Source organism: Pongo pygmaeus, chromosome 8 (genome assembly GCF_028885625.2).
Source record: "Pongo pygmaeus isolate AG05252 chromosome 8, NHGRI_mPonPyg2-v2.0_pri, whole genome shotgun sequence".
NCBI lineage: Eukaryota > Metazoa > Chordata > Mammalia > Primates > Hominidae > Pongo > Pongo pygmaeus.
Genome location: NC_072381.2, coordinates 40,058,564 through 40,130,652, shown reverse-complemented (window position 1 = coordinate 40,130,652; position 72,089 = coordinate 40,058,564).

The following is a 72,089-nucleotide window of genomic DNA, read 5'->3' as shown; positions in this document are numbered from 1 at the left end:
GAATGCTTCTATCTAGTTTTTATATGAAGATAATTTCCTTTTGTACCATTGGCCTCAAAGCGTTCCAAATATCCACATCCAGATTCTACAAAAAGAAGAGTGTTTCAAAACGGCTCTATTAGAAGAAAAGTTCCACTGTGAGGTGAACGCACACATCACAAAGAAGTTTGTGAGAATGCTTGTATGTATATTATATGTGAAGATATTCCCTTTTCCATCGAATTCCCCTAAGTGATACATATATCCACTTTCAGATTCTACAGAAAGACTGTTTCAAAAGTGCTCTAACAAAAGGAATGTTCAACTCTGTGAGTTGAATGTAAACATCAAAGAGTAGTTTCTGAGAATGCTTCTTTCTAGGTTTTATGTGAAGATATTTCATTTTCCACCACAGGCCTCAGACCTCTCCAAATGTGCAGTTGCAGAGTAAACAAAAAGAGTGATTCATGGCTGCTTTAACAAAAGGAACGTTCCACTCTGTGAGTTGAATGCAAACAACACAAAGTAGTTCCTGAGAATGCTTCTTTCTAGTTTATATGTGAAGATATTTCCTTTTCTACCACAGGCCTCAAAGCTCTCCAAATGACCCCTTGCATATACTGCAAAAAGAGTGTTTCAAAACTGCTCCATGAAAAAGGTTAAAGTCTGTGAGTTTAATGCACACATCACACAGAAGTTTGTGAGAATACTTTTGTCTGGTTTTTGTGTGAGTTTGTCCCGTTTCCAAAGAATTCCTATAAGCTGTCCAAATATCCACTTGCAGATTCTACAAAAATAGTGTTTCAAAACTTCTCTGTCAAAGGAATGTGCAACTCTGTGAGTTGAATGCACACACCACAAAGGGGTTTCATAGAATGCTTCTTACTTGTTTTTATGTGAAGATATTTCGTTTTCCACCACAGGTCTCAAAGCACTCCAAATGTCCACTTGCAGATTCTAGAAAAAGAGAGTTTGAAAACTTTTCTATCAAAAGAAAGATTCAACACTGTGAGTTGAATGCACAAATCACAAAGAACTTCGTGAGAATCCTTCTGTCTAGTTTTTATTTGAGGTTATCCCGTTTTCAACGAATTCCCATAAGCGGTCCAAATATCCACATGCAGATTCTACAAAAAGAGTGTTTCAAAACTGCTCTAACAAAAGGAATGTTCACCTCTGTGAGTTGAATGCATACATCACACAGAAGTTTCTGAGAATGCTTCTTTTTATGTTTTATTTGAAGATACTTCGTTTTCCACCACAGGCCTCAGAGCCCTCCAAATATCCAATTGCAGATTAAACAAAAAGAGTGTTTCATGGCTGCTTTAACAAAAGGAATGTTTCACTCTGTGAGTTGAATGCAAACAACATAAAGCAGTTTCTGAGAAAGCTTCTTTCTAGGTTATATGTGAAGATATTTCCTTTTTGAACACAGGCCTCAAAGCGATCCTAATGTTCTCTTGCAGATTCTACAAAAAGAGTGCTTGAAATCTGTTCTATCAAAAGAAAGGTTCAATTCTGTTAGTTTAGTGTGCACATCACAAAGAAGTTTCTGAGAATCCTTCTGTCTAGTTTTTCTTTGAGGTTTTCCCGTTTCCAGTGAGTTCCTAAAAGCTGTCCAAATATCCCCTTGCAGATTCTACAAAAAGAGTGTTTCAAAACTGCTCTGACAAAAGGAATGTTCACCTCTGTGAGTTGAATGCACACATCACAGAGTAGTTTCTGAGAATGCTTCTTTCCAGATTTTATGTGAAGATATTACGTTTTCCACCACGGGCCTCAGAGCTCTCCAAATGTCCAATTGCAGAATAAACAAAAAGAGTGTTTCATGGCTGCTCTAACAAAAGGAATCTTCCACTCTGTGAGTTGAATGCAAACAACACTAAGTAGTTTCTTAGAATGCTTCTTTCTAGGTTATATGTGAAGATATTTCCCTTTCTACCTCAGGCCTCAAAGCTCTCCAAATGACCACATGCATATACTGCAAAAAGAGTGTTTCAAAACTGCTCCACGAAAAAAAGGATAAATTCGGTGAATTTAATGCACACATCACACAGAAGTTTGTGAGAATACTTCTGTCTATTTTTTGTGTGAGGTTGTCCCGTTTCCAATGAATTCCTATAAGCGGTCCAAATATCCACTTGCAGATTCTACCAAGAGACTGTTACAAACATCTCTTTCAAAAGGAATGTTCAACTCTGTGAGTTGAATGCAGACACCACAAAGGAGTTTAATAGAATGCTTCTGTCTAGTTTTCATGTGAAGATACTTCCTTTTCCACCAAAGGCCTCAAAGCGCTACAAATGTCCACTTGCGGATTCTAGGAAAACAGTGTTTCAAAACTGTTCTATCAAAAGAAAGGTTCCACTCTGTGAGTTCAACGCACACTTCACAAAGAAGTTTCTGAGAATCCTTCTGTCTAGTTTTTGTGTGAGGATATCACGTTTCCAACGAATTCCTATAAGCTGTCCAAATATCCACTTGCAGACTCTCCAAAAAGAGTGTTTCAAAACTGCTCTAACAAAAGGAATGTTCACCTGTATGATTTGAATGCAAACAACAAAAAGTAGTTTCTCAGAATGCTTCTTTCTAGGTTTTATGTGATGATATTTCGTTTTCCACCACAGGCCACAGAGCTCTGCAAATGTCCAAATGCAGATTATACAAAAAGAGTGATTCATTGCTCCCCTAACAAAAGGAATGTTCCACTCCGTGAGTTGAATACAAACAACACAAATTAGTTTCTGAGAATGATTTTTCTGAGTTATATGTGAAGATACATCCTTTTCTCCCACAGGCCTCAAAGCTCTCCAAATGAACACTTGCATATACTGGAAAAAGAATGTTTCAAAACTGCTCCCTGAAAAGAAATGTTAAACTCTGTGAGTTGAATGCCCACATCACACAGAAGTTTGTGAGAATGCTTCTGTCTACTTTTTGTGTAAGGGTGTCCCGTTTCCAACGATTTCCTCTAAGCAGTCCAAATATTCACTTGCAGATTCTACAAAAACAGTGTTTCAAAACTTCTCTGAAAAAAGGAATTTTCAACTCTGTAAGTTGAATGCACACACCACAAAGAAGATTCAGAGAATGCTTCTGTCTAGTTTTTATGTGAAGATATTTCCTTTCCACCACAGGCCTCAAAGTGCTCAGAATGTCCAATTGCAGATTCTAGACAAAGAGAGTTTCAAATCTGCTCTAACAAAAGGAATGTTCAACTCTGTGAGCTGAATGCAAACATCACATAGTAGTTGTTGAGAATGCTTCTTTCCAGGTTTTATGAGAAGATATTTCCTTTTCCATCACAGGCCTCAAAGCCCTCAAAATGTTCAATTGCAGATTCAACAAAAAGAGTGTTTCAAAACTGGCCCATGAAAAGAAAGGCTTAACTCTGAGAGTTGAATGCAGTCATCACACAGAAGTTTGTGAGAATGCTTCTGCTTAGTTTGTATGTGAGGATATACCGTTTCCAACGAATTCCTATAAGCGGTCCAAATATCCACCTGCAGATTCTGCAAAAAGAGTATTTCAAACTTCTCTGTAAAAGGAATGTTCAACTTGTAAGTTCAATGCACACACCACAAAGAAGTATCAGAGAATGCTTCTGTCTAGTTTTTATTTAAAATCTTTCCTTTTAAACCATAGGCCTCTAAGCGATCCAAATGTTCTCTTGCAGATCCTACAAAAAGAGTGTTTGAAAACTGTTCTATCAAAAGAAAGGTTCAATTCTGTTAGTTTAATGCACACATCACAAAGAACTTTCTGAGAATCCTTCTGTCTAGTTTTAGTGTGAAGATATCCCATTTCCAACGAATTCCTATAAGCTGTCAAAATATCCAGCTGCAGATTCTACAAAAGGAGTGTTTCAAAACTGCTCTAACAAAAGGAATGTTCAACTCTGTGAGTTGAATGCACACATAACAAAGTAGTTTCTGAGAATGCTTCTTTCTAGGTTTTATGTGAAGATATTTCATGTTCCACCACAGGCCTCAGAACTCTCCAAATGGCCAATTGAAGATTATACAAAATGAGTGTTTCACAGTTGCTCTAACAAAAGGAATGTTCCACTCTGTGAGTTGAATGCAAACAACACAAATTAGTTTCTCAGAATGGTTCTTTCTAGGTTTTATGTGAAGATACTTCCTTTTCAACCACAGGACACAGCTCTGCAAATGTCCAATTGCAGATTATACAAAAAGAGTGTTTCATGGCTGCTGTAACAAAAGGAATTTTCCACTCTGTGAGCTGAATGGAAACAACACAAAGTAGTTTCTGAGAATGCTTTTTTCTAGGTTATATGTGAAGATATTTCCTTTTCTACCACAGGCCTCAAAGCTCTCCAAATGACCACGTGCATGTACTACAAAAAGAAAGTTTCAGAACTGCTCTATGAAAAGAAAGGTTAAACTCTGTGAGTTGAATGCACACATCACAGAGAAGTTTGTGAGAATGCTTCTGTCTACTTTTTGTTTAAGGGTGTCCCTTTTCCAACGAATTCCTAAAAGCGATCCAAATATCCACTTGCAGATTGTACAAAAACAGTGTTTCAAACTTCTCTGTAAAAAGGAATGTTCAACTCTGTGAGTTGAATGCACACACCACAAACAAGTTTCAGAGAATGCTTCTGTCTAATTTTTATGTGAAGATATTTCTTTCTCCACCACAGGCCTCAAAGCACTCCAAATGTTCACTTGCAGATTCTAAAAAAAGATAGTTTGAAAACTGTTCTATCAAAAGAAAGGTCCAGCTCTGTGAGTTGAATTCACAAATCACAAAGAAGTTTCAGAGAATCCTTCTGTCTAGTTTTTATTTGAGGTTTTAACGTTTCCAACGAATTCTTACAAGCAGTCCAAATATCCAATTGCAGATTCTACAAAAAGAGTGTTTCAGAACTGCTCTGACAAAAAGAATGTTCACCTCTGTGAGTTGAGTGCATACATCACACAGAAGTTTCTGAGAATGCTTCTTTTTAGGTTTTATGTGAAGATATTTCGTTTTCCACCACATGCCAAGGAGCTGTCTAAATGTCCAATTGCAGATTAAATATAAAGGGTTTTTCATGGCTACTATAACAAAAGCAATGTTCCACTCTGTGAGTTGAATGCAAACAACACAAAGTAGTGTCTGAGAATGCTTTTTTCTAGGTTATATGTGAATATATTTCCTTTTCTACCACAGGCCTCAAAGTTCTCCAAATGACCACTTGCATTAACTACAAAACGAGTGTTTCAATACTGCTCCATGAAATGGAGCAACTCTGTGAGTTGAATGCACACATCACAAAGGAGTTTGTGAGAATGCTTCTGCCTAATTTTTGGGTGAGGGAGTCCCGTTTCCAACGAATTCCTATAAACGGTCCAAATATCCCTTTGCAGATTCTACAAAAAGAGTGTTTCAAAACTTCTCTGTCAAAAGGAATGTTGAACTCTGTGACTTGAATCCACACACCAAAAAGAAGTTTCAGAGAATTCTGTCTATTTGTTAGGTGAAGACATTTCCTTTCCACAACAGGCCTCAAAGCGCTCCAAATGGACACATTCAGATTCTACAAAAAGTGTGTTTCAAACCTGCTCTATCAAAAGAAAGTTTCAACTCTGTGCATTGAACGCCCACATCACAAAGTAGTTTCTGAGAATGTTTCTGTCTAGTTTTCATATGAAGATATTTCTTTTGTACCATAGGCCTCAAAGAGCTCCAAATATCCACAAGCAGATTCTACAAAAAGAAGAGAGTTTCAGAACGGTTCTGTCAGGAGAAAGATTCCTCTCTGTGAGGTGAATGCACACATAAAAAGAAGTTTGTGAGAATGCTTATATGTACATTTTATGTAACGATATTGCCTTTTGCATCGAATTCCCCTAAGCGGTCCATATATCCACTTTCAGAATCTACAGAAAGATTGTTTCAAAACTACTCTGACAAAAGGAATGTTCAACTCTGTGAGTTGAATGCAAACATCACAGACTAGTTTCTGAGAATGCTTCTGTCTAGTTTTTATGTGAAGACGTTTCCTTTTCCATCACAGGCCTCAAAGTCGTCAAAATGTCTACTTGCAGATTCTACAAAAAGAGTGTATGAAAACTGTTCTATCAAAAGAAAAGTTCAACTCTGTGAGTTGAATGCACACATCAAAATGAAGTTTCTGATAATCCTACTGTCTAGTTTTTATTTGAGGTTATCCCGTTTCCAACGAATTCCTATAAGCTGTCCAAATATCCTCTTGCAGATTCTACAAAAAGGGTGTTTCAAAACTGCTCTAACAAAGGGAATGTTCGCCTCCGTGAGTTGAATGCACACATCACAAAATAGTTTCCGAGAATGCTTCTTTCTAGGTTTCCTGTGAAGATATTTCCTTTTCCACCATAGGCCTCAGAACTCTCCAAATGTCCATTAGCAGACTGTACAAAAAGAGTGTTTCATGGCTGCTTTAACAAAAGGAATGTTCCATTGTGTGTTGAATGCAAACAACACAATGTAGTTTCTGAGAATGCTTCTTTCTAGGTTATATGTGCACATATTTCCTTTTCAGCCACAGGCCTCACAGCTCTCCAAATGACCACTTGCATATACTGCAAAAAGAGTGTTTCAAAAGTGCTCCATGAAAAGAAACGTTAAACTCTGTGAGGTGAATGCATACATCACACAGAAGTTTGTGAAAATGCTTCTGTCTAGTTTTTGTGTGAGGGTGTCTCATTTCCACCGAATTCCTACAAGCCGCCCAAATATCCACTTGCAGTTTCTAGAAAAAGAGTGTTTCAAAACTTCTCTGTCAAAAGAAATGTTCAACTCCGTGAGATGAATGCACACACCACAAAGAAGTTCCAGAGAATGCTTCGGTCTAGTTTTTCTGTGAAGATATTTCCTTTTACACCACAGGCCTCAAAGCGCTCCCAATGTCCACTTGCAGATTCTAGAAAAAGCGTTTTTAAAAACTGCTCTATCAAAACAAAGATTCAATTATCTGCGTGGAATTCACACATCACACAGAAGTTTGTGAGAATCATTCTATGTAGTTTTTGTGTGAGGATGTCCTGTTTCCAACAAATTGCTATAAGCGGTCCAAATATCCACTTGCAGATTCTACAAAAAAAGTGTTTCAAAACTTCTCTGTCAAAAGCAATGTTCAAATCTGTGAGGTGCATGCACACACCACAAGTAAGTTTCATAGAATGCTTCTGTATAGTTTTTATGTGAAGATATTTCTTTTTCCACTACAAGCCTTAAAGCGCTCCAAATGTCCACTTGCAGATTCTAGAAAAAGAGTGTTTCAAATGTGCTCCATGAAAAGAAAGGTTAAACTCTATGAGTTGAATGCACACATCACACAGAAATTTGTGAGAATGCTTCTGTCTATTTTTGGGTAAGGGTGTCCCATTTAAAGCGAATTCCTACATGCAGTCCAAATATACACTTGCAGATTCTACAAAAAGAGAGTTTCAAAACTTCTCTGTCAAAACGAATGTTCACATCTGTGAGTTCAATGTACACACCACAAAGAAGTTTCAGAGAATGCTTCTGTCTAGTTTTTGTGTAAAGATATTTCCTTTTCCACCACAGGCCTCAAAGCGCTCCAAATGTCCACTTGCAGACTCTAGAAAAAGAGTGTTTCAAAACTGCTCTATCAAAAGAAAGACTCAACTCTTTGAGTTGAATGCACACATCACATAGAAGTTTGTGAGAATTTTTCTGTGTAGTTTTTGTGAGAGGATGTCCCGTTTCCAATGAATTCCTATAAGTGGTCCAAATATCCATTTGCAGAGTCTACAAAAAGACGGTTTCAAAACGTCTCTGTCAAAAGCAATGTTCAACTCTGTGACTTGAATGCACACACCACAAAGAAGTTTCAGAGAAAGCTTCTGTCTAATTTTTATGGAAGATATTTCCTTTTCCACCACTGGCCTCAAAGCCCTCCAAATGTGCACTTGAAGATTCTACGAAAAGAGTGTTTAAAACTGGCTCATTAAAAGAATGGTTTAACTCTGTGGGTTGAATACGCACATTACAATGACGTTTGAGAGAATGCTTCTATGTAGCTTTAGTGTGAGGATATCCCGTTTCCATCGAATTGCTATAAACCGTCCAAATATCCACTTGCAGATTCTACAAGAAAAGAGTTTCAAATCCTCTGTCATAAGGAATTTTCAACTCTGTGAGTTGAATGCACACACCACAAAGATGTTTCAGAGAATGCTTCTGTCTAGTTGTTATGTGAAGTTATTTCCTTTTCAACCACAGGCCTCAAAGCCCTCTAACTAGCCACATTCAGATTCGACAAAAAGAGTGTTTCAAAACTTCTCTCTCAAAAGAATGTTCCACTCTGTGAGTTGAATGCAAACATCACAGAGTAGTTTCTGAGAATGATTTCTTCCAGGTTTTACGTGAAGATATTTCGTTTTCAATCACGGACCACAAAGCCCTCAAAATGTCCACTTGCAGATTCTACAAAAAAAGTGTTTCAAAACTGGCCCATGAAAAGAAAAGTTCACCTCTGAGAGCTGAATGTACATAAAACAGAGAATTTGTGAGAATGCTTCAATCTTGTTTGTATATGAGGATATACCGTTTCCAACGAATTCCTATAGTTGGTCCAAATATGCAGTTGCAGGTTGTGCAAAAAGTTTGTTTCAAAACGTCTCTGTCAAAAGGAATGTTCAACTCTGTGAGTTGAATGCACACACCACAAAGTAGTTTCATAGAATGCTTCTAATTGTTATATTAACGTAATTCCTTTTCCATCACAGTCCTCAAAGCGCTCCAAATGTCCACTTGCAGATTCTAGAAAAAGAGTGTTTCAAAACTGTTCTATCAAAAGAAAGGTTCAACTCCGTGAGTTGAATGCACGCATGACAAAGAAGTTTCTGAGAATCCTTCCGTCTAGTTTTTATGTGAGGATATCCCGTTTCCAACGAATTCCTATAATCTGTCCAAATATCCGCTTGCAGATTCTACAAAAAGAGTGTTTCAAAACTGCTCTGACAAAAGGAATGTTCACCTCTGTGAGTTTTATGCACACATCACAATGTAGTTTCTGAGAATGCTTCTTTCTAGGTTTTATGTGAAGGTATTTCTTTTTCCACCACAGGCCACAGAGCTCTCTAAATGTCCAATTGCAGATCATACAAAAAGAGGGTTTCATGGCTGCTCTATCAAAAGGAACGTTCCACTCTGTGAGTTGAACGAAAACAACACAATGTAGTTTCTGAGAATGCTTCTCTCTAGGTTATATGCGAAGATATTTCCTTTTCTACCACAGGTCTCAAAGGTCTCCAAATGACCACTATCATATACTGCAAAAAGAGTGTTTCAAAACTGCTCCATAAAGAGGAAGATTAGACTCTGTGAGTTGAATGCACACAACACATAGAAGTTTGTGAGAATGCTTCTGTCTCGTTTTTGTGGGAGGATATCTCGCTTCCTATGAATTCCTATAAGCGGTCCAAATATCCACTTGCAGATGCTACAAAAAGAGTGTTTCAAAACTTCTCTGTCAAAAGGAATGTTCAACTCTATGAGTTGAATGCACACACCACAAATAGTATCAGAGAATGCTTCTGTCTAGTTTTTTTGTGAAGATATTTCCTTTTCCACCACAGGCCTCAAAGCAGTACAAATGCCCTCTTGCAGATTCTAGACAGAGAGTGTTTCAAAACTGCTCTATCAAAAGAAAAGTTCACCTCTATGAGATGTATGCACACATCGCAAAGAAGTTTCTGAGAATGCTTCTTTCTAGTTTTTGTGTGAGGATGTCCCGTTTCCAAAGAATTCCTATAAGCAATCCAAATATCCACTTGCAGATTCTACAAAAACAGTGTTTCAAAAGTTCTCTGTCAAAAGGAATGTTCAACTCTGTAAGTTGAATGGGAACATCACAGAGTAGTTGCTGAGAATGCTTTTTTCCATGTTTTATGTGAAGATACTTCGTTTTCCATCACAGGCCTCAAAGCCCCCAAATGTCCAATTGCAGATTCAACAAAAAGATTGTTTCAAAACTGGCCGATGAAAAGAAATGTTCAACTCTGAGAGTTGAATGCACACATCACACAGAAGTTTGTGAGAATGCTTCTGTCTATTTTGTATGTGAGGATGTACCTTTTCCAAAGAATTACTATAAGCAGTCCAAATATCCACATGCAGATTGTAAAAAATGAGTGTTTCAAAACTTCTCTCTCAAAAGGAATGTTCAACTCTGTGAGTTGAATGCACACAACACAGAGGAGTTTCATAGAATACTTCTGTCGACTTTTTATGTGAAGATAATGCCTTTTCCACCACAGGCCTCAAAGCGCTCCAAATGTTCACTTGCAGATTCTAGAAAAAGAGTATTTCAAAACTGTTCTATCAAAAGGAAGGTTCAACTCTGTGAGTTGAATGAACACATCACAGAGAAGTTTCTGAGAATCCTGCTATCTAGTTTTTCTGTGAGGATATCCCGTTTATAAGAAATTCCTATAAGCTGTCCAAATATCCACTTGCAGATTCTACGAAAAGTGTGTTTCAAAACTGCTCTAACCAAGTTAATGTTCAACTCTGTGAGTTGAATGCAAACATCACATAGAAGTTTTTGAGAATGCTTCTGTCTAGTTTTTATGTAAGGATGTCCTGTTTCCAATGAATTCCTATAATCGGTACAAATATTCACTTGAAGATTCTACAAAAAGAGTGTTTCAAAACTTCTCGGTCAGAAGGAATGTTCAACTCTGTCAGTTGAATGCACAGACCACAAAGAAGTTCCAGAGAATGCTTCTGTCCAGTTTTTATGTGAAGATGTTTCCTTTTCCACCACAGGCCACAAAGCACTCCATGTGTCCACTTGTAGATTCCAGAGAAAGAGTATTTCAAAATTGCTCTAACAACACAACTGTTCAACTCTGTGAGTTGAATGCACACATCACAAAAAAAGTTTGTGAAAATGCTTCTGAATAGTTTTTACGTGAGGATATACCATTTCCAACGAATTCCTATAAGTGGTAAAAATATGCACGTGCAGATATTACCAAAATAGTGTTTCAAAATTTCTCTCTCAAAAGGAATGTTCAACTCTGCGAGTTGAATGCACACAACAAAAAGAAGTTTCAGAGAATGCTTCTGTCTAGTTTTTATGTGAAGATATTTCCTTTCCACCACAGGCCTCAAAGCGCTCCTAATGTCCCTTTGTAGATTCTAGAAAAAGAGTGCTTCAAAACTTCTCTATCAAAAAAAAGTTTCAACTCTGGGAGTTGAATGTCCACGTCACAAAGAAGTTTTTGAGAATGCTTCTGTCTAGTGTTTTTTGTGAGGATATCCCGTTTCCAACGAATTCCTATAAGCTGTCAAAATATCCTCTTGTAGATTCCACGAAAACAGTGTTTCAAAATTGCTCTAACCAAATTAACGTTCAACTCTGTGAGTTGAATGCAAACACCACAAAGTAGTTTCTGAGAATACTTCTTTCTAGGTTTTATGTAAAGATATTTCCTTTTCCTTCTCAGGCCTCAGAGCTCTACAAATGTCCAATTGCTGATTCTACAAAATGTGTTTCAAAATTTCTCTTTCAAAAGGAATGTTCAACTCTGTGAGTTGAATGCACACACCACAACGAATATTCAGAGAATGCTTCTGTCTAGTTTTTATGTGAAGATGTTTCCTTTTCCACCCCAGGCCTCAAAGCACTCCAAATGTCCACTTGCAGATTCCAGAAAAAGAGTGTTTCAAAACTGCTCTATCAACAGAAATGTTCAACTCTGTGAGTTGAATTCACACATCACAAAGAAGTTTGTGAGAATGCTTCTTAATAGTTTTTATGTGAGGATATCCCATTTCCAAAGAATTCCTATAAGTGGTACAAATATGCACTTGCAGATTGTACCGAAAGAGTGTTTCAAAGCTTTTCTGTCAAAAGGAATGTTCAATTCTGTGAGTTGAATGCACACATCACAAAGTAGTTTCTGATAATGCTTCTGTCTAGTTTTTATGTGAAGATATTTCCTATTTCACCACAGGCCTCAAAGCACCCTAAATGTCCCCTTGCAGATTCAAGAAAAAGAGTGCTTCAAAACTTCTCTATCCAAAAAAAATTTCAACTCTGGGAGTTGAATGCTGACGTCACAAAAAAGTTTGTGAGAATGCTTCTGTCTAGTTTTTTTGTAAGGATATCCCGTTTCCAATGAATTCCTATAAGCTGTCCAAATATCCACTTGCAGATTCTACAAAAAGTGTGTTTCAAAAGTGCTCTAACCAAATTAATGTTCAACTCTGTGAGTTGAATGCAAACATCACACAGAAGTTTTTTAGAATGCTTCTGTCTAATTTTTGTGTGAGGATGTCCGGTTTCCAACGAATTCCTATAATCGGTCCAAATATTCACCTGCAGATTCTATAAAAAGAATGTTTCAAAACTTCTCTGTCAGAAGGAATGTTCAACTCTGTGATTTGAATGCACACACCACAAAGAAGCTCCAGAGAATGCTTCTGTCTAGTTTTTATGTGAAGATGTTTCCTTTTCCACCACAGGCCACAAAGCACTCCATATGTCCACTTGCAGATTCCAGAAAAAGAGTATTTCTAAACTGCTCTATCAACAGAACTGTTCAACTCTGTGAGTTGAATGCACACATGACAAAGAAGTTTGTGAGAATGCTTCTGAATAATTTTTTACGTGAGGATATACCATTTCCAACGAATTCCTATAAGTGGTAAAAATATGCACTTGCAGTTTGTACCAAAATAGTGTTTCCAAATTTCTCTCCCAAAAGAAATATTCAACTATGCGAGATGAATGTACACAACAAAAAGAAGTTTCAAAGAATGCTTCCATCTAGTTTTTATGTGAAGATATTTCCTTTTCCACCACAGGCTTCAAAGCACTCCAAATGTCCCCTTGTAGATTCTAGAAAAACAGTGCTTCAAAATTTCTCTATCAAAAAACAGTTTCAACTCTGGGAGTTGAATGTCCACGTCACAAAGAAGTTTGTGAGAATGCTTCTGTCTAGTTTTTTTGTGAGGTTATACCGTTTCCAACGAATTCCTATAAGCTGTCAAAATATCCTCTTGTAGATTCTAGTAAAAGAGTGTTTCAAAACTGCTCTAGCCAAGTTAATGTTCAACTCTGTGCGTTGAATGCAAACATCACAAAGTAGTTTCTGAGAATGCTTCTTTCTAGGTTTTATGTGAAGATATTTCCTTTTCCACCTCAGGCCTCAGAGCTCTCCAAATGTCCAATTGCAGATTCTACGAAAAGAGTGTTTCTAAACTGCTCTAATAAATGGAATGTTCAACTCTGTGAGTTGAATGCAAATATTAGAGAGTAGTTTCTGAGAAAGCTTCTTTATAGGTTTTATGTGAAGATATTTTCTTTTCCACCGCAGGCTTGAGTGCGGTCCAAATATCCACTTGCAGATTCTACAAAAAGAGTGTCTCAAAACTTCTCTGTCAAAAGAAATGTTCAACTCTGTGACTTGAATGCACACACCAAAAAGAAGTTTTGAAGAATGCTTCTACCTAGTTTTTATGTGAGGATATTTCCTTTTCCACCACAGGCCTCAAAGCGTTCCAAATGTCCAATTGCAGATCCTAGAAAAAGAGAGTTTTATAACTGCTCTATCAAAAGAAAGGTTCAACTATGTGAGTTAAATGCACACGTCACAAATAAGTTTGTGCGAATTTTTCTGTCTAATTTTTATGTGAGGATATCTCGTTTCCAACGAATTCCTATAAGCGGTCCAAATATCCACTTCGACATTCTACAAAAAGAGTGTTTAAAACTGCTCTAACAAAAGGAATGTTTCACTTTGTGAGTTGAATGCAAACATCACAAAGCAGTTTATGAGAATGCTTCTTTCTAGGTTTTATGTGAAGATATTTTCTTTTCCACCACAGGCTTGAGAGAGGTCCAAATATCCACTTGCAGATTCTACAAATAGAGTGTTTCAAAACTTCTCTCTCAAAAGGAATTTGAACTCTGTGAGTTCAATGAATGCACCACAAAAAAGTTTCAGAGAATGCTTCTTCCTAGTTTTTATGTGAAGATATTTCCTTTTCAACCACAGGCCTAAAAGCCCTCCAAATGTCCAATTGCCGATTCTACAAAAGAGTGTTTCATAACTGGCCCATGAGAAGAATGGTTCACCTCTGTGAGTTGAATGCACACATCACAGAGAAGTTTGTAGGAATCCTTCTGTCTTGTTTTTAATGTGACTATATCACGTTTCCAATGAATTCCTGTAAGCGGTCCAAATATCAACTTGCAGATTCTACAAAAAGTGTGTTTCAAAACCTCTCTGTCAAAAAGGGTTTTCAAATCTGTGAGTTGAATGCACACACCACAAAGAATTCTCAGAAAATGCTTCTGTCTATTTTTTATGTGAAGGTGTTTCCTTTTCCACCACAGGCCTCAAAGTGCTCCAAATGTCCACTTGCAGATTCTAGAAAAAGAGTCTTTCAAAACTGCTCTATCAAAAGAAAGGTTCAAATCTGATAGTCGTATGGACACATCACAAAGAAGTTTGTGAGAATGCTTCTATCCAGTTTTTATGTGAGGATGTCCCGTTTCCCAAGAATTCCTGTAAGCAGTCCAAATATCCACTTGCAGATTCTACAAAAACAGTGTTTCAAAACTGCTCTAACAAAAAGAATGTTCAACTTTGTGATTTGAATGAACACCACACAAAGTATTTTCTGAGAATATTTCTTTCTAGGTTTTATGTGAAGATATTTCCTTTTCCACCCCTGGCCTCAGAACTCTCCAAATGTCCAGTTGCATATACTACAACAAGATTGTTTCAAAACAGCTCCATGAAACCTAATGTTCAACAATGTGAGTTGAATGCGTGCATCACAAAGAAGTTTGTGAGAATGTTTCTGTCTAGTTTTTGTGTGAGGATATCCCGTTTAGAAAGAACTCCTATAAGCGGACCCAATATTCACTTGCAGATTCTACAAAAAGAGTGTTCCAAAACAACTCTGTCAAAAGGAATGTTCAACTCTGTGAGTTGAATGCAAACGTCACAAAGAAGTTTCTGATAATGCTTCTGTGTAGTTTCTCTGTGAAGATATTTCCTTTTCCACCATAGGCCTCAAAGTGCTGCAAATATACACTTTCAGATTCTACAAAAAGAGTGTTTCAAAACTGCTCTATGAAAGGAAAGGTTCAACTGTGTGAGTTGAATGCTCATATCACAAAGTAGTTTCTGAGAATGCTTCTTTCTAGTTTTTATATGAAGATATTTCCTTTTCTACCATATGCCTCAAAACGCCCCAAATATCAACATGCAGATTCTACAAAAAGAGTGTTTCAAATCGATTCTATCAGAAGAAAGATTCAACTTTGTGATTTGAATGCACACATCACAAAGAAGCTTCTTAGAATGCTTCTATCTACATTTTATGTGAAGATTTCCCGTTTCCCTCGAATTCTGAAAAAGAGTGTTTCAAAACTGTTCTAACAAAAGGAATGTTCAACTCTGTGAATTGAATGCTAACATCACAGAGTAGTTTCTGAGAATGCTTCTTTATAGGTTTTATGTGACAATATTTTCTTTTCCAGCGCAGGCCTGAAAGCGGTTCAAATATCTACTTGCAGATTCTAAAAGAGAGTGTTACAAAACTTCTCTGTCAAAAGGAATGTTCAACTCTGTTTGTTGAATGTAGAGAGCACAAAGAAGTTTCAGAGAATGCTTCAGCCTAGTTTTTATGTGAAGATATTTGCTTTTCAACCACAGGTCTCAAAGCCCTCAAAATGTCCAATTGCAGATTCTACAAAAAGAGTGTTTCAAAACTGGCCCATGAAAAGAAGGGTTCAACTCTGTGAGTTGAATGCACACATCACACAGAAATTTATGATAATGCTTCTGTCTATTTTTTATGTCAGAATATCCCATTACCAACGAATTCCTATAAGCGGTCCAAATATCCACTTGCAGATTCTACAAAAAGAGTGTTTTAAAATTTCTCTCTCATAAGGAATGTTCAACTCTGTGAGTTGAATGCACACACCACAAAGAAGTTTCAGAGAATTCTTCTTTCTAGTTTTTATGTGAAGATATTTCCATTTCCACCAGAGGCCTCAAAGTGCTCAAAATGTCCAATTGCAGATTCTAGACAAAGAGTGTTTCAAAACTGCTCTATCAAAAGAAAGTTTCAACTCTGTGAGTTGTATGCACACATCACACAGAAGTTTGTGGGAATGCTTCTGCCTAGTTTTTATGTGAGAATACGCCGTTTCAAATGAATTCCTATAGGAGGTCTAAATATTCACCTGCAGATTATAGAGAAAGAGCGTTTCAAAACTTCTCTAACAAAAGGAATGTTAAACTCTGTGAGTTGAATGCAAACATCACAAAGTGGTTTCTGAGAATGCATCTTTCTAGGTTTTATGTGAATATATTTTCTTTTCCACCACAGGCCTCAGAGCTCTCAAAATGTCCAGTTGCAGATTTTACAAACAGAGTGTTTCAAAACTGATCTAACAAAAGGAATGTTCAACTCTGTTAGTTGAATGCGAACATCACAATGTGGTTTCTGAGAATGCTTCTTTTTAGGTTATATGTGAAGATATTGCCTTTTCTACCACAGATCTCAAATCTCTCCAAATGCCCACTTGCATATACTAAAAAAAGAGTGTTTCAAAACTGCTAAATGAAAATAAAAGTTCAACTCTGTGAATTGAATACCCATAATACAGGGAAGTTTTTGAGAATGCTTCTATGTAGTTTTTTGTGTGAGGGTGTCCCGTATCTAACGAATAACTATAAGCGGTCCAAATATCCACTTGCAGATTCTACAAAAAGAGAGTTTCAAAACTTCTCTGTCAAAAGGAATGTTCAGCTCTGTGAGTTGAATGCACACACCACGGAGAAGCTTCAGAGAATGCTTCTGTCTAGTTTTTATGTGAAGATGTTTCCTTTTCCACCATAGGTCTCAAAGCGCTCCAAATGTCCACTTCCGGATTCTAGAAAGAGTGTTTCAAAACTGCTCTATCAAAGGAAAGGTTCAACTCTGTGAGTTGTTGGCACACATCACAAAGTGGTTTTTGAGAGTGCTTCTGTCAAGTTTTCATGTGAGGATATCCCGTTTCAAAAGGATTCATATAAGTGGTCGAAATATCCACATGTAGATTCTTCAAAAAAGTGTTTCAAATCTGCTCTAACAAAAAGAATATTCAACTCTGTGAGTGGAATGCAAACATCACAAAGCAGTGTCTGAGAATGCTTCTTTCAAGGTTTTATGTGAAGATGTTTCCTTCTCCACCACAAGCCTAATTGCTCTACAAATGTCCAATTGCAGATTCTACAAAACAGTGTTTAAAAACTGCTCTAACAAAAGGAATGTTCAACTCTCTGAGCTGAATGAAAACATCAAAATGCAGTTTCTGAGAAGGCTTCTTTCTATATTATATGTGAAGATACTTGCTTTTCTACCACAGGCCTCAAAGCTCTCCAAATGTCCACTTGCGTATACTACAAAAAGTGTGTTTCAAAACGGCTCCATTAAAAGAAATGTTCAACTCAGTGAGGTGAATGCACACACCACAAAGAAGTTTCAGAGAATGCTTTTGCCTAGTTTTTATCTGAAGATATTTCCTTTTCCACCACAGGCCTCAAAGCCTTCCAATTGTCCACTTGCAGATTCTACAAAAAGATTTTTTCAAAACTGGCCCATGAAAAGAAAGGTTCAACTCTGTTAGTTGAATGCACACATCACACAGAAGTTTGTGAGAATACTTCTGTCTACTTTTTGTGTGAGGATATCCCATTTGCAACGAATTCCTATAAGCAGTCCTAATATCCAACAGCCGAATGTACAAATACAGTGTTTCAAAACTTCTCTGTCAAAAGGGAATGTTCAACTCTGTTAGATGAATGCAAACACCACGGCTAGTTTCTCAGAATGCTCTTTTCTGTGTTTTATGTGAAGATATTTTCTTTTCCACCACAGCCCTCACAGTTCTCCAAATGTCCAATTGCAGATTCCACAAAAAGAGTGTTTCAAAACTGTTCTAACAAAAGGAATGTTCAACTCTGGGAGTTGAATGAAAACATCACAGAGTAGTTTCTGAGAATGGTTCTTTCTAGATTATATGTGAAGATACTTCCTTTTCCACCACAGGCCTCAAATCGGTCCATATATCCACTTGTAGATTCCACAAAAAGAGTGTTTTAAAACTTGCCCATGATAAGAAAGGTTCAACTCTGTTAGTTGAATGCACACATCACACGGAAGTTTGTGAGAATACTTCTGTCTACTTTTTGTGAGGATATCCCGTTTCCAACAAATTCCTATAAGCGGTCCAAATATCCACTTGCAGATTCTACAAAAAGAGTGCTTCAAAACTTCTGTGTCAAAAGGAATGTTCACATCTGTGAGTTGAACGCATACACAACAAAGAAGTCTCAGAGAATGCTTCTTTCTAGTTTTTATGTGAAGATATATCCTTTCCACCACAGGCCTCAAAGCGCTCCAAATGTCCAGTTGCAGATACTAGAAAAAGAGTGTTTCAAAACTGTTCTATCAAAAGAAAGGTTCAGCTCTCTGAGATGAATGCTCCCATCACACAGAAGTTTGTGAGAATGCTTCTGTCTACTTTTTGTGTGAGGATGTCCCGTTTCCAACGACTTCCTAAAAGCGGTCCAAATATCCACTTGCAGATCCTCCAAAATGAGTGTTTCACAACTTCTCTGGCAAAAAGAATGTTCAACACTGTGAGCTGAATGCACACACCACAAAGAAGTTTCAGAAAATGCTTCTGTCTAGCTGTTATTTGAAGATGTTTCCTTTTCCACCACAGGCCTCAAAGCGGTCCAAATATTCACTTACAGATCCTCCAAAATCAGTGTTTTACAAATTCTCTGGCAAAAGGAACGTTCAACACTGTGAGCTGAATGCACACACCACAAAGAAGTTTCAGAAAATGCTTCTGTCTAGCTGTTACTTGAAGATGTTTCCTTTTCCACCACAGGCCTCAAAGTGGTCCAAATATTCACTTGCAGATCCTCCAAAATCAGTGTTTTACAAATTCTCTGGCAAAAGGAACGTTCAACACTGTGAGCTGAATGCACACACCACAAAGAAGTTTCAGAGAATGCTTCTGTCTAGCTGTTATTTGAAGATATTTCCTTTTCCACCACAGACCTCAAAGTGGTCCAAATATCCTCTTGCAGATACTAGAAAAAGAGTGTTTCAAAATGGCTCTATCAAAAGAAAGGTTCAACTCTCCGAGTTGAATGCACACATCACACAGAAGTTTGTGTGAATGCTTCTGTGTAGTTTTTGCGTGAGGATACCCTGTTTCCAACAAATTCCTATAAGCGGTTCAAATATCCACTTGCAGATTCTACAAAAAGAGTGTTTCAATATTTCTTTTTCAAAAGGAATGTTCAACTCTGTGAGTTGAATGCACACACCACAAAGAAGTCTCAGAGAATGCTTCTGTCTATTTGTAATGTGAAGATATTTCCTTTTCCACCACAGGCCTCAAAGCGCTCCAAATGGCCACATTCGGATTCTACAAAAAGAGTGTTTCAAAACTGCTCTATCAAAAGAAAGGTTCAACTCTGTGAGTTGAAAGAACACATCACAAAGCAGTTTCTGAGAATGCTTCTATCTAGTTTTTATATGAAGATAATTTCCTTTTGTACCATTGGCCTCAAAGCGTTCCAAATATCCACATCCAGATTCTACAAAAAGAAGAGTGTTTCAAAACGGCTCTATTAGAAGAAAAGTTCCACTGTGAGGTGAACGCACACATCACAAAGAAGTTTGTGAGAATGCTTGTATGTATATTATATGTGAAGATATTCCCTTTTCCATCGAATTCCCCTAAGTGGTACATATATCCACTTTCAGATTCTACAGAAAGACTGTTTCAAAAGTGCTCTAACAAAAGGAATGTTCAACTCTGTGAGTTGAATGTAAACATCAAAGAGTAGTTTCTGAGAATGCTTCTTTCTAGGTTTTATGTGAAGATATTTCATTTTCCACCACAGGCCTCAGACCTCTCCAAATGTGCAGTTGCAGAGTAAACAAAAAGAGTGATTCATGGCTGCTTTAACAAAAGGAACGTTCCACTCTGTGAGTTGAATGCAAACAACACAAAGTAGTTCCTGAGAATGCTTCTTTCTAGTTTATATGTGAAGATATTTCCTTTTCTACCACAGGCCTCAAAGCTCTCCAAATGACCCCTTGCATATACTGCAAAAAGAGTGTTTCAAAACTGCTCCATGAAAAAGGTTAAAGTCTGTGAGTTTAATGCACACATCACACAGAAGTTTGTGAGAATACTTTTGTCTGGTTTTTGTGTGAGTTTGTCCCGTTTCCAAAGAATTCCTATAAGCTGTCCAAATATCCACTTGCAGATTCTACAAAAATAGTGTTTCAAAACTTCTCTGTCAAAGGAATGTGCAACTCTGTGAGTTGAATGCACACACCACAAAGGGGTTTCATAGAATGCTTCTTACTTGTTTTTATGTGAAGATATTTCGTTTTCCACCACAGGTCTCAAAGCACTCCAAATGTCCACTTGCAGATTCTAGAAAAAGAGAGTTTGAAAACTTTTCTATCAAAAGAAAGATTCAACACTGTGAGTTGAATGCACAAATCACAAAGAACTTCGTGAGAATCCTTCTGTCTAGTTTTTATTTGAGGTTATCCCGTTTTCAACGAATTCCCATAAGCGGTCCAAATATCCACATGCAGATTCTACAAAAAGAGTGTTTCAAAACTGCTCTAACAAAAGGAATGTTCACCTCTGTGAGTTGAATGCATACATCACACAGAAGTTTCTGAGAATGCTTCTTTTTATGTTTTATTTGAAGATACTTCGTTTTCCACCACAGGCCTCAGAGCCCTCCAAATATCCAATTGCAGATTAAACAAAAAGAGTGTTTCATGGCTGCTTTAACAAAAGGAATGTTTCACTCTGTGAGTTGAATGCAAACAACATAAAGCAGTTTCTGAGAAAGCTTCTTTCTAGGTTATATGTGAAGATATTTCCTTTTTGAACACAGGCCTCAAAGCGATCCTAATGTTCTCTTGCAGATTCTACAAAAAGAGTGCTTGAAATCTGTTCTATCAAAAGAAAGGTTCAATTCTGTTAGTTTAGTGTGCACATCACAAAGAAGTTTCTGAGAATCCTTCTGTCTAGTTTTTCTTTGAGGTTTTCCCGTTTCCAGTGAGTTCCTAAAAGCTGTCCAAATATCCCCTTGCAGATTCTACAAAAAGAGTGTTTCAAAACTGCTCTGACAAAAGGAATGTTCACCTCTGTGAGTTGAATGCACACATCACAGAGTAGTTTCTGAGAATGCTTCTTTCCAGATTTTATGTGAAGATATTACGTTTTCCACCACGGGCCTCAGAGCTCTCCAAATGTCCAATTGCAGAATAAACAAAAAGAGTGTTTCATGGCTGCTCTAACAAAAGGAATCTTCCACTCTGTGAGTTGAATGCAAACAACACTAAGTAGTTTCTTAGAATGCTTCTTTCTAGGTTATATGTGAAGATATTTCCCTTTCTACCTCAGGCCTCAAAGCTCTCCAAATGACCACATGCATATACTGCAAAAAGAGTGTTTCAAAACTGCTCCACGAAAAAAAGGATAAATTCGGTGAATTTAATGCACACATCACACAGAAGTTTGTGAGAATACTTCTGTCTATTTTTTGTGTGAGGTTGTCCCGTTTCCAATGAATTCCTATAAGCGGTCCAAATATCCACTTGCAGATTCTACCAAGAGACTGTTACAAACATCTCTTTCAAAAGGAATGTTCAACTCTGTGAGTTGAATGCAGACACCACAAAGGAGTTTAATAGAATGCTTCTGTCTAGTTTTCATGTGAAGATACTTCCTTTTCCACCAAAGGCCTCAAAGCGCTACAAATGTCCACTTGCGGATTCTAGGAAAACAGTGTTTCAAAACTGTTCTATCAAAAGAAAGGTTCCACTCTGTGAGTTCAACGCACACTTCACAAAGAAGTTTCTGAGAATCCTTCTGTCTAGTTTTTGTGTGAGGATATCACGTTTCCAACGAATTCCTATAAGCTGTCCAAATATCCACTTGCAGACTCTCCAAAAAGAGTGTTTCAAAACTGCTCTAACAAAAGGAATGTTCACCTGTATGATTTGAATGCAAACAACAAAAAGTAGTTTCTCAGAATGCTTCTTTCTAGGTTTTATGTGATGATATTTCGTTTTCCACCACAGGCCACAGAGCTCTGCAAATGTCCAAATGCAGATTATACAAAAAGAGTGATTCATTGCTCCCCTAACAAAAGGAATGTTCCACTCCGTGAGTTGAATACAAACAACACAAATTAGTTTCTGAGAATGATTTTTCTGAGTTATATGTGAAGATACATCCTTTTCTCCCACAGGCCTCAAAGCTCTCCAAATGAACACTTGCATATACTGGAAAAAGAATGTTTCAAAACTGCTCCCTGAAAAGAAATGTTAAACTCTGTGAGTTGAATGCCCACATCACACAGAAGTTTGTGAGAATGCTTCTGTCTACTTTTTGTGTAAGGGTGTCCCGTTTCCAACGATTTCCTCTAAGCAGTCCAAATATTCACTTGCAGATTCTACAAAAACAGTGTTTCAAAACTTCTCTGAAAAAAGGAATTTTCAACTCTGTAAGTTGAATGCACACACCACAAAGAAGATTCAGAGAATGCTTCTGTCTAGTTTTTATGTGAAGATATTTCCTTTCCACCACAGGCCTCAAAGTGCTCAGAATGTCCAATTGCAGATTCTAGACAAAGAGAGTTTCAAATCTGCTCTAACAAAAGGAATGTTCAACTCTGTGAGCTGAATGCAAACATCACATAGTAGTTGTTGAGAATGCTTCTTTCCAGGTTTTATGAGAAGATATTTCCTTTTCCATCACAGGCCTCAAAGCCCTCAAAATGTTCAATTGCAGATTCAACAAAAAGAGTGTTTCAAAACTGGCCCATGAAAAGAAAGGCTTAACTCTGAGAGTTGAATGCAGTCATCACACAGAAGTTTGTGAGAATGCTTCTGCTTAGTTTGTATGTGAGGATATACCGTTTCCAACGAATTCCTATAAGCGGTCCAAATATCCACCTGCAGATTCTGCAAAAAGAGTATTTCAAACTTCTCTGTAAAAGGAATGTTCAACTTGTAAGTTCAATGCACACACCACAAAGAAGTATCAGAGAATGCTTCTGTCTAGTTTTTATTTAAAATCTTTCCTTTTAAACCATAGGCCTCTAAGCGATCCAAATGTTCTCTTGCAGATCCTACAAAAAGAGTGTTTGAAAACTGTTCTATCAAAAGAAAGGTTCAATTCTGTTAGTTTAATGCACACATCACAAAGAACTTTCTGAGAATCCTTCTGTCTAGTTTTAGTGTGAAGATATCCCATTTCCAACGAATTTCTATAAGCTGTCAAAATATCCAGCTGCAGATTCTACAAAAGGAGTGTTTCAAAACTGCTCTAACAAAAGGAATGTTCAACTCTGTGAGTTGAATGCACACATAACAAAGTAGTTTCTGAGAATGCTTCTTTCTAGGTTTTATGTGAAGATATTTCATGTTCCACCACAGGCCTCAGAACTCTCCAAATGGCCAATTGAAGATTATACAAAATGAGTGTTTCACAGTTGCTCTAACAAAAGGAATGTTCCACTCTGTGAGTTGAATGCAAACAACACAAATTAGTTTCTCAGAATGGTTCTTTCTAGGTTTTATGTGAAGATACTTCCTTTCCAACCACAGGACACAGCTCTGCAAATGTCCAATTGCAGATTATACAAAAAGAGTGTTTCATGGCTGCTGTAACAAAAGGAATTTTCCACTCTGTGAGCTGAATGGAAACAACACAAAGTAGTTTCTGAGAATGCTTTTTTCTAGGTTATATGTGAAGATATTTCCTTTTCTACCACAGGCCTCAAAGCTCTCCAAATGACCACGTGCATGTACTACAAAAAGAAAGTTTCAGAACTGCTCTATGAAAAGAAAGGTTAAACTCTGTGAGTTGAATGCACACATCACAGAGAAGTTTGTGAGAATGCTTCTGTCTACTTTTTGTTTAAGGGTGTCCCTTTTCCAACGAATTCCTAAAAGCGATCCAAATATCCACTTGCAGATTGTACAAAAACAGTGTTTCAAACTTCTCTGTAAAAAGGAATGTTCAACTCTGTGAGTTGAATGCACACACCACAAACAAGTTTCAGAGAATGCTTCTGTCTAATTTTTATGTGAAGATATTTCTTTCTCCACCACAGGCCTCAAAGCACTCCAAATGTTCACTTGCAGATTCTAAAAAAAGATAGTTTGAAAACTGTTCTATCAAAAGAAAGGTCCAGCTCTGTGAGTTGAATTCACAAATCACAAAGAAGTTTCAGAGAATCCTTCTGTCTAGTTTTTATTTGAGGTTTTAACGTTTCCAACGAATTCTTACAAGCAGTCCAAATATCCAATTGCAGATTCTACAAAAAGAGTGTTTCAGAACTGCTCTGACAAAAAGAATGTTCACCTCTGTGAGTTGAGTGCATACATCACACAGAAGTTTCTGAGAATGCTTCTTTTTAGGTTTTATGTGAAGATATTTCGTTTTCCACCACATGCCAAGGAGCTGTCTAAATGTCCAATTGCAGATTAAATATAAAGGGTTTTTCATGGCTACTATAACAAAAGCAATGTTCCACTCTGTGAGTTGAATGCAAACAACACAAAGTAGTGTCTGAGAATGCTTTTTTCTAGGTTATATGTGAATATATTTCCTTTTCTACCACAGGCCTCAAAGTTCTCCAAATGACCACTTGCATTAACTACAAAACGAGTGTTTCAATACTGCTCCATGAAATGGAGCAACTCTGTGAGTTGAATGCACACATCACAAAGGAGTTTGTGAGAATGCTTCTGCCTAATTTTTGGGTGAGGGAGTCCCGTTTCCAACGAATTCCTATAAACGGTCCAAATATCCCTTTGCAGATTCTACAAAAAGAGTGTTTCAAAACTTCTCTGTCAAAAGGAATGTTGAACTCTGTGACTTGAATCCACACACCAAAAAGAAGTTTCAGAGAATTCTGTCTATTTGTTAGGTGAAGACATTTCCTTTCCACAACAGGCCTCAAAGCGCTCCAAATGGACACATTCAGATTCTACAAAAAGTGTGTTTCAAACCTGCTCTATCAAAAGAAAGTTTCAACTCTGTGCATTGAACGCCCACATCACAAAGTAGTTTCTGAGAATGTTTCTGTCTAGTTTTCATATGAAGATATTTCTTTTGTACCATAGGCCTCAAAGAGCTCCAAATATCCACAAGCAGATTCTACAAAAAGAAGAGAGTTTCAGAACGGTTCTGTCAGGAGAAAGATTCCTCTCTGTGAGGTGAATGCACACATAAAAAGAAGTTTGTGAGAATGCTTATATGTACATTTTATGTAACGATATTGCCTTTTGCATCGAATTCCCCTAAGCGGTCCATATATCCACTTTCAGAATCTACAGAAAGATTGTTTCAAAACTACTCTGACAAAAGGAATGTTCAACTCTGTGAGTTGAATGCAAACATCACAGACTAGTTTCTGAGAATGCTTCTGTCTAGTTTTTATGTGAAGACGTTTCCTTTTCCATCACAGGCCTCAAAGTCGTCAAAATGTCTACTTGCAGATTCTACAAAAAGAGTGTATGAAAACTGTTCTATCAAAAGAAAAGTTCAACTCTGTGAGTTGAATGCACACATCAAAATGAAGTTTCTGATAATCCTACTGTCTAGTTTTTATTTGAGGTTATCCCGTTTCCAACGAATTCCTATAAGCTGTCCAAATATCCTCTTGCAGATTCTACAAAAAGGGTGTTTCAAAACTGCTCTAACAAAGGGAATGTTCGCCTCCGTGAGTTGAATGCACACATCACAAAATAGTTTCCGAGAATGCTTCTTTCTAGGTTTCCTGTGAAGATATTTCCTTTTCCACCATAGGCCTCAGAACTCTCCAAATGTCCATTAGCAGACTGTACAAAAAGAGTGTTTCATGGCTGCTTTAACAAAAGGAATGTTCCATTGTGTGTTGAATGCAAACAACACAATGTAGTTTCTGAGAATGCTTCTTTCTAGGTTATATGTGCACATATTTCCTTTTCAGCCACAGGCCTCACAGCTCTCCAAATGACCACTTGCATATACTGCAAAAAGAGTGTTTCAAAAGTGCTCCATGAAAAGAAACGTTAAACTCTGTGAGGTGAATGCATACATCACACAGAAGTTTGTGAAAATGCTTCTGTCTAGTTTTTGTGTGAGGGTGTCTCATTTCCACCGAATTCCTACAAGCCGCCCAAATATCCACTTGCAGTTTCTAGAAAAAGAGTGTTTCAAAACTTCTCTGTCAAAAGAAATGTTCAACTCCGTGAGATGAATGCACACACCACAAAGAAGTTCCAGAGAATGCTTCGGTCTAGTTTTTCTGTGAAGATATTTCCTTTTACACCACAGGCCTCAAAGCGCTCCCAATGTCCACTTGCAGATTCTAGAAAAAGCGTTTTTAAAAACTGCTCTATCAAAACAAAGATTCAATTATCTGCGTGGAATTCACACATCACACAGAAGTTTGTGAGAATCATTCTATGTAGTTTTTGTGTGAGGATGTCCTGTTTCCAACAAATTGCTATAAGCGGTCCAAATATCCACTTGCAGATTCTACAAAAAAAGTGTTTCAAAACTTCTCTGTCAAAAGCAATGTTCAAATCTGTGAGGTGCATGCACACACCACAAGTAAGTTTCATAGAATGCTTCTGTATAGTTTTTATGTGAAGATATTTCTTTTTCCACTACAAGCCTTAAAGCGCTCCAAATGTCCACTTGCAGATTCTAGAAAAAGAGTGTTTCAAATGTGCTCCATGAAAAGAAAGGTTAAACTCTATGAGTTGAATGCACACATCACACAGAAATTTGTGAGAATGCTTCTGTCTATTTTTGGGTAAGGGTGTCCCATTTAAAGCGAATTCCTACATGCAGTCCAAATATACACTTGCAGATTCTACAAAAAGAGAGTTTCAAAACTTCTCTGTCAAAACGAATGTTCACATCTGTGAGTTCAATGTACACACCACAAAGAAGTTTCAGAGAATGCTTCTGTCTAGTTTTTGTGTAAAGATATTTCCTTTTCCACCACAGGCCTCAAAGCGCTCCAAATGTCCACTTGCAGACTCTAGAAAAAGAGTGTTTCAAAACTGCTCTATCAAAAGAAAGACTCAACTCTTTGAGTTGAATGCACACATCACATAGAAGTTTGTGAGAATTTTTCTGTGTAGTTTTTGTGAGAGGATGTCCCGTTTCCAATGAATTCCTATAAGTGGTCCAAATATCCATTTGCAGAGTCTACAAAAAGACGGTTTCAAAACGTCTCTGTCAAAAGCAATGTTCAACTCTGTGACTTGAATGCACACACCACAAAGAAGTTTCAGAGAAAGCTTCTGTCTAATTTTTATGGAAGATATTTCCTTTTCCACCACTGGCCTCAAAGCCCTCCAAATGTGCACTTGAAGATTCTACGAAAAGAGTGTTTAAAACTGGCTCATTAAAAGAATGGTTTAACTCTGTGGGTTGAATACGCACATTACAATGACGTTTGAGAGAATGCTTCTATGTAGCTTTAGTGTGAGGATATCCCGTTTCCATCGAATTGCTATAAACCGTCCAAATATCCACTTGCAGATTCTACAAGAAAAGAGTTTCAAATCCTCTGTCATAAGGAATTTTCAACTCTGTGAGTTGAATGCACACACCACAAAGATGTTTCAGAGAATGCTTCTGTCTAGTTGTTATGTGAAGTTATTTCCTTTTCAACCACAGGCCTCAAAGCCCTCTAACTAGCCACATTCAGATTCGACAAAAAGAGTGTTTCAAAACTTCTCTCTCAAAAGAATGTTCCACTCTGTGAGTTGAATGCAAACATCACAGAGTAGTTTCTGAGAATGATTTCTTCCAGGTTTTACGTGAAGATATTTCGTTTTCAATCACGGACCACAAAGCCCTCAAAATGTCCACTTGCAGATTCTACAAAAAAAGTGTTTCAAAACTGGCCCATGAAAAGAAAAGTTCACCTCTGAGAGCTGAATGTACATAAAACAGAGAATTTGTGAGAATGCTTCAATCTTGTTTGTATATGAGGATATACCGTTTCCAACGAATTCCTATAGTTGGTCCAAATATGCAGTTGCAGGTTGTGCAAAAAGTTTGTTTCAAAACGTCTCTGTCAAAAGGAATGTTCAACTCTGTGAGTTGAATGCACACACCACAAAGTAGTTTCATAGAATGCTTCTAATTGTTATATTAACGTAATTCCTTTTCCATCACAGTCCTCAAAGCGCTCCAAATGTCCACTTGCAGATTCTAGAAAAAGAGTGTTTCAAAACTGTTCTATCAAAAGAAAGGTTCAACTCCGTGAGTTGAATGCACGCATGACAAAGAAGTTTCTGAGAATCCTTCCGTCTAGTTTTTATGTGAGGATATCCCGTTTCCAACGAATTCCTATAATCTGTCCAAATATCCGCTTGCAGATTCTACAAAAAGAGTGTTTCAAAACTGCTCTGACAAAAGGAATGTTCACCTCTGTGAGTTTTATGCACACATCACAATGTAGTTTCTGAGAATGCTTCTTTCTAGGTTTTATGTGAAGGTATTTCTTTTTCCACCACAGGCCACAGAGCTCTCTAAATGTCCAATTGCAGATCATACAAAAAGAGGGTTTCATGGCTGCTCTATCAAAAGGAACGTTCCACTCTGTGAGTTGAACGAAAACAACACAATGTAGTTTCTGAGAATGCTTCTCTCTAGGTTATATGCGAAGATATTTCCTTTTCTACCACAGGTCTCAAAGGTCTCCAAATGACCACTATCATATACTGCAAAAAGAGTGTTTCAAAACTGCTCCATAAAGAGGAAGATTAGACTCTGTGAGTTGAATGCACACAACACATAGAAGTTTGTGAGAATGCTTCTGTCTCGTTTTTGTGGGAGGATATCTCGCTTCCTATGAATTCCTATAAGCGGTCCAAATATCCACTTGCAGATGCTACAAAAAGAGTGTTTCAAAACTTCTCTGTCAAAAGGAATGTTCAACTCTATGAGTTGAATGCACACACCACAAATAGTATCAGAGAATGCTTCTGTCTAGTTTTTTTGTGAAGATATTTCCTTTTCCACCACAGGCCTCAAAGCAGTACAAATGCCCTCTTGCAGATTCTAGACAGAGAGTGTTTCAAAACTGCTCTATCAAAAGAAAAGTTCACCTCTATGAGATGTATGCACACATCGCAAAGAAGTTTCTGAGAATGCTTCTTTCTAGTTTTTGTGTGAGGATGTCCCGTTTCCAAAGAATTCCTATAAGCAATCCAAATATCCACTTGCAGATTCTACAAAAACAGTGTTTCAAAAGTTCTCTGTCAAAAGGAATGTTCAACTCTGTAAGTTGAATGGGAACATCACAGAGTAGTTGCTGAGAATGCTTTTTTCCATGTTTTATGTGAAGATACTTCGTTTTCCATCACAGGCCTCAAAGCCCCCAAATGTCCAATTGCAGATTCAACAAAAAGATTGTTTCAAAACTGGCCAATGAAAAGAAATGTTCAACTCTGAGAGTTGAATGCACACATCACACAGAAGTTTGTGAGAATGCTTCTGTCTATTTTGTATGTGAGGATGTACCTTTTCCAAAGAATTACTATAAGCAGTCCAAATATCCACATGCAGATTGTAAAAAATGAGTGTTTCAAAACTTCTCTCTCAAAAGGAATGTTCAACTCTGTGAGTTGAATGCACACAACACAGAGGAGTTTCATAGAATACTTCTGTCGACTTTTTATGTGAAGATAATGCCTTTTCCACCACAGGCCTCAAAGCGCTCCAAATGTTCACTTGCAGATTCTAGAAAAAGAGTATTTCAAAACTGTTCTATCAAAAGGAAGGTTCAACTCTGTGAGTTGAATGAACACATCACAGAGAAGTTTCTGAGAATCCTGCTATCTAGTTTTTCTGTGAGGATATCCCGTTTATAAGAAATTCCTATAAGCTGTCCAAATATCCACTTGCAGATTCTACGAAAAGTGTGTTTCAAAACTGCTCTAACCAAGTTAATGTTCAACTCTGTGAGTTGAATGCAAACATCACATAGAAGTTTTTGAGAATGCTTCTGTCTAGTTTTTATGTAAGGATGTCCTGTTTCCAATGAATTCCTATAATCGGTACAAATATTCACTTGAAGATTCTACAAAAAGAGTGTTTCAAAACTTCTCGGTCAGAAGGAATGTTCAACTCTGTCAGTTGAATGCACAGACCACAAAGAAGTTCCAGAGAATGCTTCTGTCCAGTTTTTATGTGAAGATGTTTCCTTTTCCACCACAGGCCACAAAGCACTCCATGTGTCCACTTGTAGATTCCAGAGAAAGAGTATTTCAAAATTGCTCTAACAACACAACTGTTCAACTCTGTGAGTTGAATGCACACATCACAAAAAAAGTTTGTGAAAATGCTTCTGAATAGTTTTTACGTGAGGATATACCATTTCCAACGAATTCCTATAAGTGGTAAAAATATGCACGTGCAGATTTTACCAAAATAGTGTTTCAAAATTTCTCTCTCAAAAGGAATGTTCAACTCTGCGAGTTGAATGCACACAACAAAAAGAAGTTTCAGAGAATGCTTCTGTCTAGTTTTTATGTGAAGATATTTCCTTTCCACCACAGGCCTCAAAGCGCTCCTAATGTCCCTTTGTAGATTCTAGAAAAAGAGTGCTTCAAAACTTCTCTATCAAAAAAAAGTTTCAACTCTGGGAGTTGAATGTCCACGTCACAAAGAAGTTTTTGAGAATGCTTCTGTCTAGTGTTTTTTGTGAGGATATCCCGTTTCCAACGAATTCCTATAAGCTGTCAAAATATCCTCTTGTAGATTCCACGAAAACAGTGTTTCAAAATTGCTCTAACCAAATTAACGTTCAACTCTGTGAGTTGAATGCAAACACCACAAAGTAGTTTCTGAGAATACTTCTTTCTAGGTTTTATGTAAAGATATTTCCTTTTCCTTCTCAGGCCTCAGAGCTCTACAAATGTCCAATTGCTGATTCTACAAAATGTGTTTCAAAATTTCTCTTTCAAAAGGAATGTTCAACTCTGTGAGTTGAATGCACACACCACAACGAATATTCAGAGAATGCTTCTGTCTAGTTTTTATGTGAAGATGTTTCCTTTTCCACCCCAGGCCTCAAAGCACTCCAAATGTCCACTTGCAGATTCCAGAAAAAGAGTGTTTCAAAACTGCTCTATCAACAGAAATGTTCAACTCTGTGAGTTGAATTCACACATCACAAAGAAGTTTGTGAGAATGCTTCTTAATAGTTTTTATGTGAGGATATCCCATTTCCAAAGAATTCCTATAAGTGGTACAAATATGCACTTGCAGATTGTACCGAAAGAGTGTTTCAAAGCTTTTCTGTCAAAAGGAATGTTCAATTCTGTGAGTTGAATGCACACATCACAAAGTAGTTTCTGATAATGCTTCTGTCTAGTTTTTATGTGAAGATATTTCCTATTTCACCACAGGCCTCAAAGCACCCTAAATGTCCCCTTGCAGATTCAAGAAAAAGAGTGCTTCAAAACTTCTCTATCCAAAAAAAATTTCAACTCTGGGAGTTGAATGCTGACGTCACAAAAAAGTTTGTGAGAATGCTTCTGTCTAGTTTTTTTGTAAGGATATCCCGTTTCCAATGAATTCCTATAAGCTGTCCAAATATCCACTTGCAGATTCTACAAAAAGTGTGTTTCAAAAGTGCTCTAACCAAATTAATGTTCAACTCTGTGAGTTGAATGCAAACATCACACAGAAGTTTTTTAGAATGCTTCTGTCTAATTTTTGTGTGAGGATGTCCGGTTTCCAACGAATTCCTATAATCGGTCCAAATATTCACCTGCAGATTCTATAAAAAGAATGTTTCAAAACTTCTCTGTCAGAAGGAATGTTCAACTCTGTGATTTGAATGCACACACCACAAAGAAGCTCCAGAGAATGCTTCTGTCTAGTTTTTATGTGAAGATGTTTCCTTTTCCACCACAGGCCACAAAGCACTCCATATGTCCACTTGCAGATTCCAGAAAAAGAGTATTTCTAAACTGCTCTATCAACAGAACTGTTCAACTCTGTGAGTTGAATGCACACATGACAAAGAAGTTTGTGAGAATGCTTCTGAATAATTTTTTACGTGAGGATATACCATTTCCAACGAATTCCTATAAGTGGTAAAAATATGCACTTGCAGTTTGTACCAAAATAGTGTTTCCAAATTTCTCTCCCAAAAGGAATATTCAACTATGCGAGATGAATGTACACAACAAAAAGAAGTTTCAAAGAATGCTTCCATCTAGTTTTTATGTGAAGATATTTCCTTTTCCACCACAGGCTTCAAAGCACTCCAAATGTCCCCTTGTAGATTCTAGAAAAACAGTGCTTCAAAATTTCTCTATCAAAAAACAGTTTCAACTCTGGGAGTTGAATGTCCACGTCACAAAGAAGTTTGTGAGAATGCTTCTGTCTAGTTTTTTTGTGAGGTTATACCGTTTCCAACGAATTCCTATAAGCTGTCAAAATATCCTCTTGTAGATTCTAGTAAAAGAGTGTTTCAAAACTGCTCTAGCCAAGTTAATGTTCAACTCTGTGCGTTGAATGCAAACATCACAAAGTAGTTTCTGAGAATGCTTCTTTCTAGGTTTTATGTGAAGATATTTCCTTTTCCACCTCAGGCCTCAGAGCTCTCCAAATGTCCAATTGCAGATTCTACGAAAAGAGTGTTTCTAAACTGCTCTAATAAATGGAATGTTCAACTCTGTGAGTTGAATGCAAATATTAGAGAGTAGTTTCTGAGAAAGCTTCTTTATAGGTTTTATGTGAAGATATTTTCTTTTCCACCGCAGGCTTGAGTGCGGTCCAAATATCCACTTGCAGATTCTACAAAAAGAGTGTCTCAAAACTTCTCTGTCAAAAGAAATGTTCAACTCTGTGACTTGAATGCACACACCAAAAAGAAGTTTTGAAGAATGCTTCTACCTAGTTTTTATGTGAGGATATTTCCTTTTCCACCACAGGCCTCAAAGCGTTCCAAATGTCCAATTGCAGATCCTAGAAAAAGAGAGTTTTATAACTGCTCTATCAAAAGAAAGGTTCAACTATGTGAGTTAAATGCACACGTCACAAATAAGTTTGTGCGAATTTTTCTGTCTAATTTTTATGTGAGGATATCTCGTTTCCAACGAATTCCTATAAGCGGTCCAAATATCCACTTCGACATTCTACAAAAAGAGTGTTTAAAACTGCTCTAACAAAAGGAATGTTTCACTTTGTGAGTTGAATGCAAACATCACAAAGCAGTTTATGAGAATGCTTCTTTCTAGGTTTTATGTGAAGATATTTTCTTTTCCACCACAGGCTTGAGAGAGGTCCAAATATCCACTTGCAGATTCTACAAATAGAGTGTTTCAAAACTTCTCTCTCAAAAGGAATTTGAACTCTGTGAGTTCAATGAATGCACCACAAAAAAGTTTCAGAGAATGCTTCTTCCTAGTTTTTATGTGAAGATATTTCCTTTTCAACCACAGGCCTAAAAGCCCTCCAAATGTCCAATTGCCGATTCTACAAAAGAGTGTTTCATAACTGGCCCATGAGAAGAATGGTTCACCTCTGTGAGTTGAATGCACACATCACAGAGAAGTTTGTAGGAATCCTTCTGTCTTGTTTTTAATGTGACTATATCACGTTTCCAATGAATTCCTGTAAGCGGTCCAAATATCAACTTGCAGATTCTACAAAAAGTGTGTTTCAAAACCTCTCTGTCAAAAAGGGTTTTCAAATCTGTGAGTTGAATGCACACACCACAAAGAATTCTCAGAAAATGCTTCTGTCTATTTTTTATGTGAAGGTGTTTCCTTTTCCACCACAGGCCTCAAAGTGCTCCAAATGTCCACTTGCAGATTCTAGAAAAAGAGTCTTTCAAAACTGCTCTATCAAAAGAAAGGTTCAAATCTGATAGTCGTATGGACACATCACAAAGAAGTTTGTGAGAATGCTTCTATCCAGTTTTTATGTGAGGATGTCCCGTTTCCCAAGAATTCCTGTAAGCAGTCCAAATATCCACTTGCAGATTCTACAAAAACAGTGTTTCAAAACTGCTCTAACAAAAAGAATGTTCAACTTTGTGATTTGAATGAACACCACACAAAGTATTTTCTGAGAATATTTCTTTCTAGGTTTTATGTGAAGATATTTCCTTTTCCACCCCTGGCCTCAGAACTCTCCAAATGTCCAGTTGCATATACTACAACAAGATTGTTTCAAAACAGCTCCATGAAACCTAATGTTCAACAATGTGAGTTGAATGCGTGCATCACAAAGAAGTTTGTGAGAATGTTTCTGTCTAGTTTTTGTGTGAGGATATCCCGTTTAGAAAGAACTCCTATAAGCGGACCCAATATTCACTTGCAGATTCTACAAAAAGAGTGTTCCAAAACAACTCTGTCAAAAGGAATGTTCAACTCTGTGAGTTGAATGCAAACGTCACAAAGAAGTTTCTGATAATGCTTCTGTGTAGTTTCTCTGTGAAGATATTTCCTTTTCCACCATAGGCCTCAAAGTGCTGCAAATATACACTTTCAGATTCTACAAAAAGAGTGTTTCAAAACTGCTCTATGAAAGGAAAGGTTCAACTGTGTGAGTTGAATGCTCATATCACAAAGTAGTTTCTGAGAATGCTTCTTTCTAGTTTTTATATGAAGATATTTCCTTTTCTACCATATGCCTCAAAACGCCCCAAATATCAACATGCAGATTCTACAAAAAGAGTGTTTCAAATCGATTCTATCAGAAGAAAGATTCAACTTTGTGATTTGAATGCACACATCACAAAGAAGCTTCTTAGAATGCTTCTATCTACATTTTATGTGAAGATTTCCCGTTTCCCTCGAATTCTGAAAAAGAGTGTTTCAAAACTGTTCTAACAAAAGGAATGTTCAACTCTGTGAATTGAATGCTAACATCACAGAGTAGTTTCTGAGAATGCTTCTTTATAGGTTTTATGTGACAATATTTTCTTTTCCAGCGCAGGCCTGAAAGCGGTTCAAATATCTACTTGCAGATTCTAAAAGAGAGTGTTACAAAACTTCTCTGTCAAAAGGAATGTTCAACTCTGTTTGTTGAATGTAGAGAGCACAAAGAAGTTTCAGAGAATGCTTCAGCCTAGTTTTTATGTGAAGATATTTGCTTTTCAACCACAGGTCTCAAAGCCCTCAAAATGTCCAATTGCAGATTCTACAAAAAGAGTGTTTCAAAACTGGCCCATGAAAAGAAGGGTTCAACTCTGTGAGTTGAATGCACACATCACACAGAAATTTATGATAATGCTTCTGTCTATTTTTTATGTCAGAATATCCCATTACCAACGAATTCCTATAAGCGGTCCAAATATCCACTTGCAGATTCTACAAAAAGAGTGTTTTAAAATTTCTCTCTCATAAGGAATGTTCAACTCTGTGAGTTGAATGCACACACCACAAAGAAGTTTCAGAGAATTCTTCTTTCTAGTTTTTATGTGAAGATATTTCCATTTCCACCAGAGGCCTCAAAGTGCTCAAAATGTCCAATTGCAGATTCTAGACAAAGAGTGTTTCAAAACTGCTCTATCAAAAGAAAGTTTCAACTCTGTGAGTTGTATGCACACATCACACAGAAGTTTGTGGGAATGCTTCTGCCTAGTTTTTATGTGAGAATACGCCGTTTCAAATGAATTCCTATAGGAGGTCTAAATATTCACCTGCAGATTATAGAGAAAGAGCGTTTCAAAACTTCTCTAACAAAAGGAATGTTAAACTCTGTGAGTTGAATGCAAACATCACAAAGTGGTTTCTGAGAATGCATCTTTCTAGGTTTTATGTGAATATATTTTCTTTTCCACCACAGGCCTCAGAGCTCTCAAAATGTCCAGTTGCAGATTTTACAAACAGAGTGTTTCAAAACTGATCTAACAAAAGGAATGTTCAACTCTGTTAGTTGAATGCGAACATCACAATGTGGTTTCTGAGAATGCTTCTTTTTAGGTTATATGTGAAGATATTGCCTTTTCTACCACAGATCTCAAATCTCTCCAAATGCCCACTTGCATATACTAAAAAAAGAGTGTTTCAAAACTGCTAAATGAAAATAAAAGTTCAACTCTGTGAATTGAATACCCATAATACAGGGAAGTTTTTGAGAATGCTTCTATGTAGTTTTTTGTGTGAGGGTGTCCCGTATCTAACGAATAACTATAAGCGGTCCAAATATCCACTTGCAGATTCTACAAAAAGAGAGTTTCAAAACTTCTCTGTCAAAAGGAATGTTCAGCTCTGTGAGTTGAATGCACACACCACGGAGAAGCTTCAGAGAATGCTTCTGTCTAGTTTTTATGTGAAGATGTTTCCTTTTCCACCATAGGTCTCAAAGCGCTCCAAATGTCCACTTCCGGATTCTAGAAAGAGTGTTTCAAAACTGCTCTATCAAAGGAAAGGTTCAACTCTGTGAGTTGTTGGCACACATCACAAAGTGGTTTTTGAGAGTGCTTCTGTCAAGTTTTCATGTGAGGATATCCCGTTTCAAAAGGATTCATATAAGTGGTCGAAATATCCACATGTAGATTCTTCAAAAAAGTGTTTCAAATCTGCTCTAACAAAAAGAATATTCAACTCTGTGAGTGGAATGCAAACATCACAAAGCAGTGTCTGAGAATGCTTCTTTCAAGGTTTTATGTGAAGATGTTTCCTTCTCCACCACAAGCCTAATTGCTCTACAAATGTCCAATTGCAGATTCTACAAAACAGTGTTTAAAAACTGCTCTAACAAAAGGAATGTTCAACTCTCTGAGCTGAATGAAAACATCAAAATGCAGTTTCTGAGAAGGCTTCTTTCTATATTATATGTGAAGATACTTGCTTTTCTACCACAGGCCTCAAAGCTCTCCAAATGTCCACTTGCGTATACTACAAAAAGTGTGTTTCAAAACGGCTCCATTAAAAGAAATGTTCAACTCAGTGAGGTGAATGCACACACCACAAAGAAGTTTCAGAGAATGCTTTTGCCTAGTTTTTATCTGAAGATATTTCCTTTTCCACCACAGGCCTCAAAGCCTTCCAATTGTCCACTTGCAGATTCTACAAAAAGATTTTTTCAAAACTGGCCCATGAAAAGAAAGGTTCAACTCTGTTAGTTGAATGCACACATCACACAGAAGTTTGTGAGAATACTTCTGTCTACTTTTTGTGTGAGGATATCCCATTTGCAACGAATTCCTATAAGCAGTCCTAATATCCAACAGCCGAATGTACAAATACAGTGTTTCAAAACTTCTCTGTCAAAAGGGAATGTTCAACTCTGTTAGATGAATGCAAACACCACGGCTAGTTTCTCAGAATGCTCTTTTCTGTGTTTTATGTGAAGATATTTTCTTTTCCACCACAGCCCTCACAGTTCTCCAAATGTCCAATTGCAGATTCCACAAAAAGAGTGTTTCAAAACTGTTCTAACAAAAGGAATGTTCAACTCTGGGAGTTGAATGAAAACATCACAGAGTAGTTTCTGAGAATGGTTCTTTCTAGATTATATGTGAAGATACTTCCTTTTCCACCACAGGCCTCAAATCGGTCCATATATCCACTTGTAGATTCCACAAAAAGAGTGTTTTAAAACTTGCCCATGATAAGAAAGGTTCAACTCTGTTAGTTGAATGCACACATCACACGGAAGTTTGTGAGAATACTTCTGTCTACTTTTTGTGAGGATATCCCGTTTCCAACAAATTCCTATAAGCGGTCCAAATATCCACTTGCAGATTCTACAAAAAGAGTGCTTCAAAACTTCTGTGTCAAAAGGAATGTTCACATCTGTGAGTTGAACGCATACACAACAAAGAAGTCTCAGAGAATGCTTCTTTCTAGTTTTTATGTGAAGATATATCCTTTCCACCACAGGCCTCAAAGCGCTCCAAATGTCCAGTTGCAGATACTAGAAAAAGAGTGTTTCAAAACTGTTCTATCAAAAGAAAGGTTCAGCTCTCTGAGATGAATGCTCCCATCACACAGAAGTTTGTGAGAATGCTTCTGTCTACTTTTTGTGTGAGGATGTCCCGTTTCCAACGACTTCCTAAAAGCGGTCCAAATATCCACTTGCAGATCCTCCAAAATGAGTGTTTCACAACTTCTCTGGCAAAAAGAATGTTCAACACTGTGAGCTGAATGCACACACCACAAAGAAGTTTCAGAAAATGCTTCTGTCTAGCTGTTATTTGAAGATGTTTCCTTTTCCACCACAGGCCTCAAAGCGGTCCAAATATTCACTTACAGATCCTCCAAAATCAGTGTTTTACAAATTCTCTGGCAAAAGGAACGTTCAACACTGTGAGCTGAATGCACACACCACAAAGAAGTTTCAGAAAATGCTTCTGTCTAGCTGTTACTTGAAGATGTTTCCTTTTCCACCACAGGCCTCAAAGTGGTCCAAATATTCACTTGCAGATCCTCCAAAATCAGTGTTTTACAAATTCTCTGGCAAAAGGAACGTTCAACACTGTGAGCTGAATGCACACACCACAAAGAAGTTTCAGAGAATGCTTCTGTCTAGCTGTTATTTGAAGATATTTCCTTTTCCACCACAGACCTCAAAGTGGTCCAAATATCCTCTTGCAGATACTAGAAAAAGAGTGTTTCAAAATGGCTCTATCAAAAGAAAGGTTCAACTCTCCGAGTTGAATGCACACATCACACAGAAGTTTGTGTGAATGCTTCTGTGTAGTTTTTGCGTGAGGATACCCTGTTTCCAACAAATTCCTATAAGCGGTTCAAATATCCACTTGCAGATTCTACAAAAAGAGTGTTTCAATATTTCTTTTTCAAAAGGAATGTTCAACTCTGTGAGTTGAATGCACACACCACAAAGAAGTCTCAGAGAATGCTTCTGTCTATTTGTAATGTGAAGATATTTCCTTTTCCACCACAGGCCTCAAAGCGCTCCAAATGGCCACATTCGGATTCTACAAAAAGAGTGTTTCAAAACTGCTCTATCAAAAGAAAGGTTCAACTCTGTGAGTTGAAAGAACACATCACAAAGCAGTTTCTGAGAATGCTTCTATCTAGTTTTTATATGAAGATAATTTCCTTTTGTACCATTGGCCTCAAAGCGTTCCAAATATCCACATCCAGATTCTACAAAAAGAAGAGTGTTTCAAAACGGCTCTATTAGAAGAAAAGTTCCACTGTGAGGTGAACGCACACATCACAAAGAAGTTTGTGAGAATGCTTGTATGTATATTATATGTGAAGATATTCCCTTTTCCATCGAATTCCCCTAAGTGGTACATATATCCACTTTCAGATTCTACAGAAAGACTGTTTCAAAAGTGCTCTAACAAAAGGAATGTTCAACTCTGTGAGTTGAATGTAAACATCAAAGAGTAGTTTCTGAGAATGCTTCTTTCTAGGTTTTATGTGAAGATATTTCATTTTCCACCACAGGCCTCAGACCTCTCCAAATGTGCAGTTGCAGAGTAAACAAAAAGAGTGATTCATGGCTGCTTTAACAAAAGGAACGTTCCACTCTGTGAGTTGAATGCAAACAACACAAAGTAGTTCCTGAGAATGCTTCTTTCTAGTTTATATGTGAAGATATTTCCTTTTCTACCACAGGCCTCAAAGCTCTCCAAATGACCCCTTGCATATACTGCAAAAAGAGTGTTTCAAAACTGCTCCATGAAAAAGGTTAAAGTCTGTGAGTTTAATGCACACATCACACAGAAGTTTGTGAGAATACTTTTGTCTGGTTTTTGTGTGAGTTTGTCCCGTTTCCAAAGAATTCCTATAAGCTGTCCAAATATCCACTTGCAGATTCTACAAAAATAGTGTTTCAAAACTTCTCTGTCAAAGGAATGTGCAACTCTGTGAGTTGAATGCACACACCACAAAGGGGTTTCATAGAATGCTTCTTACTTGTTTTTATGTGAAGATATTTCGTTTTCCACCACAGGTCTCAAAGCACTCCAAATGTCCACTTGCAGATTCTAGAAAAAGAGAGTTTGAAAACTTTTCTATCAAAAGAAAGATTCAACACTGTGAGTTGAATGCACAAATCACAAAGAACTTCGTGAGAATCCTTCTGTCTAGTTTTTATTTGAGGTTATCCCGTTTTCAACGAATTCCCATAAGCGGTCCAAATATCCACATGCAGATTCTACAAAAAGAGTGTTTCAAAACTGCTCTAACAAAAGGAATGTTCACCTCTGTGAGTTGAATGCATACATCACACAGAAGTTTCTGAGAATGCTTCTTTTTATGTTTTATTTGAAGATACTTCGTTTTCCACCACAGGCCTCAGAGCCCTCCAAATATCCAATTGCAGATTAAACAAAAAGAGTGTTTCATGGCTGCTTTAACAAAAGGAATGTTTCACTCTGTGAGTTGAATGCAAACAACATAAAGCAGTTTCTGAGAAAGCTTCTTTCTAGGTTATATGTGAAGATATTTCCTTTTTGAACACAGGCCTCAAAGCGATCCTAATGTTCTCTTGCAGATTCTACAAAAAGAGTGCTTGAAATCTGTTCTATCAAAAGAAAGGTTCAATTCTGTTAGTTTAGTGTGCACATCACAAAGAAGTTTCTGAGAATCCTTCTGTCTAGTTTTTCTTTGAGGTTTTCCCGTTTCCAGTGAGTTCCTAAAAGCTGTCCAAATATCCCCTTGCAGATTCTACAAAAAGAGTGTTTCAAAACTGCTCTGACAAAAGGAATGTTCACCTCTGTGAGTTGAATGCACACATCACAGAGTAGTTTCTGAGAATGCTTCTTTCCAGATTTTATGTGAAGATATTACGTTTTCCACCACGGGCCTCAGAGCTCTCCAAATGTCCAATTGCAGAATAAACAAAAAGAGTGTTTCATGGCTGCTCTAACAAAAGGAATCTTCCACTCTGTGAGTTGAATGCAAACAACACTAAGTAGTTTCTTAGAATGCTTCTTTCTAGGTTATATGTGAAGATATTTCCCTTTCTACCTCAGGCCTCAAAGCTCTCCAAATGACCACATGCATATACTGCAAAAAGAGTGTTTCAAAACTGCTCCACGAAAAAAAGGATAAATTCGGTGAATTTAATGCACACATCACACAGAAGTTTGTGAGAATACTTCTGTCTATTTTTTGTGTGAGGTTGTCCCGTTTCCAATGAATTCCTATAAGCGGTCCAAATATCCACTTGCAGATTCTACCAAGAGACTGTTACAAACATCTCTTTCAAAAGGAATGTTCAACTCTGTGAGTTGAATGCAGACACCACAAAGGAGTTTAATAGAATGCTTCTGTCTAGTTTTCATGTGAAGATACTTCCTTTTCCACCAAAGGCCTCAAAGCGCTACAAATGTCCACTTGCGGATTCTAGGAAAACAGTGTTTCAAAACTGTTCTATCAAAAGAAAGGTTCCACTCTGTGAGTTCAACGCACACTTCACAAAGAAGTTTCTGAGAATCCTTCTGTCTAGTTTTTGTGTGAGGATATCACGTTTCCAACGAATTCCTATAAGCTGTCCAAATATCCACTTGCAGACTCTCCAAAAAGAGTGTTTCAAAACTGCTCTAACAAAAGGAATGTTCACCTGTATGATTTGAATGCAAACAACAAAAAGTAGTTTCTCAGAATGCTTCTTTCTAGGTTTTATGTGATGATATTTCGTTTTCCACCACAGGCCACAGAGCTCTGCAAATGTCCAAATGCAGATTATACAAAAAGAGTGATTCATTGCTCCCCTAACAAAAGGAATGTTCCACTCCGTGAGTTGAATACAAACAACACAAATTAGTTTCTGAGAATGATTTTTCTGAGTTATATGTGAAGATACATCCTTTTCTCCCACAGGCCTCAAAGCTCTCCAAATGAACACTTGCATATACTGGAAAAAGAATGTTTCAAAACTGCTCCCTGAAAAGAAATGTTAAACTCTGTGAGTTGAATGCCCACATCACACAGAAGTTTGTGAGAATGCTTCTGTCTACTTTTTGTGTAAGGGTGTCCCGTTTCCAACGATTTCCTCTAAGCAGTCCAAATATTCACTTGCAGATTCTACAAAAACAGTGTTTCAAAACTTCTCTGAAAAAAGGAATTTTCAACTCTGTAAGTTGAATGCACACACCACAAAGAAGATTCAGAGAATGCTTCTGTCTAGTTTTTATGTGAAGATATTTCCTTTCCACCACAGGCCTCAAAGTGCTCAGAATGTCCAATTGCAGATTCTAGACAAAGAGAGTTTCAAATCTGCTCTAACAAAAGGAATGTTCAACTCTGTGAGCTGAATGCAAACATCACATAGTAGTTGTTGAGAATGCTTCTTTCCAGGTTTTATGAGAAGATATTTCCTTTTCCATCACAGGCCTCAAAGCCCTCAAAATGTTCAATTGCAGATTCAACAAAAAGAGTGTTTCAAAACTGGCCCATGAAAAGAAAGGCTTAACTCTGAGAGTTGAATGCAGTCATCACACAGAAGTTTGTGAGAATGCTTCTGCTTAGTTTGTATGTGAGGATATACCGTTTCCAACGAATTCCTATAAGCGGTCCAAATATCCACCTGCAGATTCTGCAAAAAGAGTATTTCAAACTTCTCTGTAAAAGGAATGTTCAACTTGTAAGTTCAATGCACACACCACAAAGAAGTATCAGAGAATGCTTCTGTCTAGTTTTTATTTAAAATCTTTCCTTTTAAACCATAGGCCTCTAAGCGATCCAAATGTTCTCTTGCAGATCCTACAAAAAGAGTGTTTGAAAACTGTTCTATCAAAAGAAAGGTTCAATTCTGTTAGTTTAATGCACACATCACAAAGAACTTTCTGAGAATCCTTCTGTCTAGTTTTAGTGTGAAGATATCCCATTTCCAACGAATTCCTATAAGCTGTCAAAATATCCAGCTGCAGATTCTACAAAAGGAGTGTTTCAAAACTGCTCTAACAAAAGGAATGTTCAACTCTGTGAGTTGAATGCACACATAACAAAGTAGTTTCTGAGAATGCTTCTTTCTAGGTTTTATGTGAAGATATTTCATGTTCCACCACAGGCCTCAGAACTCTCCAAATGGCCAATTGAAGATTATACAAAATGAGTGTTTCACAGTTGCTCTAACAAAAGGAATGTTCCACTCTGTGAGTTGAATGCAAACAACACAAATTAGTTTCTCAGAATGGTTCTTTCTAGGTTTTATGTGAAGATACTTCCTTTCCAACCACAGGACACAGCTCTGCAAATGTCCAATTGCAGATTATACAAAAAGAGTGTTTCATGGCTGCTGTAACAAAAGGAATTTTCCACTCTGTGAGCTGAATGGAAACAACACAAAGTAGTTTCTGAGAATGCTTTTTTCTAGGTTATATGTGAAGATATTTCCTTTTCTACCACAGGCCTCAAAGCTCTCCAAATGACCACGTGCATGTACTACAAAAAGAAAGTTTCAGAACTGCTCTATGAAAAGAAAGGTTAAACTCTGTGAGTTGAATGCACACATCACAGAGAAGTTTGTGAGAATGCTTCTGTCTACTTTTTGTTTAAGGGTGTCCCTTTTCCAACGAATTCCTAAAAGCGATCCAAATATCCACTTGCAGATTGTACAAAAACAGTGTTTCAAACTTCTCTGTAAAAAGGAATGTTCAACTCTGTGAGTTGAATGCACACACCACAAACAAGTTTCAGAGAATGCTTCTGTCTAATTTTTATGTGAAGATATTTCTTTCTCCACCACAGGCCTCAAAGCACTCCAAATGTTCACTTGCAGATTCTAAAAAAAGATAGTTTGAAAACTGTTCTATCAAAAGAAAGGTCCAGCTCTGTGAGTTGAATTCACAAATCACAAAGAAGTTTCAGAGAATCCTTCTGTCTAGTTTTTATTTGAGGTTTTAACGTTTCCAACGAATTCTTACAAGCAGTCCAAATATCCAATTGCAGATTCTACAAAAAGAGTGTTTCAGAACTGCTCTGACAAAAAGAATGTTCACCTCTGTGAGTTGAGTGCATACATCACACAGAAGTTTCTGAGAATGCTTCTTTTTAGGTTTTATGTGAAGATATTTCGTTTTCCACCACATGCCAAGGAGCTGTCTAAATGTCCAATTGCAGATTAAATATAAAGGGTTTTTCATGGCTACTATAACAAAAGCAATGTTCCACTCTGTGAGTTGAATGCAAACAACACAAAGTAGTGTCTGAGAATGCTTTTTTCTAGGTTATATGTGAATATATTTCCTTTTCTACCACAGGCCTCAAAGTTCTCCAAATGACCACTTGCATTAACTACAAAACGAGTGTTTCAATACTGCTCCATGAAATGGAGCAACTCTGTGAGTTGAATGCACACATCACAAAGGAGTTTGTGAGAATGCTTCTGCCTAATTTTTGGGTGAGGGAGTCCCGTTTCCAACGAATTCCTATAAACGGTCCAAATATCCCTTTGCAGATTCTACAAAAAGAGTGTTTCAAAACTTCTCTGTCAAAAGGAATGTTGAACTCTGTGACTTGAATCCACACACCAAAAAGAAGTTTCAGAGAATTCTGTCTATTTGTTAGGTGAAGACATTTCCTTTCCACAACAGGCCTCAAAGCGCTCCAAATGGACACATTCAGATTCTACAAAAAGTGTGTTTCAAACCTGCTCTATCAAAAGAAAGTTTCAACTCTGTGCATTGAACGCCCACATCACAAAGTAGTTTCTGAGAATGTTTCTGTCTAGTTTTCATATGAAGATATTTCTTTTGTACCATAGGCCTCAAAGAGCTCCAAATATCCACAAGCAGATTCTACAAAAAGAAGAGAGTTTCAGAACGGTTCTGTCAGGAGAAAGATTCCTCTCTGTGAGGTGAATGCACACATAAAAAGAAGTTTGTGAGAATGCTTATATGTACATTTTATGTAACGATATTGCCTTTTGCATCGAATTCCCCTAAGCGGTCCATATATCCACTTTCAGAATCTACAGAAAGATTGTTTCAAAACTACTCTGACAAAAGGAATGTTCAACTCTGTGAGTTGAATGCAAACATCACAGACTAGTTTCTGAGAATGCTTCTGTCTAGTTTTTATGTGAAGACGTTTCCTTTTCCATCACAGGCCTCAAAGTCGTCAAAATGTCTACTTGCAGATTCTACAAAAAGAGTGTATGAAAACTGTTCTATCAAAAGAAAAGTTCAACTCTGTGAGTTGAATGCACACATCAAAATGAAGTTTCTGATAATCCTACTGTCTAGTTTTTATTTGAGGTTATCCCGTTTCCAACGAATTCCTATAAGCTGTCCAAATATCCTCTTGCAGATTCTACAAAAAGGGTGTTTCAAAACTGCTCTAACAAAGGGAATGTTCGCCTCCGTGAGTTGAATGCACACATCACAAAATAGTTTCCGAGAATGCTTCTTTCTAGGTTTCCTGTGAAGATATTTCCTTTTCCACCATAGGCCTCAGAACTCTCCAAATGTCCATTAGCAGACTGTACAAAAAGAGTGTTTCATGGCTGCTTTAACAAAAGGAATGTTCCATTGTGTGTTGAATGCAAACAACACAATGTAGTTTCTGAGAATGCTTCTTTCTAGGTTATATGTGCACATATTTCCTTTTCAGCCACAGGCCTCACAGCTCTCCAAATGACCACTTGCATATACTGCAAAAAGAGTGTTTCAAAAGTGCTCCATGAAAAGAAACGTTAAACTCTGTGAGGTGAATGCATACATCACACAGAAGTTTGTGAAAATGCTTCTGTCTAGTTTTTGTGTGAGGGTGTCTCATTTCCACCGAATTCCTACAAGCCGCCCAAATATCCACTTGCAGTTTCTAGAAAAAGAGTGTTTCAAAACTTCTCTGTCAAAAGAAATGTTCAACTCCGTGAGATGAATGCACACACCACAAAGAAGTTCCAGAGAATGCTTCGGTCTAGTTTTTCTGTGAAGATATTTCCTTTTACACCACAGGCCTCAAAGCGCTCCCAATGTCCACTTGCAGATTCTAGAAAAAGCGTTTTTAAAAACTGCTCTATCAAAACAAAGATTCAATTATCTGCGTGGAATTCACACATCACACAGAAGTTTGTGAGAATCATTCTATGTAGTTTTTGTGTGAGGATGTCCTGTTTCCAACAAATTGCTATAAGCGGTCCAAATATCCACTTGCAGATTCTACAAAAAAAGTGTTTCAAAACTTCTCTGTCAAAAGCAATGTTCAAATCTGTGAGGTGCATGCACACACCACAAGTAAGTTTCATAGAATGCTTCTGTATAGTTTTTATGTGAAGATATTTCTTTTTCCACTACAAGCCTTAAAGCGCTCCAAATGTCCACTTGCAGATTCTAGAAAAAGAGTGTTTCAAATGTGCTCCATGAAAAGAAAGGTTAAACTCTATGAGTTGAATGCACACATCACACAGAAATTTGTGAGAATGCTTCTGTCTATTTTTGGGTAAGGGTGTCCCATTTAAAGCGAATTCCTACATGCAGTCCAAATATACACTTGCAGATTCTACAAAAAGAGAGTTTCAAAACTTCTCTGTCAAAACGAATGTTCACATCTGTGAGTTCAATGTACACACCACAAAGAAGTTTCAGAGAATGCTTCTGTCTAGTTTTTGTGTAAAGATATTTCCTTTTCCACCACAGGCCTCAAAGCGCTCCAAATGTCCACTTGCAGACTCTAGAAAAAGAGTGTTTCAAAACTGCTCTATCAAAAGAAAGACTCAACTCTTTGAGTTGAATGCACACATCACATAGAAGTTTGTGAGAATTTTTCTGTGTAGTTTTTGTGAGAGGATGTCCCGTTTCCAATGAATTCCTATAAGTGGTCCAAATATCCATTTGCAGAGTCTACAAAAAGACGGTTTCAAAACGTCTCTGTCAAAAGCAATGTTCAACTCTGTGACTTGAATGCACACACCACAAAGAAGTTTCAGAGAAAGCTTCTGTCTAATTTTTATGGAAGATATTTCCTTTTCCACCACTGGCCTCAAAGCCCTCCAAATGTGCACTTGAAGATTCTACGAAAAGAGTGTTTAAAACTGGCTCATTAAAAGAATGGTTTAACTCTGTGGGTTGAATACGCACATTACAATGACGTTTGAGAGAATGCTTCTATGTAGCTTTAGTGTGAGGATATCCCGTTTCCATCGAATTGCTATAAACCGTCCAAATATCCACTTGCAGATTCTACAAGAAAAGAGTTTCAAATCCTCTGTCATAAGGAATTTTCAACTCTGTGAGTTGAATGCACACACCACAAAGATGTTTCAGAGAATGCTTCTGTCTAGTTGTTATGTGAAGTTATTTCCTTTTCAACCACAGGCCTCAAAGCCCTCTAACTAGCCACATTCAGATTCGACAAAAAGAGTGTTTCAAAACTTCTCTCTCAAAAGAATGTTCCACTCTGTGAGTTGAATGCAAACATCACAGAGTAGTTTCTGAGAATGATTTCTTCCAGGTTTTACGTGAAGATATTTCGTTTTCAATCACGGACCACAAAGCCCTCAAAATGTCCACTTGCAGATTCTACAAAAAAAGTGTTTCAAAACTGGCCCATGAAAAGAAAAGTTCACCTCTGAGAGCTGAATGTACATAAAACAGAGAATTTGTGAGAATGCTTCAATCTTGTTTGTATATGAGGATATACCGTTTCCAACGAATTCCTATAGTTGGTCCAAATATGCAGTTGCAGGTTGTGCAAAAAGTTTGTTTCAAAACGTCTCTGTCAAAAGGAATGTTCAACTCTGTGAGTTGAATGCACACACCACAAAGTAGTTTCATAGAATGCTTCTAATTGTTATATTAACGTAATTCCTTTTCCATCACAGTCCTCAAAGCGCTCCAAATGTCCACTTGCAGATTCTAGAAAAAGAGTGTTTCAAAACTGTTCTATCAAAAGAAAGGTTCAACTCCGTGAGTTGAATGCACGCATGACAAAGAAGTTTCTGAGAATCCTTCCGTCTAGTTTTTATGTGAGGATATCCCGTTTCCAACGAATTCCTATAATCTGTCCAAATATCCGCTTGCAGATTCTACAAAAAGAGTGTTTCAAAACTGCTCTGACAAAAGGAATGTTCACCTCTGTGAGTTTTATGCACACATCACAATGTAGTTTCTGAGAATGCTTCTTTCTAGGTTTTATGTGAAGGTATTTCTTTTTCCACCACAGGCCACAGAGCTCTCTAAATGTCCAATTGCAGATCATACAAAAAGAGGGTTTCATGGCTGCTCTATCAAAAGGAACGTTCCACTCTGTGAGTTGAACGAAAACAACACAATGTAGTTTCTGAGAATGCTTCTCTCTAGGTTATATGCGAAGATATTTCCTTTTCTACCACAGGTCTCAAAGGTCTCCAAATGACCACTATCATATACTGCAAAAAGAGTGTTTCAAAACTGCTCCATAAAGAGGAAGATTAGACTCTGTGAGTTGAATGCACACAACACATAGAAGTTTGTGAGAATGCTTCTGTCTCGTTTTTGTGGGAGGATATCTCGCTTCCTATGAATTCCTATAAGCGGTCCAAATATCCACTTGCAGATGCTACAAAAAGAGTGTTTCAAAACTTCTCTGTCAAAAGGAATGTTCAACTCTATGAGTTGAATGCACACACCACAAATAGTATCAGAGAATGCTTCTGTCTAGTTTTTTTGTGAAGATATTTCCTTTTCCACCACAGGCCTCAAAGCAGTACAAATGCCCTCTTGCAGATTCTAGACAGAGAGTGTTTCAAAACTGCTCTATCAAAAGAAAAGTTCACCTCTATGAGATGTATGCACACATCGCAAAGAAGTTTCTGAGAATGCTTCTTTCTAGTTTTTGTGTGAGGATGTCCCGTTTCCAAAGAATTCCTATAAGCAATCCAAATATCCACTTGCAGATTCTACAAAAACAGTGTTTCAAAAGTTCTCTGTCAAAAGGAATGTTCAACTCTGTAAGTTGAATGGGAACATCACAGAGTAGTTGCTGAGAATGCTTTTTTCCATGTTTTATGTGAAGATACTTCGTTTTCCATCACAGGCCTCAAAGCCCCCAAATGTCCAATTGCAGATTCAACAAAAAGATTGTTTCAAAACTGGCCGATGAAAAGAAATGTTCAACTCTGAGAGTTGAATGCACACATCACACAGAAGTTTGTGAGAATGCTTCTGTCTATTTTGTATGTGAGGATGTACCTTTTCCAAAGAATTACTATAAGCAGTCCAAATATCCACATGCAGATTGTAAAAAATGAGTGTTTCAAAACTTCTCTCTCAAAAGGAATGTTCAACTCTGTGAGTTGAATGCACACAACACAGAGGAGTTTCATAGAATACTTCTGTCGACTTTTTATGTGAAGATAATGCCTTTTCCACCACAGGCCTCAAAGCGCTCCAAATGTTCACTTGCAGATTCTAGAAAAAGAGTATTTCAAAACTGTTCTATCAAAAGGAAGGTTCAACTCTGTGAGTTGAATGAACACATCACAGAGAAGTTTCTGAGAATCCTGCTATCTAGTTTTTCTGTGAGGATATCCCGTTTATAAGAAATTCCTATAAGCTGTCCAAATATCCACTTGCAGATTCTACGAAAAGTGTGTTTCAAAACTGCTCTAACCAAGTTAATGTTCAACTCTGTGAGTTGAATGCAAACATCACATAGAAGTTTTTGAGAATGCTTCTGTCTAGTTTTTATGTAAGGATGTCCTGTTTCCAATGAATTCCTATAATCGGTACAAATATTCACTTGAAGATTCTACAAAAAGAGTGTTTCAAAACTTCTCGGTCAGAAGGAATGTTCAACTCTGTCAGTTGAATGCACAGACCACAAAGAAGTTCCAGAGAATGCTTCTGTCCAGTTTTTATGTGAAGATGTTTCCTTTTCCACCACAGGCCACAAAGCACTCCATGTGTCCACTTGTAGATTCCAGAGAAAGAGTATTTCAAAATTGCTCTAACAACACAACTGTTCAACTCTGTGGGTTGAATGCACACATCACAAAAAAAGTTTGTGAAAATGCTTCTGAATAGTTTTTACGTGAGGATATACCATTTCCAACGAATTCCTATAAGTGGTAAAAATATGCACGTGCAGATTTTACCAAAATAGTGTTTCAAAATTTCTCTCTCAAAAGGAATGTTCAACTCTGCGAGTTGAATGCACACAACAAAAAGAAGTTTCAGAGAATGCTTCTGTCTAGTTTTTATGTGAAGATATTTCCTTTCCACCACAGGCCTCAAAGCGCTCCTAATGTCCCTTTGTAGATTCTAGAAAAAGAGTGCTTCAAAACTTCTCTATCAAAAAAAAGTTTCAACTCTGGGAGTTGAATGTCCACGTCACAAAGAAGTTTTTGAGAATGCTTCTGTCTAGTGTTTTTTGTGAGGATATCCCGTTTCCAACGAATTCCTATAAGCTGTCAAAATATCCTCTTGTAGATTCCACGAAAACAGTGTTTCAAAATTGCTCTAACCAAATTAACGTTCAACTCTGTGAGTTGAATGCAAACGCCACAAAGTAGTTTCTGAGAATACTTCTTTCTAGGTTTTATGTAAAGATATTTCCTTTTCCTTCTCAGGCCTCAGAGCTCTACAAATGTCCAATTGCTGATTCTACAAAATGTGTTTCAAAATTTCTCTTTCAAAAGGAATGTTCAACTCTGTGAGTTGAATGCACACACCACAACGAATATTCAGAGAATGCTTCTGTCTAGTTTTTATGTGAAGATGTTTCCTTTTCCACCCCAGGCCTCAAAGCACTCCAAATGTCCACTTGCAGATTCCAGAAAAAGAGTGTTTCAAAACTGCTCTATCAACAGAAATGTTCAACTCTGTGAGTTGAATTCACACATCACAAAGAAGTTTGTGAGAATGCTTCTTAATAGTTTTTATGTGAGGATATCCCATTTCCAAAGAATTCCTATAAGTGGTACAAATATGCACTTGCAGATTGTACCGAAAGAGTGTTTCAAAGCTTTTCTGTCAAAAGGAATGTTCAATTCTGTGAGTTGAATGCACACATCACAAAGTAGTTTCTGATAATGCTTCTGTCTAGTTTTTATGTGAAGATATTTCCTATTTCACCACAGGCCTCAAAGCACCCTAAATGTCCCCTTGCAGATTCAAGAAAAAGAGTGCTTCAAAACTTCTCTATCCAAAAAAAATTTCAACTCTGGGAGTTGAATGCTGACGTCACAAAAAAGTTTGTGAGAATGCTTCTGTCTAGTTTTTTTGTAAGGATATCCCGTTTCCAATGAATTCCTATAAGCTGTCCAAATATCCACTTGCAGATTCTACAAAAAGTGTGTTTCAAAAGTGCTCTAACCAAATTAATGTTCAACTCTGTGAGTTGAATGCAAACATCACACAGAAGTTTTTTAGAATGCTTCTGTCTAATTTTTGTGTGAGGATGTCCGGTTTCCAACGAATTCCTATAATCGGTCCAAATATTCACCTGCAGATTCTATAAAAAGAATGTTTCAAAACTTCTCTGTCAGAAGGAATGTTCAACTCTGTGATTTGAATGCACACACCACAAAGAAGCTCCAGAGAATGCTTCTGTCTAGTTTTTATGTGAAGATGTTTCCTTTTCCACCACAGGCCACAAAGCATTCCATATGTCCACTTGCAGATTCCAGAAAAAGAGTATTTCTAAACTGCTCTATCAACAGAACTGTTCAACTCTGTGAGTTGAATGCACACATGACAAAGAAGTTTGTGAGAATGCTTCTGAATAATTTTTTACGTGAGGATATACCATTTCCAACGAATTCCTATAAGTGGTAAAAATATGCACTTGCAGTTTGTACCAAAATAGTGTTTCCAAATTTCTCTCCCAAAAGGAATATTCAACTATGCGAGATGAATGTACACAACAAAAAGAAGTTTCAAAGAATGCTTCCATCTAGTTTTTATGTGAAGATATTTCCTTTTCCACCACAGGCTTCAAAGCACTCCAAATGTCCCCTTGTAGATTCTAGAAAAACAGTGCTTCAAAATTTCTCTATCAAAAAACAGTTTCAACTCTGGGAGTTGAATGTCCACGTCACAAAGAAGTTTGTGAGAATGCTTCTGTCTAGTTTTTTTGTGAGGTTATACCGTTTCCAACGAATTCCTATAAGCTGTCAAAATATCCTCTTGTAGATTCTAGTAAAAGAGTGTTTCAAAACTGCTCTAGCCAAGTTAATGTTCAACTCTGTGCGTTGAATGCAAACATCACAAAGTAGTTTCTGAGAATGCTTCTTTCTAGGTTTTATGTGAAGATATTTCCTTTTCCACCTCAGGCCTCAGAGCTCTCCAAATGTCCAATTGCAGATTCTACGAAAAGAGTGTTTCTAAACTGCTCTAATAAATGGAATGTTCAACTCTGTGAGTTGAATGCAAATATTAGAGAGTAGTTTCTGAGAAAGCTTCTTTATAGGTTTTATGTGAAGATATTTTCTTTTCCACCGCAGGCTTGAGTGCGGTCCAAATATCCACTTGCAGATTCTACAAAAAGAGTGTCTCAAAACTTCTCTGTCAAAAGAAATGTTCAACTCTGTGACTTGAATGCACACACCAAAAAGAAGTTTTGAAGAATGCTTCTACCTAGTTTTTATGTGAGGATATTTCCTTTTCCACCACAGGCCTCAAAGCGTTCCAAATGTCCAATTGCAGATCCTAGAAAAAGAGAGTTTTATAACTGCTCTATCAAAAGAAAGGTTCAACTATGTGAGTTAAATGCACACGTCACAAATAAGTTTGTGCGAATTTTTCTGTCTAATTTTTATGTGAGGATATCTCGTTTCCAACGAATTCCTATAAGCGGTCCAAATATCCACTTCGACATTCTACAAAAAGAGTGTTTAAAACTGCTCTAACAAAAGGAATGTTTCACTTTGTGAGTTGAATGCAAACATCACAAAGCAGTTTATGAGAATGCTTCTTTCTAGGTTTTATGTGAAGATATTTTCTTTTCCACCACAGGCTTGAGAGAGGTCCAAATATCCACTTGCAGATTCTACAAATAGAGTGTTTCAAAACTTCTCTCTCAAAAGGAATTTGAACTCTGTGAGTTCAATGAATGCACCACAAAAAAGTTTCAGAGAATGCTTCTTCCTAGTTTTTATGTGAAGATATTTCCTTTTCAACCACAGGCCTAAAAGCCCTCCAAATGTCCAATTGCCGATTCTACAAAAGAGTGTTTCATAACTGGCCCATGAGAAGAATGGTTCACCTCTGTGAGTTGAATGCACACATCACAGAGAAGTTTGTAGGAATCCTTCTGTCTTGTTTTTAATGTGACTATATCACGTTTCCAATGAATTCCTGTAAGCGGTCCAAATATCAACTTGCAGATTCTACAAAAAGTGTGTTTCAAAACCTCTCTGTCAAAAAGGGTTTTCAAATCTGTGAGTTGAATGCACACACCACAAAGAATTCTCAGAAAATGCTTCTGTCTATTTTTTATGTGAAGGTGTTTCCTTTTCCACCACAGGCCTCAAAGTGCTCCAAATGTCCACTTGCAGATTCTAGAAAAAGAGTCTTTCAAAACTGCTCTATCAAAAGAAAGGTTCAAATCTGATAGTCGTATGGACACATCACAAAGAAGTTTGTGAGAATGCTTCTATCCAGTTTTTATGTGAGGATGTCCCGTTTCCCAAGAATTCCTGTAAGCAGTCCAAATATCCACTTGCAGATTCTACAAAAACAGTGTTTCAAAACTGCTCTAACAAAAAGAATGTTCAACTTTGTGATTTGAATGAACACCACACAAAGTATTTTCTGAGAATATTTCTTTCTAGGTTTTATGTGAAGATATTTCCTTTTCCACCCCTGGCCTCAGAACTCTCCAAATGTCCAGTTGCATATACTACAACAAGATTGTTTCAAAACAGCTCCATGAAACCTAATGTTCAACAATGTGAGTTGAATGCGTGCATCACAAAGAAGTTTGTGAGAATGTTTCTGTCTAGTTTTTGTGTGAGGATATCCCGTTTAGAAAGAACTCCTATAAGCGGACCCAATATTCACTTGCAGATTCTACAAAAAGAGTGTTCCAAAACAACTCTGTCAAAAGGAATGTTCAACTCTGTGAGTTGAATGCAAACGTCACAAAGAAGTTTCTGATAATGCTTCTGTGTAGTTTCTCTGTGAAGATATTTCCTTTTCCACCATAGGCCTCAAAGTGCTGCAAATATACACTTTCAGATTCTACAAAAAGAGTGTTTCAAAACTGCTCTATGAAAGGAAAGGTTCAACTGTGTGAGTTGAATGCTCATATCACAAAGTAGTTTCTGAGAATGCTTCTTTCTAGTTTTTATATGAAGATATTTCCTTTTCTACCATATGCCTCAAAACGCCCCAAATATCAACATGCAGATTCTACAAAAAGAGTGTTTCAAATCGATTCTATCAGAAGAAAGATTCAACTTTGTGATTTGAATGCACACATCACAAAGAAGCTTCTTAGAATGCTTCTATCTACATTTTATGTGAAGATTTCCCGTTTCCCTCGAATTCTGAAAAAGAGTGTTTCAAAACTGTTCTAACAAAAGGAATGTTCAACTCTGTGAATTGAATGCTAACATCACAGAGTAGTTTCTGAGAATGCTTCTTTATAGGTTTTATGTGACAATATTTTCTTTTCCAGCGCAGGCCTGAAAGCGGTTCAAATATCTACTTGCAGATTCTAAAAGAGAGTGTTACAAAACTTCTCTGTCAAAAGGAATGTTCAACTCTGTTTGTTGAATGTAGAGAGCACAAAGAAGTTTCAGAGAATGCTTCAGCCTAGTTTTTATGTGAAGATATTTGCTTTTCAACCACAGGTCTCAAAGCCCTCAAAATGTCCAATTGCAGATTCTACAAAAAGAGTGTTTCAAAACTGGCCCATGAAAAGAAGGGTTCAACTCTGTGAGTTGAATGCACACATCACACAGAAATTTATGATAATGCTTCTGTCTATTTTTTATGTCAGAATATCCCATTACCAACGAATTCCTATAAGCGGTCCAAATATCCACTTGCAGATTCTACAAAAAGAGTGTTTTAAAATTTCTCTCTCATAAGGAATGTTCAACTCTGTGAGTTGAATGCACACACCACAAAGAAGTTTCAGAGAATTCTTCTTTCTAGTTTTTATGTGAAGATATTTCCATTTCCACCAGAGGCCTCAAAGTGCTCAAAATGTCCAATTGCAGATTCTAGACAAAGAGTGTTTCAAAACTGCTCTATCAAAAGAAAGTTTCAACTCTGTGAGTTGTATGCACACATCACACAGAAGTTTGTGGGAATGCTTCTGCCTAGTTTTTATGTGAGAATACGCCGTTTCAAATGAATTCCTATAGGAGGTCTAAATATTCACCTGCAGATTATAGAGAAAGAGCGTTTCAAAACTTCTCTAACAAAAGGAATGTTAAACTCTGTGAGTTGAATGCAAACATCACAAAGTGGTTTCTGAGAATGCATCTTTCTAGGTTTTATGTGAATATATTTTCTTTTCCACCACAGGCCTCAGAGCTCTCAAAATGTCCAGTTGCAGATTTTACAAACAGAGTGTTTCAAAACTGATCTAACAAAAGGAATGTTCAACTCTGTTAGTTGAATGCGAACATCACAATGTGGTTTCTGAGAATGCTTCTTTTTAGGTTATATGTGAAGATATTGCCTTTTCTACCACAGATCTCAAATCTCTCCAAATGCCCACTTGCATATACTAAAAAAAGAGTGTTTCAAAACTGCTAAATGAAAATAAAAGTTCAACTCTGTGAATTGAATACCCATAATACAGGGAAGTTTTTGAGAATGCTTCTATGTAGTTTTTTGTGTGAGGGTGTCCCGTATCTAACGAATAACTATAAGCGGTCCAAATATCCACTTGCAGATTCTACAAAAAGAGAGTTTCAAAACTTCTCTGTCAAAAGGAATGTTCAGCTCTGTGAGTTGAATGCACACACCACGGAGAAGCTTCAGAGAATGCTTCTGTCTAGTTTTTATGTGAAGATGTTTCCTTTTCCACCATAGGTCTCAAAGCGCTCCAAATGTCCACTTCCGGATTCTAGAAAGAGTGTTTCAAAACTGCTCTATCAAAGGAAAGGTTCAACTCTGTGAGTTGTTGGCACACATCACAAAGTGGTTTTTGAGAGTGCTTCTGTCAAGTTTTCATGTGAGGATATCCCGTTTCAAAAGGATTCATATAAGTGGTCGAAATATCCACATGTAGATTCTTCAAAAAAGTGTTTCAAATCTGCTCTAACAAAAAGAATATTCAACTCTGTGAGTGGAATGCAAACATCACAAAGCAGTGTCTGAGAATGCTTCTTTCAAGGTTTTATGTGAAGATGTTTCCTTCTCCACCACAAGCCTAATTGCTCTACAAATGTCCAATTGCAGATTCTACAAAACAGTGTTTAAAAACTGCTCTAACAAAAGGAATGTTCAACTCTCTGAGCTGAATGAAAACATCAAAATGCAGTTTCTGAGAAGGCTTCTTTCTATATTATATGTGAAGATACTTGCTTTTCTACCACAGGCCTCAAAGCTCTCCAAATGTCCACTTGCGTATACTACAAAAAGTGTGTTTCAAAACGGCTCCATTAAAAGAAATGTTCAACTCAGTGAGGTGAATGCACACACCACAAAGAAGTTTCAGAGAATGCTTTTGCCTAGTTTTTATCTGAAGATATTTCCTTTTCCACCACAGGCCTCAAAGCCTTCCAATTGTCCACTTGCAGATTCTACAAAAAGATTTTTTCAAAACTGGCCCATGAAAAGAAAGGTTCAACTCTGTTAGTTGAATGCACACATCACACAGAAGTTTGTGAGAATACTTCTGTCTACTTTTTGTGTGAGGATATCCCATTTGCAACGAATTCCTATAAGCAGTCCTAATATCCAACAGCCGAATGTACAAATACAGTGTTTCAAAACTTCTCTGTCAAAAGGGAATGTTCAACTCTGTTAGATGAATGCAAACACCACGGCTAGTTTCTCAGAATGCTCTTTTCTGTGTTTTATGTGAAGATATTTTCTTTTCCACCACAGCCCTCACAGTTCTCCAAATGTCCAATTGCAGATTCCACAAAAAGAGTGTTTCAAAACTGTTCTAACAAAAGGAATGTTCAACTCTGGGAGTTGAATGAAAACATCACAGAGTAGTTTCTGAGAATGGTTCTTTCTAGATTATATGTGAAGATACTTCCTTTTCCACCACAGGCCTCAAATCGGTCCATATATCCACTTGTAGATTCCACAAAAAGAGTGTTTTAAAACTTGCCCATGATAAGAAAGGTTCAACTCTGTTAGTTGAATGCACACATCACACGGAAGTTTGTGAGAATACTTCTGTCTACTTTTTGTGAGGATATCCCGTTTCCAACAAATTCCTATAAGCGGTCCAAATATCCACTTGCAGATTCTACAAAAAGAGTGCTTCAAAACTTCTGTGTCAAAAGGAATGTTCACATCTGTGAGTTGAACGCATACACAACAAAGAAGTCTCAGAGAATGCTTCTTTCTAGTTTTTATGTGAAGATATATCCTTTCCACCACAGGCCTCAAAGCGCTCCAAATGTCCAGTTGCAGATACTAGAAAAAGAGTGTTTCAAAACTGTTCTATCAAAAGAAAGGTTCAGCTCTCTGAGATGAATGCTCCCATCACACAGAAGTTTGTGAGAATGCTTCTGTCTACTTTTTGTGTGAGGATGTCCCGTTTCCAACGACTTCCTAAAAGCGGTCCAAATATCCACTTGCAGATCCTCCAAAATGAGTGTTTCACAACTTCCCTGGCAAAAAGAATGTTCAACACTGTGAGCTGAATGCACACACCACAAAGAAGTTTCAGAAAATGCTTCTGTCTAGCTGTTATTTGAAGATGTTTCCTTTTCCACCACAGGCCTCAAAGCGGTCCAAATATTCACTTACAGATCCTCCAAAATCAGTGTTTTACAAATTCTCTGGCAAAAGGAACGTTCAACACTGTGAGCTGAATGCACACACCACAAAGAAGTTTCAGAAAATGCTTCTGTCTAGCTGTTACTTGAAGATGTTTCCTTTTCCACCACAGGCCTCAAAGTGGTCCAAATATTCACTTGCAGATCCTCCAAAATCAGTGTTTTACAAATTCTCTGGCAAAAGGAACGTTCAACACTGTGAGCTGAATGCACACACCACAAAGAAGTTTCAGAGAATGCTTCTGTCTAGCTGTTATTTGAAGATATTTCCTTTTCCACCACAGACCTCAAAGTGGTCCAAATATCCTCTTGCAGATACTAGAAAAAGAGTGTTTCAAAATGGCTCTATCAAAAGAAAGGTTCAACTCTCCGAGTTGAATGCACACATCACACAGAAGTTTGTGTGAATGCTTCTGTGTAGTTTTTGCGTGAGGATACCCTGTTTCCAACAAATTCCTATAAGCGGTTCAAATATCCACTTGCAGATTCTACAAAAAGAGTGTTTCAATATTTCTTTTTCAAAAGGAATGTTCAACTCTGTGAGTTGAATGCACACACCACAAAGAAGTCTCAGAGAATGCTTCTGTCTATTTGTAATGTGAAGATATTTCCTTTTCCACCACAGGCCTCAAAGCGCTCCAAATGGCCACATTCGGATTCTACAAAAAGAGTGTTTCAAAACTGCTCTATCAAAAGAAAGGTTCAACTCTGTGAGTTGAAAGAACACATCACAAAGCAGTTTCTGAGAATGCTTCTATCTAGTTTTTATATGAAGATAATTTCCTTTTGTACCATTGGCCTCAAAGCGTTCCAAATATCCACATCCAGATTCTACAAAAAGAAGAGTGTTTCAAAACGGCTCTATTAGAAGAAAAGTTCCACTGTGAGGTGAACGCACACATCACAAAGAAGTTTGTGAGAATGCTTGTATGTATATTATATGTGAAGATATTCCCTTTTCCATCGAATTCCCCTAAGTGGTACATATATCCACTTTCAGATTCTACAGAAAGACTGTTTCAAAAGTGCTCTAACAAAAGGAATGTTCAACTCTGTGAGTTGAATGTAAACATCAAAGAGTAGTTTCTGAGAATGCTTCTTTCTAGGTTTTATGTGAAGATATTTCATTTTCCACCACAGGCCTCAGACCTCTCCAAATGTGCAGTTGCAGAGTAAACAAAAAGAGTGATTCATGGCTGCTTTAACAAAAGGAACGTTCCACTCTGTGAGTTGAATGCAAACAACACAAAGTAGTTCCTGAGAATGCTTCTTTCTAGTTTATATGTGAAGATATTTCCTTTTCTACCACAGGCCTCAAAGCTCTCCAAATGACCCCTTGCATATACTGCAAAAAGAGTGTTTCAAAACTGCTCCATGAAAAAGGTTAAAGTCTGTGAGTTTAATGCACACATCACACAGAAGTTTGTGAGAATACTTTTGTCTGGTTTTTGTGTGAGTTTGTCCCGTTTCCAAAGAATTCCTATAAGCTGTCCAAATATCCACTTGCAGATTCTACAAAAATAGTGTTTCAAAACTTCTCTGTCAAAGGAATGTGCAACTCTGTGAGTTGAATGCACACACCACAAAGGGGTTTCATAGAATGCTTCTTACTTGTTTTTATGTGAAGATATTTCGTTTTCCACCACAGGTCTCAAAGCACTCCAAATGTCCACTTGCAGATTCTAGAAAAAGAGAGTTTGAAAACTTTTCTATCAAAAGAAAGATTCAACACTGTGAGTTGAATGCACAAATCACAAAGAACTTCGTGAGAATCCTTCTGTCTAGTTTTTATTTGAGGTTATCCCGTTTTCAACGAATTCCCATAAGCGGTCCAAATATCCACATGCAGATTCTACAAAAAGAGTGTTTCAAAACTGCTCTAACAAAAGGAATGTTCACCTCTGTGAGTTGAATGCATACATCACACAGAAGTTTCTGAGAATGCTTCTTTTTATGTTTTATTTGAAGATACTTCGTTTTCCACCACAGGCCTCAGAGCCCTCCAAATATCCAATTGCAGATTAAACAAAAAGAGTGTTTCATGGCTGCTTTAACAAAAGGAATGTTTCACTCTGTGAGTTGAATGCAAACAACATAAAGCAGTTTCTGAGAAAGCTTCTTTCTAGGTTATATGTGAAGATATTTCCTTTTTGAACACAGGCCTCAAAGCGATCCTAATGTTCTCTTGCAGATTCTACAAAAAGAGTGCTTGAAATCTGTTCTATCAAAAGAAAGGTTCAATTCTGTTAGTTTAGTGTGCACATCACAAAGAAGTTTCTGAGAATCCTTCTGTCTAGTTTTTCTTTGAGGTTTTCCCGTTTCCAGTGAGTTCCTAAAAGCTGTCCAAATATCCCCTTGCAGATTCTACAAAAAGAGTGTTTCAAAACTGCTCTGACAAAAGGAATGTTCACCTCTGTGAGTTGAATGCACACATCACAGAGTAGTTTCTGAGAATGCTTCTTTCCAGATTTTATGTGAAGATATTACGTTTTCCACCACGGGCCTCAGAGCTCTCCAAATGTCCAATTGCAGAATAAACAAAAAGAGTGTTTCATGGCTGCTCTAACAAAAGGAATCTTCCACTCTGTGAGTTGAATGCAAACAACACTAAGTAGTTTCTTAGAATGCTTCTTTCTAGGTTATATGTGAAGATATTTCCCTTTCTACCTCAGGCCTCAAAGCTCTCCAAATGACCACATGCATATACTGCAAAAAGAGTGTTTCAAAACTGCTCCACGAAAAAAAGGATAAATTCGGTGAATTTAATGCACACATCACACAGAAGTTTGTGAGAATACTTCTGTCTATTTTTTGTGTGAGGTTGTCCCGTTTCCAATGAATTCCTATAAGCGGTCCAAATAGCCACTTGCAGATTCTACCAAGAGACTGTTACAAACATCTCTTTCAAAAGGAATGTTCAACTCTGTGAGTTGAATGCAGACACCACAAAGGAGTTTAATAGAATGCTTCTGTCTAGTTTTCATGTGAAGATACTTCCTTTTCCACCAAAGGCCTCAAAGCGCTACAAATGTCCACTTGCGGATTCTAGGAAAACAGTGTTTCAAAACTGTTCTATCAAAAGAAAGGTTCCACTCTGTGAGTTCAACGCACACTTCACAAAGAAGTTTCTGAGAATCCTTCTGTCTAGTTTTTGTGTGAGGATATCACGTTTCCAACGAATTCCTATAAGCTGTCCAAATATCCACTTGCAGACTCTCCAAAAAGAGTGTTTCAAAACTGCTCTAACAAAAGGAATGTTCACCTGTATGATTTGAATGCAAACAACAAAAAGTAGTTTCTCAGAATGCTTCTTTCTAGGTTTTATGTGATGATATTTCGTTTTCCACCACAGGCCACAGAGCTCTGCAAATGTCCAAATGCAGATTATACAAAAAGAGTGATTCATTGCTCCCCTAACAAAAGGAATGTTCCACTCCGTGAGTTGAATACAAACAACACAAATTAGTTTCTGAGAATGATTTTTCTGAGTTATATGTGAAGATACATCCTTTTCTCCCACAGGCCTCAAAGCTCTCCAAATGAACACTTGCATATACTGGAAAAAGAATGTTTCAAAACTGCTCCCTGAAAAGAAATGTTAAACTCTGTGAGTTGAATGCCCACATCACACAGAAGTTTGTGAGAATGCTTCTGTCTACTTTTTGTGTAAGGGTGTCCCGTTTCCAACGATTTCCTCTAAGCAGTCCAAATATTCACTTGCAGATTCTACAAAAACAGTGTTTCAAAACTTCTCTGAAAAAAGGAATTTTCAACTCTGTAAGTTGAATGCACACACCACAAAGAAGATTCAGAGAATGCTTCTGTCTAGTTTTTATGTGAAGATATTTCCTTTCCACCACAGGCCTCAAAGTGCTCAGAATGTCCAATTGCAGATTCTAGACAAAGAGAGTTTCAAATCTGCTCTAACAAAAGGAATGTTCAACTCTGTGAGCTGAATGCAAACATCACATAGTAGTTGTTGAGAATGCTTCTTTCCAGGTTTTATGAGAAGATATTTCCTTTTCCATCACAGGCCTCAAAGCCCTCAAAATGTTCAATTGCAGATTCAACAAAAAGAGTGTTTCAAAACTGGCCCATGAAAAGAAAGGCTTAACTCTGAGAGTTGAATGCAGTCATCACACAGAAGTTTGTGAGAATGCTTCTGCTTAGTTTGTATGTGAGGATATACCGTTTCCAACGAATTCCTATAAGCGGTCCAAATATCCACCTGCAGATTCTGCAAAAAGAGTATTTCAAACTTCTCTGTAAAAGGAATGTTCAACTTGTAAGTTCAATGCACACACCACAAAGAAGTATCAGAGAATGCTTCTGTCTAGTTTTTATTTAAAATCTTTCCTTTTAAACCATAGGCCTCTAAGCGATCCAAATGTTCTCTTGCAGATCCTACAAAAAGAGTGTTTGAAAACTGTTCTATCAAAAGAAAGGTTCAATTCTGTTAGTTTAATGCACACATCACAAAGAACTTTCTGAGAATCCTTCTGTCTAGTTTTAGTGTGAAGATATCCCATTTCCAACGAATTCCTATAAGCTGTCAAAATATCCAGCTGCAGATTCTACAAAAGGAGTGTTTCAAAACTGCTCTAACAAAAGGAATGTTCAACTCTGTGAGTTGAATGCACACATAACAAAGTAGTTTCTGAGAATGCTTCTTTCTAGGTTTTATGTGAAGATATTTCATGTTCCACCACAGGCCTCAGAACTCTCCAAATGGCCAATTGAAGATTATACAAAATGAGTGTTTCACAGTTGCTCTAACAAAAGGAATGTTCCACTCTGTGAGTTGAATGCAAACAACACAAATTAGTTTCTCAGAATGGTTCTTTCTAGGTTTTATGTGAAGATACTTCCTTTCCAACCACAGGACACAGCTCTGCAAATGTCCAATTGCAGATTATACAAAAAGAGTGTTTCATGGCTGCTGTAACAAAAGGAATTTTCCACTCTGTGAGCTGAATGGAAACAACACAAAGTAGTTTCTGAGAATGCTTTTTTCTAGGTTATATGTGAAGATATTTCCTTTTCTACCACAGGCCTCAAAGCTCTCCAAATGACCACGTGCATGTACTACAAAAAGAAAGTTTCAGAACTGCTCTATGAAAAGAAAGGTTAAACTCTGTGAGTTGAATGCACACATCACAGAGAAGTTTGTGAGAATGCTTCTGTCTACTTTTTGTTTAAGGGTGTCCCTTTTCCAACGAATTCCTAAAAGCGATCCAAATATCCACTTGCAGATTGTACAAAAACAGTGTTTCAAACTTCTCTGTAAAAAGGAATGTTCAACTCTGTGAGTTGAATGCACACACCACAAACAAGTTTCAGAGAATGCTTCTGTCTAATTTTTATGTGAAGATATTTCTTTCTCCACCACAGGCCTCAAAGCACTCCAAATGTTCACTTGCAGATTCTAAAAAAAGATAGTTTGAAAACTGTTCTATCAAAAGAAAGGTCCAGCTCTGTGAGTTGAATTCACAAATCACAAAGAAGTTTCAGAGAATCCTTCTGTCTAGTTTTTATTTGAGGTTTTAACGTTTCCAACGAATTCTTACAAGCAGTCCAAATATCCAATTGCAGATTCTACAAAAAGAGTGTTTCAGAACTGCTCTGACAAAAAGAATGTTCACCTCTGTGAGTTGAGTGCATACATCACACAGAAGTTTCTGAGAATGCTTCTTTTTAGGTTTTATGTGAAGATATTTCGTTTTCCACCACATGCCAAGGAGCTGTCTAAATGTCCAATTGCAGATTAAATATAAAGGGTTTTTCATGGCTACTATAACAAAAGCAATGTTCCACTCTGTGAGTTGAATGCAAACAACACAAAGTAGTGTCTGAGAATGCTTTTTTCTAGGTTATATGTGAATATATTTCCTTTTCTACCACAGGCCTCAAAGTTCTCCAAATGACCACTTGCATTAACTACAAAACGAGTGTTTCAATACTGCTCCATGAAATGGAGCAACTCTGTGAGTTGAATGCACACATCACAAAGGAGTTTGTGAGAATGCTTCTGCCTAATTTTTGGGTGAGGGAGTCCCGTTTCCAACGAATTCCTATAAACGGTCCAAATATCCCTTTGCAGATTCTACAAAAAGAGTGTTTCAAAACTTCTCTGTCAAAAGGAATGTTGAACTCTGTGACTTGAATCCACACACCAAAAAGAAGTTTCAGAGAATTCTGTCTATTTGTTAGGTGAAGACATTTCCTTTCCACAACAGGCCTCAAAGCGCTCCAAATGGACACATTCAGATTCTACAAAAAGTGTGTTTCAAACCTGCTCTATCAAAAGAAAGTTTCAACTCTGTGCATTGAACGCCCACATCACAAAGTAGTTTCTGAGAATGTTTCTGTCTAGTTTTCATATGAAGATATTTCTTTTGTACCATAGGCCTCAAAGAGCTCCAAATATCCACAAGCAGATTCTACAAAAAGAAGAGAGTTTCAGAACGGTTCTGTCAGGAGAAAGATTCCTCTCTGTGAGGTGAATGCACACATAAAAAGAAGTTTGTGAGAATGCTTATATGTACATTTTATGTAACGATATTGCCTTTTGCATCGAATTCCCCTAAGCGGTCCATATATCCACTTTCAGAATCTACAGAAAGATTGTTTCAAAACTACTCTGACAAAAGGAATGTTCAACTCTGTGAGTTGAATGCAAACATCACAGACTAGTTTCTGAGAATGCTTCTGTCTAGTTTTTATGTGAAGACGTTTCCTTTTCCATCACAGGCCTCAAAGTCGTCAAAATGTCTACTTGCAGATTCTACAAAAAGAGTGTATGAAAACTGTTCTATCAAAAGAAAAGTTCAACTCTGTGAGTTGAATGCACACATCAAAATGAAGTTTCTGATAATCCTACTGTCTAGTTTTTATTTGAGGTTATCCCGTTTCCAACGAATTCCTATAAGCTGTCCAAATATCCTCTTGCAGATTCTACAAAAAGGGTGTTTCAAAACTGCTCTAACAAAGGGAATGTTCGCCTCCGTGAGTTGAATGCACACATCACAAAATAGTTTCCGAGAATGCTTCTTTCTAGGTTTCCTGTGAAGATATTTCCTTTTCCACCATAGGCCTCAGAACTCTCCAAATGTCCATTAGCAGACTGTACAAAAAGAGTGTTTCATGGCTGCTTTAACAAAAGGAATGTTCCATTGTGTGTTGAATGCAAACAACACAATGTAGTTTCTGAGAATGCTTCTTTCTAGGTTATATGTGCACATATTTCCTTTTCAGCCACAGGCCTCACAGCTCTCCAAATGACCACTTGCATATACTGCAAAAAGAGTGTTTCAAAAGTGCTCCATGAAAAGAAACGTTAAACTCTGTGAGGTGAATGCATACATCACACAGAAGTTTGTGAAAATGCTTCTGTCTAGTTTTTGTGTGAGGGTGTCTCATTTCCACCGAATTCCTACAAGCCGCCCAAATATCCACTTGCAGTTTCTAGAAAAAGAGTGTTTCAAAACTTCTCTGTCAAAAGAAATGTTCAACTCCGTGAGATGAATGCACACACCACAAAGAAGTTCCAGAGAATGCTTCGGTCTAGTTTTTCTGTGAAGATATTTCCTTTTACACCACAGGCCTCAAAGCGCTCCCAATGTCCACTTGCAGATTCTAGAAAAAGCGTTTTTAAAAACTGCTCTATCAAAACAAAGATTCAATTATCTGCGTGGAATTCACACATCACACAGAAGTTTGTGAGAATCATTCTATGTAGTTTTTGTGTGAGGATGTCCTGTTTCCAACAAATTGCTATAAGCGGTCCAAATATCCACTTGCAGATTCTACAAAAAAAGTGTTTCAAAACTTCTCTGTCAAAAGCAATGTTCAAATCTGTGAGGTGCATGCACACACCACAAGTAAGTTTCATAGAATGCTTCTGTATAGTTTTTATGTGAAGATATTTCTTTTTCCACTACAAGCCTTAAAGCGCTCCAAATGTCCACTTGCAGATTCTAGAAAAAGAGTGTTTCAAATGTGCTCCATGAAAAGAAAGGTTAAACTCTATGAGTTGAATGCACACATCACACAGAAATTTGTGAGAATGCTTCTGTCTATTTTTGGGTAAGGGTGTCCCATTTAAAGCGAATTCCTACATGCAGTCCAAATATACACTTGCAGATTCTACAAAAAGAGAGTTTCAAAACTTCTCTGTCAAAACGAATGTTCACATCTGTGAGTTCAATGTACACACCACAAAGAAGTTTCAGAGAATGCTTCTGTCTAGTTTTTGTGTAAAGATATTTCCTTTTCCACCACAGGCCTCAAAGCGCTCCAAATGTCCACTTGCAGACTCTAGAAAAAGAGTGTTTCAAAACTGCTCTATCAAAAGAAAGACTCAACTCTTTGAGTTGAATGCACACATCACATAGAAGTTTGTGAGAATTTTTCTGTGTAGTTTTTGTGAGAGGATGTCCCGTTTCCAATGAATTCCTATAAGTGGTCCAAATATCCATTTGCAGAGTCTACAAAAAGACGGTTTCAAAACGTCTCTGTCAAAAGCAATGTTCAACTCTGTGACTTGAATGCACACACCACAAAGAAGTTTCAGAGAAAGCTTCTGTCTAATTTTTATGGAAGATATTTCCTTTTCCACCACTGGCCTCAAAGCCCTCCAAATGTGCACTTGAAGATTCTACGAAAAGAGTGTTTAAAACTGGCTCATTAAAAGAATGGTTTAACTCTGTGGGTTGAATACGCACATTACAATGACGTTTGAGAGAATGCTTCTATGTAGCTTTAGTGTGAGGATATCCCGTTTCCATCGAATTGCTATAAACCGTCCAAATATCCACTTGCAGATTCTACAAGAAAAGAGTTTCAAATCCTCTGTCATAAGGAATTTTCAACTCTGTGAGTTGAATGCACACACCACAAAGATGTTTCAGAGAATGCTTCTGTCTAGTTGTTATGTGAAGTTATTTCCTTTTCAACCACAGGCCTCAAAGCCCTCTAACTAGCCACATTCAGATTCGACAAAAAGAGTGTTTCAAAACTTCTCTCTCAAAAGAATGTTCCACTCTGTGAGTTGAATGCAAACATCACAGAGTAGTTTCTGAGAATGATTTCTTCCAGGTTTTACGTGAAGATATTTCGTTTTCAATCACGGACCACAAAGCCCTCAAAATGTCCACTTGCAGATTCTACAAAAAAAGTGTTTCAAAACTGGCCCATGAAAAGAAAAGTTCACCTCTGAGAGCTGAATGTACATAAAACAGAGAATTTGTGAGAATGCTTCAATCTTGTTTGTATATGAGGATATACCGTTTCCAACGAATTCCTATAGTTGGTCCAAATATGCAGTTGCAGGTTGTGCAAAAAGTTTGTTTCAAAACGTCTCTGTCAAAAGGAATGTTCAACTCTGTGAGTTGAATGCACACACCACAAAGTAGTTTCATAGAATGCTTCTAATTGTTATATTAACGTAATTCCTTTTCCATCACAGTCCTCAAAGCGCTCCAAATGTCCACTTGCAGATTCTAGAAAAAGAGTGTTTCAAAACTGTTCTATCAAAAGAAAGGTTCAACTCCGTGAGTTGAATGCACGCATGACAAAGAAGTTTCTGAGAATCCTTCCGTCTAGTTTTTATGTGAGGATATCCCGTTTCCAACGAATTCCTATAATCTGTCCAAATATCCGCTTGCAGATTCTACAAAAAGAGTGTTTCAAAACTGCTCTGACAAAAGGAATGTTCACCTCTGTGAGTTTTATGCACACATCACAATGTAGTTTCTGAGAATGCTTCTTTCTAGGTTTTATGTGAAGGTATTTCTTTTTCCACCACAGGCCACAGAGCTCTCTAAATGTCCAATTGCAGATCATACAAAAAGAGGGTTTCATGGCTGCTCTATCAAAAGGAACGTTCCACTCTGTGAGTTGAACGAAAACAACACAATGTAGTTTCTGAGAATGCTTCTCTCTAGGTTATATGCGAAGATATTTCCTTTTCTACCACAGGTCTCAAAGGTCTCCAAATGACCACTATCATATACTGCAAAAAGAGTGTTTCAAAACTGCTCCATAAAGAGGAAGATTAGACTCTGTGAGTTGAATGCACACAACACATAGAAGTTTGTGAGAATGCTTCTGTCTCGTTTTTGTGGGAGGATATCTCGCTTCCTATGAATTCCTATAAGCGGTCCAAATATCCACTTGCAGATGCTACAAAAAGAGTGTTTCAAAACTTCTCTGTCAAAAGGAATGTTCAACTCTATGAGTTGAATGCACACACCACAAATAGTATCAGAGAATGCTTCTGTCTAGTTTTTTTGTGAAGATATTTCCTTTTCCACCACAGGCCTCAAAGCAGTACAAATGCCCTCTTGCAGATTCTAGACAGAGAGTGTTTCAAAACTGCTCTATCAAAAGAAAAGTTCACCTCTATGAGATGTATGCACACATCGCAAAGAAGTTTCTGAGAATGCTTCTTTCTAGTTTTTGTGTGAGGATGTCCCGTTTCCAAAGAATTCCTATAAGCAATCCAAATATCCACTTGCAGATTCTACAAAAACAGTGTTTCAAAAGTTCTCTGTCAAAAGGAATGTTCAACTCTGTAAGTTGAATGGGAACATCACAGAGTAGTTGCTGAGAATGCTTTTTTCCATGTTTTATGTGAAGATACTTCGTTTTCCATCACAGGCCTCAAAGCCCCCAAATGTCCAATTGCAGATTCAACAAAAAGATTGTTTCAAAACTGGCCGATGAAAAGAAATGTTCAACTCTGAGAGTTGAATGCACACATCACACAGAAGTTTGTGAGAATGCTTCTGTCTATTTTGTATGTGAGGATGTACCTTTTCCAAAGAATTACTATAAGCAGTCCAAATATCCACATGCAGATTGTAAAAAATGAGTGTTTCAAAACTTCTCTCTCAAAAGGAATGTTCAACTCTGTGAGTTGAATGCACACAACACAGAGGAGTTTCATAGAATACTTCTGTCGACTTTTTATGTGAAGATAATGCCTTTTCCACCACAGGCCTCAAAGCGCTCCAAATGTTCACTTGCAGATTCTAGAAAAAGAGTATTTCAAAACTGTTCTATCAAAAGGAAGGTTCAACTCTGTGAGTTGAATGAACACATCACAGAGAAGTTTCTGAGAATCCTGCTATCTAGTTTTTCTGTGAGGATATCCCGTTTATAAGAAATTCCTATAAGCTGTCCAAATATCCACTTGCAGATTCTACGAAAAGTGTGTTTCAAAACTGCTCTAACCAAGTTAATGTTCAACTCTGTGAGTTGAATGCAAACATCACATAGAAGTTTTTGAGAATGCTTCTGTCTAGTTTTTATGTAAGGATGTCCTGTTTCCAATGAATTCCTATAATCGGTACAAATATTCACTTGAAGATTCTACAAAAAGAGTGTTTCAAAACTTCTCGGTCAGAAGGAATGTTCAACTCTGTCAGTTGAATGCACAGACCACAAAGAAGTTCCAGAGAATGCTTCTGTCCAGTTTTTATGTGAAGATGTTTCCTTTTCCACCACAGGCCACAAAGCACTCCATGTGTCCACTTGTAGATTCCAGAGAAAGAGTATTTCAAAATTGCTCTAACAACACAACTGTTCAACTCTGTGGGTTGAATGCACACATCACAAAAAAAGTTTGTGAAAATGCTTCTGAATAGTTTTTACGTGAGGATATACCATTTCCAACGAATTCCTATAAGTGGTAAAAATATGCACGTGCAGATTTTACCAAAATAGTGTTTCAAAATTTCTCTCTCAAAAGGAATGTTCAACTCTGCGAGTTGAATGCACACAACAAAAAGAAGTTTCAGAGAATGCTTCTGTCTAGTTTTTATGTGAAGATATTTCCTTTCCACCACAGGCCTCAAAGCGCTCCTAATGTCCCTTTGTAGATTCTAGAAAAAGAGTGCTTCAAAACTTCTCTATCAAAAAAAAGTTTCAACTCTGGGAGTTGAATGTCCACGTCACAAAGAAGTTTTTGAGAATGCTTCTGTCTAGTGTTTTTTGTGAGGATATCCCGTTTCCAACGAATTCCTATAAGCTGTCAAAATATCCTCTTGTAGATTCCACGAAAACAGTGTTTCAAAATTGCTCTAACCAAATTAACGTTCAACTCTGTGAGTTGAATGCAAACGCCACAAAGTAGTTTCTGAGAATACTTCTTTCTAGGTTTTATGTAAAGATATTTCCTTTTCCTTCTCAGGCCTCAGAGCTCTACAAATGTCCAATTGCTGATTCTACAAAATGTGTTTCAAAATTTCTCTTTCAAAAGGAATGTTCAACTCTGTGAGTTGAATGCACACACCACAACGAATATTCAGAGAATGCTTCTGTCTAGTTTTTATGTGAAGATGTTTCCTTTTCCACCCCAGGCCTCAAAGCACTCCAAATGTCCACTTGCAGATTCCAGAAAAAGAGTGTTTCAAAACTGCTCTATCAACAGAAATGTTCAACTCTGTGAGTTGAATTCACACATCACAAAGAAGTTTGTGAGAATGCTTCTTAATAGTTTTTATGTGAGGATATCCCATTTCCAAAGAATTCCTATAAGTGGTACAAATATGCACTTGCAGATTGTACCGAAAGAGTGTTTCAAAGCTTTTCTGTCAAAAGGAATGTTCAATTCTGTGAGTTGAATGCACACATCACAAAGTAGTTTCTGATAATGCTTCTGTCTAGTTTTTATGTGAAGATATTTCCTATTTCACCACAGGCCTCAAAGCACCCTAAATGTCCCCTTGCAGATTCAAGAAAAAGAGTGCTTCAAAACTTCTCTATCCAAAAAAAATTTCAACTCTGGGAGTTGAATGCTGACGTCACAAAAAAGTTTGTGAGAATGCTTCTGTCTAGTTTTTTTGTAAGGATATCCCGTTTCCAATGAATTCCTATAAGCTGTCCAAATATCCACTTGCAGATTCTACAAAAAGTGTGTTTCAAAAGTGCTCTAACCAAATTAATGTTCAACTCTGTGAGTTGAATGCAAACATCACACAGAAGTTTTTTAGAATGCTTCTGTCTAATTTTTGTGTGAGGATGTCCGGTTTCCAACGAATTCCTATAATCGGTCCAAATATTCACCTGCAGATTCTATAAAAAGAATGTTTCAAAACTTCTCTGTCAGAAGGAATGTTCAACTCTGTGATTTGAATGCACACACCACAAAGAAGCTCCAGAGAATGCTTCTGTCTAGTTTTTATGTGAAGATGTTTCCTTTTCCACCACAGGCCACAAAGCACTCCATATGTCCACTTGCAGATTCCAGAAAAAGAGTATTTCTAAACTGCTCTATCAACAGAACTGTTCAACTCTGTGAGTTGAATGCACACATGACAAAGAAGTTTGTGAGAATGCTTCTGAATAATTTTTTACGTGAGGATATACCATTTCCAACGAATTCCTATAAGTGGTAAAAATATGCACTTGCAGTTTGTACCAAAATAGTGTTTCCAAATTTCTCTCCCAAAAGGAATATTCAACTATGCGAGATGAATGTACACAACAAAAAGAAGTTTCAAAGAATGCTTCCATCTAGTTTTTATGTGAAGATATTTCCTTTTCCACCACAGGCTTCAAAGCACTCCAAATGTCCCCTTGTAGATTCTAGAAAAACAGTGCTTCAAAATTTCTCTATCAAAAAACAGTTTCAACTCTGGGAGTTGAATGTCCACGTCACAAAGAAGTTTGTGAGAATGCTTCTGTCTAGTTTTTTTGTGAGGTTATACCGTTTCCAACGAATTCCTATAAGCTGTCAAAATATCCTCTTGTAGATTCTAGTAAAAGAGTGTTTCAAAACTGCTCTAGCCAAGTTAATGTTCAACTCTGTGCGTTGAATGCAAACATCACAAAGTAGTTTCTGAGAATGCTTCTTTCTAGGTTTTATGTGAAGATATTTCCTTTTCCACCTCAGGCCTCAGAGCTCTCCAAATGTCCAATTGCAGATTCTACGAAAAGAGTGTTTCTAAACTGCTCTAATAAATGGAATGTTCAACTCTGTGAGTTGAATGCAAATATTAGAGAGTAGTTTCTGAGAAAGCTTCTTTATAGGTTTTATGTGAAGATATTTTCTTTTCCACCGCAGGCTTGAGTGCGGTCCAAATATCCACTTGCAGATTCTACAAAAAGAGTGTCTCAAAACTTCTCTGTCAAAAGAAATGTTCAACTCTGTGACTTGAATGCACACACCAAAAAGAAGTTTTGAAGAATGCTTCTACCTAGT